Consider the following 72089-nt stretch of genomic DNA (forward strand, 5'->3'; position numbering starts at 1 on the left):
CTTTCCTGTCTGCTCATCAAGGCCTCGTTTGGTACCCGTAGTACAGAGTACTGATGAACATGGCGATCACGAACTGTGTGTAAATTGTCTGAAATAGGGTCGAGTATTCCCTGAGACCGAGTTAGTCTGGAGCCTTCTGGAATAAAAGTCGGTCTACCGACTTTTATTATTTTTCTCAAAATACTCCAAAACGACTCATCATTCCAGCAAACCGCGTCAGCCAGGTAAGTTTCTTTGTAGACTCTTTCGATATATTGCAAGCAAATATGAAATGGCGCCAGACGGGTTCTCAAGCCCTTACCAGAACTTTGTTTTCACTTTAAGAATGTGTCTGCAGGTGTGTGTGTGAGAGAGAGAATGAATGAGTATGGGAAGAAAAGTGAGACAGATGGATAGACTAACAGATAGATTGTAAGACAGACTGTCATTTATGCATTTTGATGTGTTATGTATAAAACGTTTAAATACCAGTATGAACTATATTTATGTACACACAGAATATACATACACACAACACATACACGCATATATTAACCCGTTGAGGAGGGGCTGATTTTGCTACAACACGCATTTCCCATGGACCCCTGCCCAAGTATACTCGGGACTCGTCCTCAACAGGTTAATTACAAACACACAAGCACACATGTAATACACACATCATACAGAAAAATAAATGTGAATGTTCACCTTTGCTAAATAGTTTCAGCATGATCTGCTGAACTAGCACTTTAATTTTTCATATAATACATGTAGCTGCAATAAACACACACACACACACACACACACACACACACACACACCAAACATGAAAGATATGCATAAAATGAATCATTGTTCTTTTAGCTTGGAGGATGCACAATATGGATTGTGACAATGTGTGTGACAAGTGCACCATATTTATATCACAAAATGCCTGACATGAGTTTCTTTCTCTACTTGTCTAAAAACAATATCAATATCACACACAACCACGAATCTTTCTGTCGATTTCTTTACTGCACAAATCCTGAACACAATAGATGACAAAAGTGACCATACGCTCAAAAGTGACCATACCAAAGCTGAATATGAAAACTGAAAAAAATGTGACAAACAAATCTTGATCTTATAGCCAAAGTTTAGGGTTTTGTCTAAAGAAGAAAGCATTTTACGCAAGATAAATAAGTGTGAAACAGATTCTGCAATATTTTGAGGAATTACAATTCTGTCACATTCATTAATGTAGGTCAGTCATGCATAGAATCGAGGACATAACTACACAAGTGGAAGAATTTCACTGATGTCAACGTACACATACTAACATCACAATACATATGAATGCATGTACACTTCCATGATTTATAGAATACCTTGTAACACATTTTTTGACGTATGTACATGTTTCTGTTTGAAAAAAACCTGTTTAGAGACTCGGCCTAAAGCTTTACTTGTGATAGCAGGTTTGCACTTTGCAACTGCAAATACATGTATTACTTTTTCATACCCTTAACGATAGAGGTTGCATTTCTTACATTTGTGAAATCGTCATAGTACTTGTGTAGCAATACAATACTGGGTTCTTTATATACACAGCTGCTAAAAACACATTATGGTCTTTGATCAAGATGTTAATCTTGCATTACATGCAAACACTGCACATAACGTAATTAAAAGGAAATCAATCTCAAGATTTCTAGGTTTGTGTTTGCAGGCAAAACTGTACACAATCAGCTCTCATTCTACAGAATAACTCAAGTCAATTTTATGCCATGATCAGTGCAGTACGAAATCACTAGATCCTTCCCCATCACTTTGTCTGTCTTTAAAAGAAGTCTAGACTCAAATTAAAGTCAATTTCGCCAAAGTTGACCTTGCAAAAGTCGAAATATCGGCTGAATTCTACTCTGGATAGATATCAACATGTGTACATTCTATTGTGTAAGTCAAAATTCAAAGTCAAAGGATTTACTTGTACTACAGTCCCTTTGGATTCAAATTAGGTGAGGTTGATCATACACTGTAGTTACAATAAATACACCTTTGTACAGTCCAGAATAGGCATGACCATCAAGCCTAAAATCTATAAACATGAGTGAATGAGCAGACACACAAAACCAACAAGATTCTTCATGTAAATATACAGAGGTCGACCCCAACATACAGAAAGACTTTAAGACACACTGAGGTATCTGCGTTCACGGATGGATTGATTGGACGGAATGGGCTGAGAGTGGGAGCTTCCTCAAAAACAGGACGGCATGCATTACCTCACATCATGTCTCCTCAAATGCAACTTCTGCAACGACGGGAACAAAAATTACACAAACAATATTCCAGATGGATTCTTGTAACATATAGAGATAATGCAACGCATGAAGAAATTTTGCAATTACATACAGTAGAGCAAGAAATTTTTGCCAATTGCTGCTGGCAATTCAATGCACATCGTGTAGATAAGAACTTTCAGATGTGCTTTCATTTCGTGAATCATCGGCTCTCACAAAATATGTGAAATAAAAACGCACCGGAAATTTATGGTTTGACAGTAGTCAGTTTTCTTGGCTGAATTTTTTTTCCTTTATTGTTTTTCACACCCTGCTACAATATGTACAACAAACACTGGCCATGACAAGTGATTTTACTTGTCCAAAGGAGTCTGTTATAAACACCAGTCCACTGTACTGCATCAATAATTACTATCATACATCTCCATGCTCACAAACATGAACATAAAAGACTAATATAATCATTGTGCAGAGGTTGCTACATTATTACTAGAATAAACAAAGGGCAACAGCTATACTTAGCTAACATACTAACTTAACATTTGAGTTTATCTCACTCACTTGATAGATTCAATGGTTCCACTTTCGTTGATCCTTTACTCAGCTTCATTGCTATCTACAAATCCAAAAAAAGGATAACAAGGATGTTAGTTCACAGTGGGTCATGAAGAAAAGACGAAATTCCCAGGTACTTAGTACTGATGTTATTCGTTTTCATCACATAGTACAACTTCTGAAAAGGGAGAATTGATTGAGTAATGAATCACCTCTGTCCTGAAACAAGAGCACTCTTTCAAAACTTAAAAAAAAATATTGTTTTCATATTTCAAATAAAAGTCAAAGTAAAAGTGGTCTTATTGTCAGAAACACTACAAAGAGGTGCCCTGTGTAATTTCACATGGAGGAATCAGTAAGAAAGAAGATGCTTGATTAAATACTGATCCCACAAAGTCTCAGTGTCAAAATTGAATTTCACAAAACAACAAATGATTATACCACCTCTCTATTAAGGGAAAAGATAATTACTACTTCAGATTGTAACCAAGTATTGCCCGCCAAAATGTAAGTCTCTTTCTTACTTGGTCATGATAGGACGAAAGCTTAAGATTCTTAAATCTAAAAATGTATTTAATCTAGGAGGAAGAGACAATTTTTCATAATGTTGCTGCCATGGCAACAACCTACCTCATCACCAAGGCTAGATCTCTTGGACACTTTGCTGTCCCGTTTCACCGGAGCTTTATCCACGAAGGCCCTTGTCGTTCGCAGGGCTACCGATGTCTCGGTTGTCGAGGCCAGCGTGGATCGTCGACGTCCGTGTCGACGGTACTTGGACCTGAAGGCTTTCTTCACCTTGTGAGGTGTAAGAAATTAAAGGTGTTGATATTTTCACCACTCGTTAAACACTTACAACACTGTGGGGTGGTTTGTGGTAAGATTGCTGTAGGCACATAATTTTTCAAACAGCCACGCTATATGATAGACTTACGGCAGGAATTAGTTTCAAAATTAACATTTGCCTTGGCAACAATATGAAATCTTCAGAACTTATCAACCGTCACTATGGAGGATACAATCTTCCTAGGTTATCATAATTATTTTCTTTTGAGTCTGGTCCCAAACAATCATGTGACATGGTGAATTATGTCATCATGCCCCTCTCAGCTTGTTTACATTTCTTGCACATTTTTGTTTCATCTGTTTATGTTCATGTCTACATTGTTGAGAGATAAGGATATAAGAATAAGGAAGTAAGACAGAGATACCAACCTCTTCATTCATGACACAGTGTAAGATGAAGATGAAGACACCCTGAAAAAAAAACAAAGAAGATCATGTATTGTTAAAGCCATCAAAACACAAATGTATATCCACTCCAGAGACAGAAATTCATTCCAGATACAGAAATTTATTCACCCCCCCCCCCTTGCAATAGGTAACCATAGTTTAACTGGAGGTGCTACCAGGATATTCTTTTTATCAATATGAGATGTGATATTAGCACATTACTGTAATGACCATGCCGATCAAGATTTTCTATGTATCATCAATAATTGACAGAGATTATTCGCTCAACTCCTTTTAAATCAAATGGCTTGATCAAAATTCAATCACATTCAAACCAAATGAAATGAAAGGTCATTCATTCGGCAACTCTCATCATATCTGCTTCTAAATCTCAAACTGCAAGGATACACATGATTCCCAGAGAACAGATATAAAGTATGTCAAATAATGATTCAAGTTATGGTAAACATGGCACACAAACTACAGTGTAGTATCATCTTTCCCCATCCCTATGGAAAAATTAATGTTTCCAGCACCCTTTCTAAGCACTGATTAACCATACTCTGCTGTGTCTGCTAGTCAGAGATTGTGCAATCATATTATTCCATATTGTACCACAACATCCTTCTTAGAGGACTGTCTTATACTGTTTTGTGGGAGAGGTGGGGATAGGAGGAACATCCAAATAGATGTAAAGTTGCTTGGGGAGTCATGGACAAGTTCACTAGCATATAATATCAATTCAACAAATACAGCAAATAGAGTATACACCTGAGACAAAGCTTGAAACATTGCTATGATTTGATTCATACATTCACTTTCCAATGATATAGACAGAACTTTGGTACCATTTATGATATTGATTAAAGAACATTTCGACTCCACTATTACTTGAGGACTACAGAGATAGACTGCAATCAATATAGAGTGCCCTCTGGACACACCTGGAGGGAGTTGAAGATGACGAACATGTAGGTGAAGAAGAGCGAGGTGTCGTAGGACGAGAGGAGACCAAAGATCCATGTGAATCCGAGGAGAGGCTGCAGCATGAGAATAGCACGTGCCCCAGCCCTGAAGGAAAACCAACAGAGTACATGGTGCCAATGAGAGGGTGTTTCCATGGCAACTAATTAGTCTAAGGGCAAAGGTCAAGGTCTGCATCCAAGGTCAAGTGTTGCAAAACCTTCAAAATCTGACAGAACTACATGATATTTTATACATGTAGATGATAATAAAAACAAAATTGAAATCCATGGTGCAATTGTCTGATAACACTCCCCGGATTTGATACCACATAGACATACTTGTAACAGCAGTTTTGAGAACATTGCTGTGTTCTGCATATGACATCACACCCTGTCACATATCACTGCTTGCAACACAACAGAATCCACAGCTCCCAAAAATATATATTCCTATCAACACGCTTACTTTTTTTTTCACACATTTTTGCTGGTTCTCCCTGTTTGGTGAGATTATCCCTGGCACACTGTAAACCAACTGAATCTTAGTGAAAAGATATCCTTGAATATTAAAAAAGAAGTATTGAAGAAGATTTCAAAAAGAGGAGGAGGAGGAGAAGGAAGAGGAGGGAGAGGATGAGGAGGAAGAAGAAAAGGAGGAGGTAGGGGAAAGAGGAAGAGAAAGGAGAGGAAAGGAAGGAGGGAAGAGGAGAAGGAGGAGGAGAAATAAGAGGAAGACCAAAAAAAAAAAAAAAAAAAAAGAGGGGGAGAAGAAGTGGAGATGAGGGAGAAGGAAAAGGAGAAGAGCAGCCTCTAAGCCATCTCACCTAAACCTTTCAACTTCAGTCTTGTCTGCATTGGCCTTCAGTGACATAAAGACTCTAATCACCATGATTAGTACCACTGTGTTGATCTGCGAAATAGATGTTGCAACAAATTATTATTATTCTTTTTTTTTTAAACTGTATACCAAACTCTTCTGGACATGATTTACCTAACTTTGTAATGATATGATGGTCAAATATAGTATACAGATATAGACTGCTTTTTAGGGCATTGTCAAATCTGAAGCAAAATCCTTGGGTTACAGCATGGAACTGATATCCTTTGGGGTAATAATATCAACAATGTCCTGAATAAAAGCAGTCCATATCTGTTTTATATACCAAATAAAATCAAATTATATTTTCCTTGGTTGAACGTGATCGAGCCAGCCAAGTCACTCATATGCACTGCCATCAATGTTTGCATTACATTTGCATTGAACAAGGATCATCTCATATTACGGAAGCCAAGTTTTATAAAGTACATGTACATATGAATCACCAAGATCCAAAACAGAGTGGTCTAGTACTATGAAGTGATTTAGTACGATGGGGCAATGTGGCTACTATGGGGATGAATTTATGCCATCAATTTCAACCATATCAGAATTGAGGATTCATGAATTGTGATATATGAATGTAAATATGTATATATACTGCAATTTTTAATCTATGTTTGCAATACAACTTTTGCCTTAGTTTGCTTCTGAAACATTAATTACCTTTTCAACATTTATCTTGCAACAAAATTTCTGAGTTGCTTGTATTTCACCAATCTACCAGTGGCATTTCAATGTTAGGTCACCTTATTATAGAATCCATGATGTTCTTCGAATTATCAATTGAACTCTTTGAAAACAGCAACAATGTCTCAGTTTATTGACACCAAATTGTATAGTACAAGCAAGATTTGTCATTGAATGAGGAAAAGTTTCAAGGACCAAGTAAATCCTCACCGCTATGACGATCAAAACTGGAATAGCAAATGCCCACATCAGACCATCTGTTGCAGAAAGCCAACAACTGAAGGAAAAAAGTACAAAGTTGTGAATTTAAAGATAAGCTTCTCAAATTAAATTTGCAGGACACTTCATATATGTGTGAATTCACAAAAACTCCTCCTTAAACATTCATTGGCACCTAATTTCAAAGGAGGGTGCATTTTATTTGGCAGTGGGAATGGATGCTACTGAACTACCATAAATTTTCAAGTGGCAAATGTAAGACACTGTCACAAGACTGTGATGAAAATGTAGTGTCTCTCATACAATGATATTGTCATATTCCACTATGTATGTAGGTAACGTAAGGAGCATGAAGCTTCAAAGGTTTCTGAACAGCTTTACAATAGATGACACATTTATAAGTTACTCCAGAGAGAACATTTATGACCATAAATATTAACCAACTAAAATTCCATTCTCCGTGTATGTGATGACAGGGATCTAATCAACATGCATGAAATTGTAGTGTGGGTACCGATTTTCTTACAAAATGAATTCAAACAACTTACTGATTTTCTGTGCCATATCCATTAAATCGAATACCAAATGAGATGGAGACTACGATCAGGGGAAATCCTGTCAAAGGAAAGGAACAGGAAACAAAGTTTTGTGGAAAAATCTAACAACTTCAACATTGTGTAGTGCATATGAGTAAAAGAAACAGTAACTTCTAGTTCTGTTGCTAAAGCTTTACCAACTTACTTTTATAACTGAACATATGGAAGAGATATCATCTTTTAAAAACTAGGCCAATAGAATGCTAAATCTATGAATAAGAACATTTCAGAGAAATGCCTGCCTTGGGTTATTACTTGCTTCAGTAACCCATTCCGTGCAAAGGTATTTAGTGTAAATGTGGATGTGTTGGTGCGTGTCATTTTTCATTTTTCATTCCACAGAATCAAGACATTTGATAGCAGTACATAACATTGACCTTACAAGCAAAAATATTTGCATGCTTTTAATTTTGCACTGTTTCAATGGTTTTGAGTGGTGCATTAAGATAACTGGTTAGGATAGGACTGCTATTTCAATGTACGACTTAACATTTGTCATCTTCAACAATAAATCATCCAGTCTATCCCTAAGCACATACAATGTAGGACTAATTTTCCCCTATTCACCACTGCACTTTCCAACGTACCCTACATTCCCACCACGTTCACACTGTAACACACTTAAAAAAAACCCCAAACAAACAAACTTCTAAAAACATTCTTCTCACCCCATCCTATGATGAGGTACATCCAGGTCTTGACCCCTTTCCCATACGCCGTCCTCGTCTGCATCAGAATGTAGATTCCCTCCATGAGCATCCAGGCAAACGTGGCGGTGAACAGGTAGTGAAGGAGGAATGCTATTGTCTTGCAGGCTCCCTAGAGGACAGGAACAGAACATACACGATGCAGCCTTGAACAAGACTATCAACAGGATATCACAGTGCGGTTTAACAAAAAGAGTGCTTATGCATGCTTTTGCAAAGGTTTCATGTGAGATGGGCTGTGAAAGGCAAATTAGGAATAATATATGTAAAGTAAGAATTTGCACCATTCAACTCTCTTTTTGTAATTGGCAGTAAGTTTGAAAGTGAAAAAAAAAAATGCTGGTAAAGTTGTAACAGAAAAATAATCACTCCCAAACTGTGTTTACCAACCAGTACATGGGTAAAAATGAATACTTTTTTGGCATTAATACTAAGATTGATGCAGGCCATTGATAAATAGATAAAGTCAGTCACTGAATCTCTACAAGACATTTGTCATATTCATCTCACCTGACGCCGTGTCTGCTCGATCCCGACCAGGTACAGAAACTGTGCAGTTACCATAGCGACCGCGAGATTTGCATGGATAATGTTGCGTTGTGATTTCAGCAGCCTATGGTCAGGGAAAGAGCAATATGACACACAATTTATGTATGAATCTTATTTATTTTTCCTCTATCTCTGTCCAGTATTTATTTTCTGCAGGTTTCTCTTGCAGTACCATAACTTCTGTTAAATAGAAGACGAGATAATTACCTCTGCCAAGGGAGGAGGTTATGTTTTTGTCAGCATTGGTTTGTTTGTGTGTTTGTTTGTTCATGTGCAAAATAACTCCAGAAGTTGGGAACGGATTTGAAAGAAACTTACAGGAGAGGCTGAAAAATGACACAAGGAACAGATGATTCAATTTTGGTAGTGATCCAGGAATTTTTATGGATTTTATGAAGGATTTTTTCTATTTTGGCAGGTAGGGTCAATAAACTTGGGAGTTCACGCTGCACACTTTTCTAGGTTTGCATATGCGAACTAAAGTGCGTGCTCTAGTTTCTGCTACAGAGAGGTGCGCCATGCAGCTGCAAGTTGATGAAGTAGCAAAAGGCTGATATATTGGGAAATTGGGTGATTTTCAGCATGCACACGTATGAGTGGAAATCACTGATCTCTATGGAAGAACAAAGTCATTAGTTGAAATGAGCTGCTTGGCAGAGGCCTGTGCTCTCAGAGTGCTTCTCTAGTTATCAGCTGCATCATAAAGTGAATTTCATACCTGCGAGTCAAGCAGAAGTGAAATGACACCTACTCATCATTACAAACAACAGGGATCCATTTCACAGAAAATTTCTATGATAGCAACTCCTGCTGCATTGGCAAGTTTCATGGAAATGAAAAAAGAATCCTGCTGCCTGATTGGCTGTTCCTATGCAAAGTAGCCATTGTAGCAAGAACTACTATCCTCACATCTTTTGTGAAGTCAAACCTTGCTGACCATTCTGAGCAACTAACTGAACTAGAAAAGCACTCTGAGAGCGCAGACCTCCGCCAAGCATGCAGCTCATTTCCACCACTGATCTTGTTCTTCCATAGAGATATCGGTGATTTAACACACCCATACGTACTTATAGCATTGTGTGCTGAAAGTCGCCCGATTTCCCAATATAGAAGCTTTTGTTATGTCATAAACCCTCAGCTGCATGGCGCACCTCGCCCTAGCAGAAACTAGAGCACGCACTTTAGTGCGCACATGCAAACCTCAAATACGCGCAGCCTGAACTCCCAAAAGTTAATCGTTTGTTACTTGTATCATTCTAAACCTTTCCTGCAAGTTTCATCCAAATCCGTCAACTACTTTTTGAGTTATTTTGCACACGGACAAACAAACAAACATACAAATGACCGAACGAACAAACCAACGGTAACGAAAACATAACCTCCTCCCTTGGCGGGGGTAATAATTAAATTTCATACCAACAGATTACCATTACATAAAATGATGCAGAAACAGGCATTTGAGGGATATAAGATTTGTGTGCTGGCCATACTCCTGAGAATCAGATTGTGTTGATGAACACTACTGAAGATGTTTTACTTGACAACTGAAATCTTATCATAACAAAATGAGCAGGGGCTGCAACTGAAGCTATAGAACCACAAACTTACTTGAACCATATGAAAATTGCCAGAGTGCAAACCAGCGCAGCTACAGAGAGGGCCAAACCCACGTAGGTCAGCATGTCCAGGGCTATCTCATGACCTTTGGTCAAGACCTGGGAGAACATTAATTTGCAGACAAAGAATGAATACATCTGCATAAATTTATTCTTCACAAGCTATCATGATTAGCTAAACATATCACCATAGCAGTTTCAGAGAATGATTAGACAGCCATTAAAATGTAGCTAATGTCTGGCATATTACACGCAACTGCTTCCACACTATCAACCCGTTGAGGACGAGTCCCGAGTATACCCAAGACAGGGTCTATGGGAAATTCGTGTTGTAGCAAAATCAGCCCGTCCTCAACGGGTTGAAGTTAACTTTGTCAGTACATAATTGGTACTGGTATTCAACAACAACAAAAGACAGTGACTATAGGCGCGGTAAGACTGGCAAAAGGTCGAGAAGTTAAGATCACGAAGTTTGGGCCATTGGTACGCGCGCAAGAAAGAGTGCGCCGTCCGATGGCTAGTGATTGTGACGTAACAATGCATATCTGTACGTGACAATTGCCTCGCGCTTTGGAGACACCGCCTGCAAACAGATTGAGAAGTTTCGCCGGAAGTTTCGCCGGAAGTTTGCGGTCACACTGGCAAAACTTCGAGATCTTAAAGATCACGATCTTAAACTTCTCAATCTTTTGCCAGTCTGACCGCGCCTAATGCTGACTGTCAATTTATGTCTCTAGAAATATTGGCAGCAAATAAGATTTTGTTTTTTTTAGGTACATTGTTATAATTGTTGAAATAGCTGTGTGTTGCCACAAAAAAATACATGTCTCTGAAATATGCATCAAAACTTCTGATGACAGCTAAAGACTGAGGAGTAGAAAAGTCAGATACATGGATGACAATTGAAGCAGAAATCAAGCATTCATTCACCAGCGAAATGGCAAAGGAAAGAATTCATTACTAATACAATGAAGAGACTAAAAAAATGAATGTACCATGGTCCTAAAAAAAGAGTCAGAAACATAATTACATCCAAATACTTTTTTTTTTCACTTAAAAAAAATACAAAGCATGTCTTCAGAAAGCAAAGTGAAAATGGCAGTGATTCATCTGAAGAGAAAGCATGCCACTGAGTAAAGGGAAAATAAGAGAATGTTTCCTTCTAAGTTTGAAATAGTAGCTTACAATGGGGTTGGGGTTGACACTCAGGAGCACAGCAAAGTTGGTCAGGTGGTCACACAGACATGTGACCTGCGACCCGTCACTCTCGTTCACACTGCAGCCCTCTGTAGACCACACCCCACCAGCTTCTTCACTGTGGCAGCAGACAAAACAAAAGGAACAAAATTCAGAGAAATATATTTTAAATTGGGTGGGGTATTTCATCACGTTCAGTGATAGTTTTAGTTTTTCTTTCTCACATTAAAGACATTAATTTTGTGTTAAAAAGATTTCTTCAATGTTTTTGGCCAGATATGTACAGTAGGCCCACCATGGTATTATCGTTTGTCTGATTAGTATGTTTGCAAATGTCATCATATAGTTAATTGGGTGCTTGTATGTATTCAGGGCCCCCAGGAAGAACAGTACCTGCCTACTGATGGGGCTACCCTGTTGAAATAAGACTGACTGACTGACTGACTGACTGACTGAATGAATGAATGAATGAATGAATAAATGAATAAATAGATAAATAAGAACAAGTTTGTTTCATATTGAATGAAATTTTCTCAACGATTGTTACTTCTACAAGCCCTGCATTTATTTCAGGCTCTGCAATACAATATCGATATCTGCAATATAAATGCTTGAAAGTGACAGAAAAATAAAACAAGACACACAATTATTTTCTTTATTTATTTGCCAAGTAAAATCATGAATTTGTCTCATTTTGTTGTCTATTCTTTCATATCTACATATGTATTTATGGCCAACATTGTACAAGATGAATCTTGCATAATACATTATTTGGCATGCAAACAGATCACAGAAAATCAAATCTAAATCTATGATTAATTTATTTTGTTTGAATGTACAGGATATTTAAACCTGTCCTATTTGACTCCTTCATGAATGTGATATCAGGATGACTGAATTAGCTATTCCACACTGATTCACATCAAGACTTTTCCTTATTTCTTTCCTTCTTTAGTACATACCTGGCAAGTGAAACATATACTAGTATATAACAGAAAATACAAAATGGCCAAAAAAAAAAAAAACCCTGTTCCTGAGCATTAAAGGGGCATTCCGGACGATTTTCATAATTTCACATCATGTAGTACATAAATCAACAGCTTCATGTATAGATTTGTAGAATTTATTGTGGTTCTTGAGCAGAGAAACAGTACTTTCAAAAACCTTAAACAAATTACACTGAACAAAGATGATGACATAGGAGCCTCACATATCTAAAAAATGTAGCGGTGTCATTCCATTACAATACCGCATGCTTGCAAGCTCACCTGTGTGTAATCTATGCATGCCTTCTTCTTTTGTGCTGCTTCCTTGAGCCACATCTCATGCATTCTTATGGTGAGGCTGCCATGTCATCATCCTTGTTCATTGCAATTTGTTATAAACTTCGAAAACATTCTTATTTTTCATCCCAATCATTATAAATCCTGAAACTCTGTACCCAGTATAACTAATTTATATATGTTCAAATGTAAAAATTAGAAAATCATCCGGAGGTCTCCTTTAATCTGTCACAGTGCACACATGGCTGATTAAAACACACAGAGAGATTATTTCTGCTACGTCTTTGCCACGAGGGCGTCCTTGCTAATGCCAATCAGTCCCAAGTTTGTTCTCGCAACACGAGGGACATCGCACCACTTGCCTTGACAGAAATTTCCAGTAGACACACAGTGACTCTGTATTGGTCGTATTTGCATCCTGTGAAAAAAAACAAAACATGAATGATTTAACAATTCCAGAGAAGTGAATTTTTGAAGTGAAAAATAAAAAAACTAGAAATGTCGCTATGGCGACTGGTATGCCTCCGCCATAATGCATGATTCTCCTAATAGGTCTATAGTACATGTGGACAATGTGTGATTACATTTTCACAAAACTGGCAAAACATCAAAATGACATGTTTGTCACAAAAGTGTTGAATGTTCACCTTCCTTGACATAGGTTTAATTGGACGAATAGGAGAGCACGTATATGGGGATTGATTGACTTTGACCCTCTCATAAGTTTATGCCTTGAGTAAGTTTCAAGGTATGGAGAAAAAATGCAATTTCTGTATTGAATAGTAAATTGTTACCATTTTCATCTGGCCATTGACCCTAAAACTCATAAGAGAATTACTGTCAGGCAGAACATGCATAAATATGTACTAAGTTTCATGATAACTTGAGCCACTTCCGAGATATGGAGGAAGAAGTAAGTTCAGCACTTTCATTTAATCTTTGACCTTTTGACCTTTTTGGCAAAAAACAAAAAACAAAAACAAAAACAAAACTTTCTAGAGAATCACTATCAGGTTAAAAATGCATACACCAAGTAAAAAAAAAAAAAATCCTGCTGGCATTGCACAAATATGAGGGAAATAGTAAAATTTTGAAGTGTTGCCCTTGACCTTTGACCCCTGACCTTTGACCCCATGAACCCCAAATTCCCTAGCTAATCACTGCCAGTCAGTAAATGCATATATACTATGTTCCATGAAGATACCTTGAACTATTTCCAAGATACGGAGAAAAAAGTTAAATTTCACATTTTTTACTTGACCTTTTGACCTTTGACCTTTGACCGCATGATCCCAAACTTTCACTAGAGAATCTTGATTGAGTAATACATGTATACACTAAGTTTCAAGAAAATATCTTCAGGCATGGCATAGATATGGGGGAAATAGTAAAATTTTAAGCATTGACCTTGACCTTTTGACCTTTGACCTTGAGCATGTGCACCCAAAAGTTGATAGGCACAACTTCACCCCTTAATACATATACATGCCAAGTTTCATTAGGATACCTCAAAAGGTTTTGGTAGTTATCCTGTCCACAAAATTCATTACGGACGGATGGAAGGACGGAAGGACGGACGGACGGACGGACGGACGGTCGGACAACCCCGAAAACATAATGCCTCCGGCACCACTTCGTGGCGGAGGCATAAAAATCATGAAAGTTTGATACATGCACAGAATGGACCAAATTTAATGAGCAGGTAGCTACTGTATGTGTAAATGTTAGGAGCTATTATCATTTGCTATTAAAATTTGAATATCAGAAAAATAATTGGTGGGCAAACCCTGCTCATCATTGCCCACCAATGTACACATTTACAAACATCCCATTAGTATACCAGGAACATAGACATAGCATATAAAATAATCTTAATACAAGTTTAGTGTTGTGTTAATGAGAATACAGAAGTGTAGCTGTATGAATTGGTAATACATCTTCTATTTATTGTCATCATCATTCAATGCTTAAACCCCCTAAAATATCTCAATACATTATGCATTTACACATTTCTATCATTAGCCAATCAATTTCAACCTTGCATCAAACATCTGGGATGTCTCCTAATAGAAGCTACTAACTGAAAAAAAGAAAGATAGAATAATCTAAATGCCTTTCATAAATTGATAGATGAACAAATTTGGATTTGGATTGTCTTCAATGAGATAGCAATTTTGAAGGAGGATATGAATGCATCACGAATTTTCGCAACCTTAACCCTAAAAAGACTGGGGGGGGGCCTAAAAGGCCCCCCCCTCAACATTTCGCGCAATTACTCTGCAACACGCAATGCTCTCGCCGCGATGCTCTATGACTTTTTTCTTTCGAGTTTCCCGCACATTTTGACACCAAATTTGTGACGCCCGGGGGTACGGTTCTGAAGTTACATAACTTTTTGTACATGCACGTGAGGCCGAAAATGGCTCAAAAATGTGATTTTGTGTACAAAGTCAATGCAAATTGAGTTTTTTCACATGGCTCATATAAATATGCTTATTTTTACTCTCAATGGCTAAAATTAATTTGTTTTAGGAGTATTATGCTTCAAAAAGTGTCTGCCACAAGTTTTGTTAAAAAAAAACAACAAAAACAAAAGGTCGAAAAAACAAAGAAATACATAAGAAATTCATAAAACAATAGAATAGATAAGAAATTAATTTTGATACCGAATTTTTTTTCAAGTACATTTGCTAAGAATGCCACTAAGAATAATTAGACCAAAAATGAGCACTTTTGGAGCTTTATTTACTGATTTAGATCAAAGAGTCTGATTTCTCGCATAAATTAGCATATTTAATCAAAATAAAATAAAAGAAGACTATTTTATAAAATTTGAATATACGATCTTGTAGATTACATCGCACACTACCATTATGCAAATTTTCGCGGCGATCGCGCGATCCTAAGCCGAGATCTTAAGGGGGGGCCCTTTAGGCCCCCCCCCAGTCTTTCGAGCTACCAAAATAGCCCAGTCTTTTTAGGGTTAAAGAACGGGAAAGACCAAACCTCATTACGGCTAAGCACGATCTCCACGGGGTCGCTGGGACTGAACGTGACATTTGACCCATCGAGGGCTGTGACCAGGATGGACATGACCTTTGACCCAAAGGTCGTGATGGTGTCGTTGGAGCTTCCTTCGAGGGAGGAGGGGGTGGTCGAGTGGAGGTCGTTGAACACCACGGCACTGACAGTCACTGGGGGTAATAAAGGCGGTAAAGTAAGAAACACGTTGCCAAATCGTGACAAATTAGACAAAATCACCTACTTTTCTTCCATAATTGGCTTTGAAATTCCATGAAACTGTCAGATATGGTCCATCTCAATATTTCTGATAGCCCCAAGAAATGTTTTTGATAAATTACGTAAAAGAATGGTAGATCAAAGATTCTGAACACTGATGCCCTGTGTCGTTCGTATCACCGTGCAGATTCATACACTGTGTGTATGCACAGCATTCACACCAATTCACACTCCAACTCTACACATCATTGGAGAAGATACAGTTATTACTTGTTTTCACTCCAGCTATACTGAATGTGACATACACTTGTATACGATCGTGGAAATAGCTTGTCTATATCATACAGCATGATTCTCCTGTGCCGATTTCCATTTAGGGATAACAATGATAAGGTTTTCTTTATCCAGCGTAGCCTCTTCAGTGTTGCCACTGCTCTACCAGAGGGCCCTGCCATAACTACTACTTAGCATTGCCAGGTACCCAGTTATACACCTGGGTCGAGAAGGATGTGGTGGGTAAAAATATCTTATCCAAGAATGTTAGCACTGGGTGGGAATCAAATTTGGGTCCTCCAATTAGGAGTAGGGAGTCTTATCCACTACGCCACAATGCCCCCATGACTTTGTGGTCTCGGCAAGAGAGAGAAGTATCGGACTCTAGAATCTGGGCTGAATACCATAGATGTATCCCTCAAATCAAACCCTCACAAGCAAATGCTGAGCTTGAGGTAAACATTAACCACTTATAATTGTATGCACACATGGAATCATTCAGATTTTCCCAACAATATCCAGGAAATGCTGCTCTCTCCTGGGTCTCACATCATTGCAAATTGTTTTGCTTTGTTGCAGGCAGATATAAGAATGTTCGCCACTCCTGAGACACTGCACTAACAAAGTTTCCAGGACAGGTGGGGGGGAGGGCATTAGTTTGTTTGTTTGTATGCTAATGCTCAAGAAAGAAATAATATATTGTTGTAAAGGGATCAATATCTGATCACTCTCCCTCTTAGAAACACTATCTACACTTCTCTCTCTCTCTCTAGGTGCCATATCCAGATACATGGGTGATATTGGTGTGCCACAATCTCTGTTTTTTTTTTTTGCCTTCTCAATCCACTCAGCTCCAACACTTGGGAAAAATAAAAAAAACGGTAATCCTATCTTTGGGGCAAGGTCTATCTGATCAAGCTTTATGACTATCAAACAATATTTTCTCTATGATACCAAAATGATGTTGACAATGCTGATGATGATGATGATGATGATGATGATGATGATGATGATAATGATGATAATGATGATAATGATAATGATAATGATGATGATATTAGAAGTAGTGTTCATTGTGGATGGTCCCAATGGAGATTATGTTGCCAACAATGCAAAGTACATGTCTTTCAATCTGACTAATCTTTAGAGTTTGAATTTGCCAAGCAAAAAATCATCAGAATTACACATTCCAAGAAAGAAATATGTGGTAATAGGACAGTCAGACGTAAAGTCCCAAACATGGCAAGTTCAACACGTAAATGTACATGGCTTGATTCCTCCGCTTTTTACCTTCTTTTCCCTGGAGTATGGAGGCTGGAAAGTTGAGTGTGTTGGCAGTCGAGTTGACTGTGACAGAAATATGTCGGGCTGAATCATTTGTCACTGGAGCCTTGATGGACACCAAATGGACAACTGTTAAAACAGATGATGACAAATAAAATGAACTGGAACTAGAAATTAGAACAAAAGAGATAATCACACAGAGGTAATTCTTTTTTTTTTCTCCAATGGCAAGAAGTCTTTATGTATTATAAAATGAGGCAAAAAGTAAGAGAATGAAGTTTGTACAGACATTGTATAAACGCATGAGGATAAAAAGGCTTTATGTATACATCTTGTAAACATTTACTGGTATAAAATGCAGATATTTTGTCAAGGTTTGGGCCAATGCCATTGATAATGAGATTCTAAAATAAATTTTCAATCTCTTGGTGAGCAGTGATATAAAAAAAATGTAGGATGGTTTATATTTCCACATATTGCAGTTAACTCAGCATAAGTAAAGTTCTTTGGGAATGAAAAAAAAAAAAAGCTTTGAATTACAAGAGGATGCCATAAGCAAATTTCAGCTTAATCCTTTCACGACCACTGTTATTTATCAATTCAAATAGAACCAATTTTGGTGGTACGAAAATTCTATTGGCAAAGACATTTTGTGTTGTACAACAAAAGAAAATATTTGACAGGTTTTCTTAATTGATTTATTCATTTCCTTATATATTTATTCATTCATTTATTTATTTTTAATATTTTATTCATTTATTTATTCATTTTTTTTCTTTTTTAGGGAGAGGTGCGTGATGATGGTATGGCTCATTGAATGAAGAAGTATCTGAAGCATTCCTTCTTTCTCACCTATCTTCTCATTGGCAATCACCACCTCCGTCTGTGACTCCGACAGCAAGCTCTGAGCAGCATTTGAAGCAAACGTTTCCATGAGCTCCATCACACCGCTGGCATGATTCTCACTGAGGCCGGTTGAATTCTACATAGGTTTTTTGTTTTGTTTTTTGTTTTTCAAAGAGAATGAAAGAAGTTTGGAGGTTGAGTCATCACGTAGTGACTCTCCCAATTATATTTGCCATAATGATAACAACAACAACTAAAACATCATCCTCACTGTGCATTTTATATGACTGGTTACTACTTCTACTACTATCACTATGAGATAAACATATACGTACATATATATTGGTGTTTGTTGTTGTTGTGTTTTTTTAAGACAATCAGAGATAAGACTGAGTTATTACATCTGATATTCAACAAATATTTGTCAAGTGCATTTGCAATATGTGTCTGTTTATGCTGCTGCAACTGTTATACTACTACAAAGTTTTCAATTGAAGACTGTATGCTGTTCACATCCTATGCACATGTATTACTGCAGCACTTGCCTGAAACCCTAAAAGATTAAATACAGAGCTTCTCGATAAAGGCACCAATTTACTGTGTCTGTTTGTTTATTTTTTAAAATGACTTTATAAACATGTCAACATCTCATATTAAAAAAAAAAATGACATAGATAGGTTCCAACACACGGAAAAAACAGCTTGAGACAAGCCTAATTGTACAGTACTTAACAATAGTTAACCTGGGCCCTGTTTCATAAAGCTGTTTGTAATGTTAGGCATGACTTTACGAAGGACTGGAATATGAAGTGCCAATATGTGTGCCCATTTTTTACCTTACATTTGAACAAAGTAGAATTGTATGTCAACATTTCATCTACATTGGGGCACAAATACGCTTTCAATTAAAAATGTGGTTTAAAATGTATTAACAATCATTATTATCTGTAAATTTCAACTTTCGCCATTGAAATTAACAATGATAAGGAAACCAACTTGGCTTGCCATATCTAAGTCATTCGTAAAGTCGTGCGTAACTTTACAGCCAGGGCCCATGCTCAATCTAAATCTACATTACAGAGAGATCAATGTACATCTTTCAAAGCTGTCTACTCACCCCTGAGGAGGAAGATGCCGAGTCTGATGTGTCATTGGTAATGATGATGCTGCCAACTACTGACAAGAAATCCTGCGTCATTCACAAAGGGAGGAATACAACCACATTAAAGTAACCTGGTGCTAGAAGAAACAGGAGCAAACGCACAAAACTGAATGTACAATATGCTGTAAGTTATAAGTCAGATTTGCCATTATCATTAAATACTAGCACAGAGACTCCAACCCCAAGCACCTTCTGATCTGGAGATTCTCCCTCCTGAAACCCCTAGCAAACGGGAGACTCCAACTTGATGTGCACGAAGTTCCTTGTGACAGGGGTCCAGCTCTATGGTTCTAGATGTTATCTCGTGGTATCTATGGCTTTTTTTCAACATACGATGACACTAAGTAAGAAATCATTTCAAGCAGGAGAAATTAAACATCAAGCGGGAGAACAGGAGATTTTGCAAAAATGGGTTTTCGGCGGGAGATCTCCCGTCAAAAGCAGGAGAGTTGGTGTCTCTGCTAGCATGACTGTATAATCCGAACACATAGTAAGTGTGAGATATTATACACGGATGAAACAAAGTGTTATTATCAATATATGGTGTCAACTTAACATATGGTGTAAACAATAAGTAATAGGTCAGATTTGTCATAATACCTGCCATGACTGAAAATCTAAATGCTCAGAAATGTGAGATACTAAATATATGATAAAAATTTCACTCCTGATAAGACGCCACAAAGAAAACACACACCTGGGCTGTGTCCCTACTGGATGCGGCCTGGACAGACACAATGCTGAGAGTTCCCTTGATGTCCTCGACGTCCGAAGCGCTCAGGGGACTGTCCGTTACCGCGGTGATGTTTACGACCCTTGACAGGACCGTAGACGCTGTCTGGAAGGAGACGGATCCATTCACAGCCGAGATGGCGTCCAAGACATCCTTGACCTTTGGGGAGGCAGCACATGAAGAACAGAAAGACATGGAGAGACAAAAACAATGTGATGATAATGAAAAAAAAAAGATACTGCTTTACTCTTAAAACACATAACTCCAGAGTGTTCAATCATCAACATGTAAAAAGCAATTTTCAATTCGGTTTTAATTTTTTATTTCATTTTTTTGACAAAAACATATAAACATCATTTCTTTTTTTGTAACAAAAAATAAGGTGCATTAAACTATGTCAGATGAAAAGAGTGTACAATAATTGTATACTGGAAAAGGAAAAGTAGCTCCATACACTGGATAAGTAAAAGAAGTTCAAAACTGGATAAGGAAAAGTAGCTCCAAACTTTTGACACATCACACTGAAATGCCACAAAATCACCATGTCTACATCTTGGCTGGCCAAACTCATGTTTGCTGTTAGGTTTAATAGTCAGAGTTTTGCATACATGTATATAAGGTCAAGGCTGTATATTATACAAATAATACGTATCAGTATTAAGTCTTCATGTGCCATGGTGGAAACCCCCTTTGTGCCACATTATTCTGAGACACTAACGGTTTCATGCTTTGAGAAAACATTCTGTTTTTCAAGTTTATGTAACTTCTTTAGATTTCTGTTGAGCCGGAGCAAATAGTGAGTAAAGTTGTGGAGAAAATACCAAGCTTCGCTTTGATGTATTAGTGTATGACAAATCTATGACTGTTTTTCTTTGACATGACCAGTTGCTACATTACTGCAAAGGCATGACTTTTGCACACAAAACAGTGATAGAAACTTGGAATTTACCCGCAAATCCAGTAGAAAACACCTCTTGACAGTCAATCACTACATGAAATGTAAGCTATTATGTGAGAGGAACGGAAGCGTGAGAAACGCTTTCATTGTACCGCGGCATTCGGCGATTTATCGATCGGATTTCAGGCGGATTAGTGCGTTTGAGCAGAATATGCGAAGTTGGCACGCCGTCGACTGAGTCGGACGTGCGAACGTGGCACATAAAGAGTTAAAGGGCATTAGTAAAAATTTTCCACTCAGGGTACCTTGGAACAGAACAGAATAGAACAGAGCAACACAAAAGTCTATGTGTAAGACAATGTACGACTGAATTACCATCCCTTGCCAACTATTAAAAATACCATTATTGATTGACTTGTTGAGGAGGGGCTGATTTTGCTGTAACACACAGTTCCCACAGATGCCTGCCTGAGTATACTCGGGACTGGTCTTCAACAGGTTAACAAGCTCTTGTCACTCTGTGATGACTTATACACATGTGTGGCTTTCCTGTTAATACACCACGGGTGCTCATCTTAGCTGTTGTTCTTGTTATTGTTTGTTTACTTCAATGATGTTTCCTCCCCTCCCCCTCCCCCCCCCCCCCCCCCCCCCCCCACACACACACACTACCACTCCAGAATCCATCCCAAGATGCCACTTTCTCAGCTGTGCACTCACATTCAGTGTTTGGGGCTGTGTTGGCAGTGCAGAGACCAGATCCCCTATACTGGATATCACTTTGCCACTTGCTGAGGAAAACTTCAATCGCCCTGCACTAAACCTGTTACGCTTCTAATGTATTAATAAGAAGAAATGGAAGTTGGAAGTATGAAGGAGGAGAAAAAGAAGACAGAGAAAAAGATTCATAATAACAATACTTTTTGTCCTTTTCATCATCATCATCATCATCAAGATTCATTCATTCATTCATTCATTCATTCATTCATTCATTCATTCATTCATTCATTCATTCATTCATTCATTCATTCATTCATTCATTCATTCATTCATTCATTCATTCATTCATTCATTCATTCATTCATTCATTCATTCATTCATTCATTCATTCATTCATTCATTCATTCATTCATTCATTCATTCATTCAAGCAAACGTATGGCACAGTATGTGCCTGGTTGATACCGTTTGCTGACTACTACTAGTCACCTGGGGCGAATCGAAAGGGGTCATTCATTATGCCACTTCATCTTCCACTGATTTTGTGTAAGCCTAATTCGTAGACACCCCGAATCATCTTAATCCTATCATTAAGATGATTTGGGGTGTCTATGAATTAGGCACACACAAAGTCAGTGAAAGATGAAGTGGCATAAAAGTTTCACGCACTGACCTCATTTGCACCTGAGACGTCAACTTGGTCTGGTGGAGTGGATGTCGATGGCTGTGGCGTCGTCTCTGTGTCGGAGGTTTGTTCCCATGACGATGAGCTGTACATGGTGGAAGAGCCCCCTGGGGTTGGGGTTTGGGGTGATGTTGACTCGTCCGTAGTCTGCAGGACCTGTGGAGTTGTCGCCTGCACGACAGAATTTTGTTTTTGGGGAGAAGAGTCCTCCGTGCTCTGGGAATGGGTGGAGGCCTCCGACGTCTGCTGTGTCGCCGCCACGGCGACAGGAGTGCTAGCAGCCCACGTGGGCGTTGCATCGTCAGTGGAGGTGCCGGTGTGAAAGCTGGTGCTGGTCTGAAAGCTGGTGCTGGTCTCAAAGCTGGTGCTGGCTTCCTCGGTAGAAGGCAGCTGCGTATTGCTCAGATATTCTACAGCAGAAGGAGCATACAAAAACATCCTCCTCCTTTCACAAATATCCTTCTTTAAAAGAAATCTCAATCAAGTATGAATGTCTTGCAATACAAAAATTGCAACTGAATTAAAAATTTCCTCTTGAATTTTGACAAGTGTACAGTCGGGTACATTATCTATGGTGTTTCTCTGCATACAATGTACAAAAACACAATAGTCATATAATAGTTTGATATGTTGACAATGCCCTGCATATTGAGCAGCAATACTGAAAATAACAATTACAAGTCAGTTTGACGCCATTAAATGCTTCCAAACTAAATAGGAATTAGTAAAAAAAAAAAAAAAAAAAACTTACACTGCAGCTTTGAATATTTTGAATCGACCCAATTCCAATCCGACTATGAGATTACGAAGCCTCTTTCAAACAATTCACAAAGTGCATTCAACTTTTGATTCTATCAGTGACAGATAAAAGAGACCTGCACCAATGACTGTAGCCTGTTCAAATCTACCGACCAATCTGCATGCTGTGCCGAAATCTACCATCTAGGCCAAGACCAGAAACATACCAAGCTGATATCCCGTCAATTCCACTCGCATGCACGGGTAGCTATGCCAGTCGGTCGGATAGATCCTGATGTAGCGAAACTCCATGGGGTTGACTAGCGTTTCCAGCACTGATACGTCACGTCCATATGTTCCAGCAAACATCTGAGGGTTGATCAAATGCATAGTAAGATTTCATTTTTCTTGTTTTACAAAGGTATAAGTGGTGGAGCGCCATCTCTTGGGCACTATGTGACAGTTGAGAGAGTGATTAAACTCGATGAGTTAGAAACCAAGCTAGACAGACTGAGTTTTCATTGATAAGAATGTTTTACTGATATGTTTTTGTAGCATAAGAAGACTAGAAATTCAAAACAGTACTAACAAGAGATATCAAAGTGTGCTATAAGAGAAATCCTAATTCCCTGTAAGCTTTGCTGAGATTATGCATATTAGACAAGATATCACACACTTAGCTAATACCATTGTAACAGAGTTACAAGGATCAAATATTCAAAGAATAAAGTCTAGTCCATTACTCTCATCAATATCTAAAGCAATTTGAAATCATTTCAATAGTCAAAATGCTGGGTCTACAAACACTGCATGACAACTTGTGTCACAAAAAAAAAAACAACAACAACCACCAACAGATATGTTGAAGAGGAAACATAGCTTTTCACATTTTTATCAGTGGTGTTTGAGGTTTGTGTCTGCCTAAATATTGGTGGTCTCCCATGGTAAACTCACCACAGGACTCGGGGAGTAGTCGTAGTAATCCCACGATGTCTCATCCAGGCTGACCCGGATGTAGTACTCGATGACCCATTCATCATAAACATTACTTCCTTGCATGATGACTCCAGTGAGCATACCCCTGACAGCAAGGTCAATCTGAACAGGATTGGAAGGGGGGGGGGGGGGCAAAATCAGTTATAGTATGACCTTTGCTTTATCCTGAAATTTAATTTGAAAGGTCATTCCAGACTTGAGCTTTAATTGACTCATGTCTTTGCAGATTTCATGTTTTAATGTTTTACAAGCTGGTATATTTGCCATGTCCCTCATAATTTCATTTACCTGTTGTAGCCTCTTTAGTTATAGTACTGATCTACTGGAGGGCCCTGCCATTATCATTATCCTATCGTTGCCAGGTGTCCATCTGTACACCTGGGTAGAGAGGGACATGATGGGCAAACATCTTGTCCGAGGATGTGAAGGAATGGAAAGGATTCTACCTCATGATCTTCTTGTTAAGAGTCCAATGCATTAATCACCATGTGTATACATGCAGTAATTTTGTAATTGTGGTGTGAGGATTTTCACAATAATTGTGCACAACTCAACTAGCATGCAAATTATACTATGCAGTTATCAGTTATATCCTCCCATCTGTGAAATTACACACAAGTGAATTTTACTTATGTATGCCCAGCACAAAAGTTTCCTCTTTAAAAGTATGTCATGTTGATACCATCACAAGTTTAGAGTCATCTTGTAACAATTTCCAGTAATGCATACCATACTGCCTAAACCCCTTGAGGATGGGCTGACTTTACTATAACACACATCTCACATAGACACCTGAACAAGTTTGCTTGGGACTAGTCTTCAACAGGTTAAAGCACCCATAAGGATGCCCCAAGCATCTAGATTAAAGAGAACACATGAAATCTGGAGAAAGGTCAAATTCAACACTCACTGCCAACCACCATGGGTAGTGTGAGCTATTCAGACAACAGATATCAATGTTTCCAACAAGATCTGGTTGAAAATGCAAACTGGTTTGTGAAGGACAGCCAATACAAAAGGTTTAACAAAGGTTTAATAAACAACTTTCATGCCATACCAACGGACATAAATTTCTTTACCCACCTGCATCCAAGGATCATGGTCAGAGGAAGCCGGACACCAGCCGCCGGTGTCTGCGTCCAGTCGAGCGTTGGTCACTGCATCGGAGTAGCCGTTGCTGCTTGACCACCACGAGGATGACGACAGCTGACTGTCCTCGATTTTGCCCTTCATCATTCCCAGTTTGCGCTCTGTTGAATCCATGTAGCTCTCTGCAAGGGTGTCGGCCATTGAGGCAGAAGAGTATGAGGTAGGAAAATGATTGGTGATCTACTGATAAATTTAGCCCTGATGCCAGGGTTTAAAGGGATAGTGCAGTTTTGGTTTAGATGGGGCAGCAGGTTTCCAACTCTATGTGCGTGTGTTGCTTGTGAGATAGTGAGAAATCTTGTAGGAAATATGAAAGAACATGTATTTCTTTAGAGGAATTCACGGTTTATTTGATGAAAAGTGGTTTTGAAATGGCTGACATATCCAAATCAAAACTGTACGAATAAAAGGTGGGACCCACCTTTTATTAGGATCGCTTTGTTTTGCTTTGCTCTTGGCAAATAAATTTTCTGGCAATATTGTGTTAAGAAACTTTAATGACACTTTAAAATTCATTGGTAAAATCTGTACCAAATGTACAATATAGGTCAAAGGTCAAGGTCAAAGGTCACAACTGAAATTATGTGTAAAAGTTTCAAAGCTCTCATGTAGTGCTATCATATAAAGCAAACAGAATCGAAATTGGCTCATAAATGACGGAGAAGTAGCAAATTGAAGATTTTGATCACACACGGACGCACACACGGACAGACGGACAGACACATGGACACACACACATACGGAGCCCGTTTCATAGTCCCCTGCTCGAACTCGTTCGGCGGGGACAAAAAGTTTAGTGTAAAACTAGAAGCATTAATAACATGAAACTTCCTCGAATTGGACCTGACAGCCTTTTTCACAGCAAGAAACTTTGGCGGATTACCAACTGGCAGTCGATGCACTGTGCAGACAAAAATTTTACTTCCGCGAATCTGGGCTCCTTGCAATAGTTTCATGCAGGCAAAATATTTCTTGTTTTGAAAGTATTCTCACCAGAAATGATCTGAATGTCCTCCAGTGCCACCATGGAGTGACCGTCGTCTTGTATCTGCACCTCAACCACCAGCTGACGGGGGAAGAAATTAGAGGAAGTCTGTTTGTTTGTTTGTTTGTTTTTTTCATCATCATGAAATATACTGGCATGTCCACATATTGGCACTATGTACACACATGCTAGAATTATTGCTTAAAGAGGAATGAAACCCAACTTCACATGTGGATTGAGTGAATGCAGAAATATTAAAGGAACGCATTAGTAAAAATTTGAGGAGAACTAGACAATGTGTTCAAAAGTTATGAATTTTCAGTTTTGGTGCAGCCCTTGAGGATGAGAAGACTTCTACAGTTTGAGATGTCATATACTTTTGAAGAATGATATAAAGAAAAGATAAAGAAAATTCAAGAAATGTCAATTTTCATGAAAAGTGCACATTTCTTCATGCTGTAACTAAAATATAGCGTACACTAAGGGTAATATTATTCAAATTTGTACCCCACAAGTTTGATAGAATGAAGCCATATAATATGCCATATTGTTCCTTCACCCAACAAGGGTACAATGTACGTAAGAACACCACAGCAAAAGCATTTTTTTTTCAGTAATCTTTATTTCATTTCTATAATTTTACATAACAAAACATTCATCTTGAATGTATGTGACAATATTCAATCAATAATGATTAATCAAACAAAAACAATCACACACACACACACACACAAATACTATATTCACCTAGATATGCCGGATATGATCACAATACCCCAAGGAGACAAGACAAACTTTACAGACACAAACATTCTATCATGTCACCAAATTGAAATATCACCCAAAAATGCCCCCAAAACAAAACAAAACAAAACAAAACTCTGATCAATGCTTTGCCGTACCTGGTAGATTTCTCCAAAATCCAGGGAGACGTAATCTTCTACCCAGCCCGTGGCGCTGTCGTTATCCGCTGGTCCCGCCACCTCAAACTGCAACACATCGTAGTACATGGACGTGTATCCCCCGTCAGGCTCGTCAAAGACGCGCATGTAGAAGGCAAGTCTGGAGGTGTCCCCGCCCCGCAGGTAATAGTTGAAGCGGAGGACGCCGCCTCTGATGCCCAGCAGATCCGGGACGACATACTGCGTGGTCAACAGCGAGTTCCCATCCAAGACGTTGGAGGAGGTGGACGTCGAGTTTTGGCTCGAAGTGGTCGTTTTATTAAAGGAACTGGAGCTGCCGTTGGTGCTTGAGTGTTGTTGCGAACTCGGGGAAGACGAGGACTGCTGCGACGAGAGGGCGCTGTAGGAATGGTAGTCTGATATGACGTCCGTATTGATGTACCAATATTCATCTGTGGACAGAGGAGGGTGGGAACACTGTTTTATCTGATGTGTGCAATATCACGATTCAGCATTACTATAGTGCTTTAAAAAAGAGCTTATTCCAGAGTGCACACTTGTTAAAAAGTTCTTTGGTTGTGGGTTCTTCGAGCTACAACATAATAAGATACTTGATACACAGAGTTAATGCAGTGTCAGGTTCCATACTAAAACTCCATGTTTCCAGATTAAATTTTTAGAATGATGCATATTGAAGCTTTTGGGTGTAGTCTTCATACCTAACAACACAAAATAAAGATTATCTTTACACATTTGTCATGGGATACTCCAAAATGAAGATGGTATGGATATTGCATCATAACTGTACTACACAACAAAAGAAATATAGTTTTGACAAACTTTATTCATTGTATATAATGACATTACAAAAGACAATGTATTTTATGCAGACGCAATAGTTGCCTGAGCACAGCTAACTCCGCATGAGTCAAATTATTGGTACTACAGAGTAAGTTTCGAAAATCTTCAACTCTCATGTTGTTATTTCCACTATTTTCATATCTATTTACTTCATGAGCAAAATCTGACATTTATGACTTTCACAGAGTTGACATAGTTTTCAGATTTCAGCAATCTCTCTTATATCTAAAAAGAGAGTATGCATATAGAGCTAATTGTATCATTCAAGACGTCTGTCACACAGCAAATCTGCACAGTACTTTCGCAATTTTGTCTCATTTTGTAGATATGGAGAAGGAACCTGGTAGCCAATTGGAGAAAAGAGCACTCAAGCATGCATGCTAATTAGCAAAAAAGCAAAGTAAGAGTTAACCCGTTGAGGACGGACTGATTCTGCATTAACACGCATTTCCCATAGACACCTGCCCGAGTATTCTCGGGACTCGTCCTCAACGGGTTAAAAAAGACTTGCCTGTCAGGAAGAGGGGAATAGGGAGAACATCCCCCTGTTCAGCGATCCCGAAGGGAATCCCGTCTCCTTCTAGTACGATGTCTTCCTTTACAATAGATTCTGATGAAAACAGCTCTGCAGCAGTGATGAGGCAAAAAAAAAAAATTGAACAGTGACACTGAAAAAGGTACACCCTTGTGTGCATGCAAAGTGAAAGAAAACAAAAACAAAATGACATGGATGTGCATACACACACACATAACAGATATCTTCACAGACAGAAAACAGACACACAACATAAGGTACAGAAATTCAACCTTACAAATAGAAGTACTGTAAAAGTGGATATTTTCGCGCGACTAATTTTTCGCGCTTGGCCGGGTGAGAAGAGTTTCGCGTGTTTTTAATTCCATGGAATCAAGACATCACGCACAAGAACATATGGTAAGCAAAAATATTTGCATGCTTTTATTTTCGCGCTAGTTTCTGGTTGCGCGAAATGCGCGAAAATTTCAACACTGCGAAAATTACCACTTTTACAGTACTTACGGAGATCTAATGTATGGACAATGTTATAAATAAACAAGAAAATTGAAGAGGAGTCTATTTTTTGGCCAGGGTTTAGATTTTATAATGATCCACATGGCAATATATATTTTTCCAAACAGAAGTCATAATTTTTACCTCTTACATAGTGGCAATGTTACGTCTGCCAAGAAGGTTATATTCATGTTTTGCCAGTGTTGGTTTACCTGCTTGTCTGTTTTTTGTTTGTTAGAAAAACCACTCAAAAGGTTATCAAAGGATCTGGATGAAATTTGAAGGAAAAGGTAATAATGACAAATATATGGATACATTTTGATTGTGATCTGGATTGTTGTCTTGATCCAGGATTTTTTTCTGAAATTTCTTGAAGGATTCTTTTATCATTCAATTCAATTCAATTCAATTCAATTTATTTCCACAAATCTGATAAAAGAGGCAATTACATTGTACATGACAGCATACAAAGGACATTATAAAGGCAAAATAAAAAACATACAAAACATAGGCATTATATCAATTGGGAAATAATACCACTGTCAGCATGTGTGCAAATAACTCCAAAATAAGCCAGATTACCAACACTCTTGTTTACACTAATTCATGATAACCATCATTAACCATGATCAACACTAGCCCCACAATCAGTCACATAGGAATGAATTGAATATAATCATATGTGACCCTGCATCACAAAACAAACAAAAAGTCGCCAGATATGGATTTTTAGTTGAGGGCAGATTCTTAAAGAGCAGACTCTAAGCTTTAAAATGATGTATAACTCAATTCGAATGGACTCCCGTAACCTATCTAAATACTAGAAAGAAAGCACACACTCTGGAAAAGTGTGAACAGAGAAAAGAGGCTCTGAAGTACAGGGTCTATTCAAAAGCTTAATCTTTACCAAGCCGTGCGAGCTGTGCAATGAAAGGGACAAAACACACGAAGTAAACCACCGGAGCAACAACAATGAAGGGATTACCAAATTACGCTGATATTGAGCATGTTCTATAAACACATTCTGTCCATGATTAATCCTAACTTTCAAAGCAGAAGAGTCATCCTTTCAAGAGTTATTAGACTTGAAAGTGAAGAGTGTCTAAAGGAGTTCAAGAAATGAAAAGGGGAGTCTAAGATATGCCTGATCATTCTATTCTCCCCCCAAAATGGGTTGCAGAAAAAATGCTGAAAATACACTTTCTCATTCATGTTATGATCTCAAACTTAAATATAATGTAGAAGGAAAGTTCTTTCAGAAAATATGAAAAACTCAAGATTGACTTGGTTGACCCATTCCACCCTTAAAAATCACTTAAAATCAAGGGGTGCGACTTCTTTTCGTTTTGTGATGCACGATGAGAACAGAAAGAAAACTGTTCAGAGCAAGTTTATTAGTCATCTTCAAACACTCACCAAAGTTCATGTAACCATAGAGCTCTACACGAAGACAGAAGTAGCTGTCAATGGATTCGAATCTGCTGAGTCTGAAGTACCTTGCCACGATGTTAAAGGAAAACTGTCTCACTTCCACGTCATCTGCATTCACCAAGGATGTACTCCGCACCTGATTTGGGATGAGTGTACAAATACTGTATACGCCACAGCGAGTCTAACTTTTTCGTGAATTGAGACTTCCCAACAATTTCTTGAGTGATTGGATTTGAGATAGTGGAATAAAGCGATGGATAGTAGAAATGTGCACATCCATTTACACGGTAGGCATGCCATGACATGGATCTACTAAAGCTGTATTATAACGTACTTCAAATTTATGTTGGAATCAGAGTTCATTTTTCCATGTGTTGTTCAATTCGCAAATAGCTCCTCTTGCTTAAAGCCATACTAATTAACAATCAACTGAACCTCCAGGAACTATGAATGTGACTGAAAATAGACCTTTAGATCAGTCCACAGTGTGAAATGTCTTCTTCACATTTAGATAATTTGGCCAGAATTTGGAGGTGCAGATAGTGCATTGGCAAACACAGTAATTTTGAGAGGCAAATATTGACGAGATATATGCAATATGTTTCTCTAAAGGAATGTTTGTACATACATTGTAGCTACTCTAAAAAAAGAAATGTTTGCGTGCATGAAACTTTTGCGAATTTTGCGAGGCAGGTTTTGCAAGTGTAGAAATGCACACAAATAGTCTTTGTCTTACACAATGCATCGAATGGCAAATGCCAGTTTGCAAAAGTTTCATGGCCCGAAAAAAGGCGTGGGCTCCAATGCGCAAAGTTTCATGGCAGGAATGCTTCTGGTTTTATAATACCAGTCGTGGATATTTACAAGGAATAGGATGGTGTGTGTGATGTATTAGTTTGAAAGGACCATGCTGATCTAAAGGGCAAACTTGCAAACTTGCAGTTTGTTTGAGGGCTCCAGCTATAAGCACATAATTGCTTCTTAGGAGTCCTGGGCCCCGATTCATACAAATTGTTATCAGTGACAACTGCCACATATCTATGATAAATTTGCTCTCAGCCAATCAGATGCAAGGATTTCAGTAGCTTGTCACATCTATGACAACTTGTCACTGATAACAAGTTTTATGAAACAGGGCCCTGGTGTTTAATGTTGAGAAAGTCTTGGAGTTGGACGTGAGTTGGACGTGACGCCAGTTGTGGAGGATCTATATTCTACTTTCACCAAGTTGGTAACATTTTAAACTCAATTCTTCTTATAAACATGATGTAAATAGTCAACGTCCATCTTGCCGCTATTTTGAATACCAATATTTATTGTGACTTTTAGCCTGTCTTACAACTATAAACTCTCGCTTCGGCTTTGTCTGTGAAACTGTGGGTGTCATTCAAACAGTCCCATATGCTCAGTATTGTGTTGGATGAAATGTCTGATCACGTACTTCATGAAGTCCCACACGTTCAACCTTATGTTGGTACTTCACCAGTCGTGAAGTTAACGTCGGGTTGCGAGGTTTTGTTTCCACGCCGAGGTCTTGCCCATCGATTTTCTGCTGTCATTTACAGCATGCAACCTATTAACTCTTGATTAACAATTCTCTACATCACGTTGGAAATGAACTAAATTCTCACTCCATGACTGGATAGACGTGACGACAGCATAAACTCTTGTCACAATGGCTTCTACTAGGACTGTCACGATGCTCAAGGAAATTTTAGCTAGTGCTGACTTCATTGAAGCAATAACTGAAGCTGTTGAAAAACAGCTTGGTGTCATTATCGAGAAACTGAATTTCCAAAGTCAGCGTGCAGACAAACTCGAAGCAGATCTGAAAGCTACTGATAAACAATGTGCAGATCTCCAGTCCCAGCTTGCTGATCAGAATCACCGCCTGACAACCACATGCGAACGGCTTGAATCTACTGTCCTGGAACTTGAAGTTGAGTGCAGATCTCGAGCCAAAAGAATTGAATCGCTAGAGAAACAACTTGACTCAAACAACAATACAGCTCAACGTCTCAGCAATCAAGTCAATCAGCTGGAGCAGTACTCACGACGGAATTGTGTTCGAATTTTTGGTATACCCGAAATGCCTAATGAAAACACCGATCAACTCGTTTGTGATACCGCGAAAAGAATTGGAGTTACTCTCAGCCCAAAAGACATAGATCGCAGTCATCGAGTAGGTAAGCGTTCATCTGACAAGAAAAAAAGCCGGGGAATCATTGTAAAACTCTGCTCCTATCGAACACGTCAGTTACTCATCAAAAATCGTCGACAACTGAAAGGATGCAATGTATCCATACATGAGGATTTAACTGCAGCTAACGTCAAATTACTCCAAGAAGCGAAAAGACATGTGAAAGTCACATCAGCGTGGACGTCAGATGGTCAGGTCTTTGTTCTCGTCCCATCACGTAATGGGACATCCAGCGTGAAACACCTCATCAAGTGCAATTCTGACCTGCATAATATTTAATCTTTTTATCACATGGATGTATACATAGATTTATATGTGGATCAATGTGTGCATAACAGTGAAGTAGTTCCATGCTGACATTGAGTTATAATATAGCGGCACATTCTCATTTTTCAGGTTTTTATTGTGTAAATTTTAGGTATATCCTTTGATGTTCACGTACTATACTCAGTTTTATGTCTTCCTGTTTTTTTAATTAGTATGTCAAGTAAGGTTTGTAGTTCGTGTAATAGACAAATAATATCAGGTACTCAAGGAACAACTATATTTGGTGGTAGATGGGTTCATACAAATTGTGTCAATTTTAATGGTCCTTCAGATGGAGATTTTCAAAGCAGTTCTTTACCAGAGTCAGCATATATAACAGCTAAAGATGTTAAGTTATTTAGTTATGGCAGTTCTTTATTTTCTTATATACATTTCAATGTGCGTAGTTTAAAAAAGAATTTTGAGAGTATGCAAGCATGTTTACAATTGACTGAAACTCAGTTTTCTGTTATAGGGATTACTGAATCCTGGCTGTTTGACCATGAATCACTTGCATCTATTTATAACATTAGTGGTTATACTTTTATTGGCAGAGGTAGAGACACACGTCATGGTGGAGGTGTTGGTATTTATGTAAATGAAGCCTTTAAATATAAGACTAGAAATGATTTATGTGTTTTCACTGATGCTCTTGAGTCTATTTTTATAGAATTGTACTTCAAACGTAAACATGTCATTATTGGTGTTATTTACAGACCCCCTGGTAGTCATTCTCTTTTAAATTTCACAAGTCTGTTGGAACCAGTACTTTTTAAAATTGCAAACGAGAAGAAAGAGTGTTACCTCATGGGTGATTATAATATAGATTTATTTTCTGACGATTCAAATATGGACTCCTCCAGTGTACTTCAACTCTTTAATGCATACAGTTATACTCCTCTCATTTCAAAAGCAACCCGTGTAACTAGTCAGTCATCAACCTTAATAGATAATATATTTGTCAATGATATTGATGTTATACATGCCTCTGGGGTAATCACCCATGATGTAAGCGACCATATGCCTATATTTGGATTGACTTCTTTGATAATGCCGGAAAGAATGCATGTTAATAAAAATATACGGATAATTAATGATGAAAATATTTATTCTTTTTGTATGGAATTACAACAGGTAGATTGGAGTGATATTTTGAACTCTGATTCCTGTGATGCAAATGGTTTATATGATACATTTTTTGAAAAATTTGTAAAAATATACAATTTTCATTTTCCTTGTAAAAATATCAAATTTGTAAAGAAAAGGAATGATCGAACATGGTTTAATAATGATTTGAAAAGATTATGTGCAAAAAAGAATTGTCTCTTTAGAAAATTTGTCAAAAACCCTACCCCATATCGTGAAAAAGTATATAAGGAATGTCGTAATAATGTTAATAATGTATTACGGAAGGCAAAAAGAAGTTATTACGAAACCAAGTTTTCTTCTGTGAAAGAAAATTTGAAGGGTACCTGGAAAGTGATTAATGATATATTGAAGAGGAATATTAAAGATGATAGAATAAGTTCATTTGAAGTAAATGGAAATATAATTGATGATTCTTGTCAAATAGCTGAAAATTTTAATGAATACTTTGTTTCAATTGGACAAAATTTAGCAAACAATGTGCCTCAAGTTAATCATAATCCAAGTGAATTTTTACACGGAGACTTTGTAAGTTCCATGTTTTTTAGTGCTGTAACACCTGCCAAAATTATCACTATTACTTTAAATTTAAAAGATGGTAAAAGTCCTGGATTTGATGAAGTCGATGCTAAAGTTTTGAAACATTGTATTCATTATATTGCACCCCCCTTGTGTCACATTTTTAATATTTCACTTCAGTATGGTGTTTTTCCTGAAAAATTAAAAATCGCTAAAGTACTCCCTATATATAAGAATGGAGATAAGTCTCAATGTTCAAATTATAGGCCAATATCAGTTCTTCCTGCATTTTCAAAGATATTTGAGAGATTGGTATATGATAGAATGATGTCTTTTATTGAAAGAAATGATATTCTTTATAATAAACAATTTGGTTTTCGTTCTGGACATTCAACTTATATGGCTATATTTGAGTTTATAAATAAAATTAGCAATACTTTTGAAAATGGTGATATTGCACTTGGCATTTTTTTAGATTTATCAAAAGCTTTCGATAGCTTAGATCATACTATTCTCCTTCAAAAACTTCACTTTTATGGATTCAGAGGTTCTGTTTTGAGATGGTTTCATAGTTATTTAAGGAATAGGAAACAATTTGTTTATATCAATAACTCATATTCTTCAATGCTTGATATTTTTATTGGTGTTCCCCAAGGCTCTATCTTGGGACCCCTTTTATTTTTGTTATACATTAATGATGTGCAATATGCTAGTCAACATATATGTCCTATAGTATTTGCTGATGACACAAATCTGTTTTTGTCGGGAAAAAATATGAATGATATATCACATATATTGACTTCTGAACTTCCTAAGGTTAGTTTGTGGTTTACTACCAATAGATTATTGATTAATATCAAGAAAACAAATTATATTATTTTCACAAAACAAAAAAGAAGAATTGATCCTAATGTGCTTAGAATATATATAAATGATATGCAAATACATCAGGTGCAACAGACAAAGTTTTTAGGAGTGGTCATTGATAACACTTTGTCTTGGTCTGCTCATGTAAATTACATTGTTTGTCGAGTTTCTCAAGTTATAGGTGTTCTTAGTAAACTGAGACATTTTGTTTCTTTAAGAATTCTGACAAATCTTTATAATACTATGATATTACCATATTTTACATACTGTAACTTGATATGGGGCACCTGTGCCAAAATTTTTTCAGATAAGTTAGTGGTTTTACAGAAAAGAGTCATTCGCATCATTACTCACTCCCATCCAAGAACTCCAAGTGCACCTTTATTTCAAAAGCTTAATATACTCACGCTTGAACAACTTTATAAATTGCAAACTGGATCTTTTATGTATATGTTCTATCATGATCTTTTACCACCTGTATTTAATCAAATCTTTTTGTATAATGCATCATTTCATAATTATGATACTAGATTCTCTCAAAATATTCATTTACCGTTATTGAAATGTGCTGTCTCTCGTAAAACTATAAAATATACCGGACCCAAATTGTGGAATGAAATGCCTTTAGAAATACGACAATCACCTACCCTAAAGTCTTTCAAACGTAGATATAGGGATTATTTATTAAAAGCCTGATAAATGTATAGAAAGAATAATTCAAGTGGTAGGTTTGGCAGTGTGTGTGGGATGCTCGTTCTTTGATGATGATGTTTTATGCAATGTATATATATATATATATGTAGTTTTATTTTTATATTATTGGAAATAAATGTTTCAATCTCATTCTGATGAGCTCCCCATCACTGCTAGCCATCCACTTGAAATTACTACACTCTACATTGTCTTTTTGAATTTTGTACTTGTTTATTGTTATTTGTATATTGTGATAACTGATAACTTTGTTTGATTGGGAGAGCTACCTCGAAAGGCCAATGGCCTATGTAGCCTCCTCCACACTCATTACTTTGTTATTTTTATGTCTTTTATGTAATAATGTGCACTTTTTTGTATATTTTATATTTCCTATGTGTCTCATGTTTGTCATTTGTCAACATGTGATTCTTTTATTGAGATGTGGAAATAAAATGAACTAAAAAATAATGTTACATTTGTTTCTTTGTTATGACTTGTTCATTGTTTTATATTTTGCCAAACAAGTGAAATGAGATAAGAAGAACTCTTTTACTTCAGATCACAGACTTACATATATTGCCTTCAACAATCTTAAATGATTTTTTCAAAGTTCTTTTAGACAGACGGGATACTTTTGCCACGCATTTTTTGCAAGAACCCATTGCAAAAATTCTGCGGCGCTTGTCTTACCGTGGCTGCATAATACTTCTGTCTGTCCACGCTGTAGGATAACTTGTACTTGGTGAGGTATGAGCCGGCCGGTGGCGCCTGCCAATTGCTGTCAGAGCGTCCCTGGACAGCGATGTGGTCGAGGAATGCCTTGGACAGGAGATCCATCTCCAGCCAGGGGTTTGCGTCGTCGGGAGCTGCGCACCAGGCGCTGCTGCCATAGAGACGGGCATGATGAGGCTGGTGATTCGCGTCGAAGCTGGAGCTGGCAGAAATCTGTACATCGCGGATGTCTTCGCTCTCCATGCCCAAGGCAATTAAACCTCCTGTGTAAAAGATTCGATGAGAGAAGTCTATCTCCAACCCTGGCTGTAATTTGGTGCATACATGCGAGCATTGATAAAACCAATGTTGTCTTCCATACCCAGAGTTCTGTATCTGCTGCATAAATATTTTACACATACACTATTTCATTTATTTGGAACCTAACTCACAACTGGTTGAATTCGCAATCAAGGAGCACATCGAGAGGGTAAGAAAGAAGTATTACTGCTTTTCAAGAAGAAAGTTGGTCATTTCTCACCATGGAGACGTAATCTATCTTTCTTTGTTATGAGAGGCAATGTTTTAGCAAGTCGTTAATTTTGCAGATATTGGTTGACTCTTGAAAACCATGAAAATAAACACCCAGCATAATATGTTGCATAAACAGTAGCCTCTTCAGTGTAGGCAATACTCTTCCACCAGTCTCCACTTTCATATGTGGGTGAAGAGTTACATCTTGGGGGAAAAAAATCTTGTTTCAGGGTGTACTACTGTAAAAGTGGTTTCTTTCGCGGTGGTTTTATTTTCGCGCTTTGAGGTTGAATCGCGAATTCAACATCACGCGAAAATGTTTTGAACTCGTCGCTTGCACAACGCTATCATTACCGACCGCGAATTTAAACACACGTGAAAAAGTCGGCACTGATGGAGACCGCGAAAGTTTCTGTACGCGAAAGAAACCAGTACAGTATGCCACACACAGGAATTGAATCCGTGTTTTCTCGATCAGAGAGTCTAGATTTCTATCTCCTGCAGAGAAGATATTTTGATTTACTCTCATTTCTTGCTCACTTCCTATCAAAATGTACCACTGGATGATATTCAGAGCAAGGAGGCCTAAGGTTTACAACTTCATCATGTTCTGTAGAAATATACCAATCATACTCTGAATGGAACGCCGATAGTAAGCATCTTCACATTGCGAGTGTGGTTATCGGAGCGTAATGATAGAAGACGAGAACAATATTTCCCTACAGTGAAAGTGAGCATGGCAGAAGCACAACAGTATCTATAATTTCAGAGAGACTGCCCAAAAAAATTACATTGTCTCTGGGGTATCAGTAGAAAGACCTTGCATATTAAAAATCACAAATTTTCAGGGGGCAGAAAAACTTAAACAAAAAAGAATTGAAAATTATATCAATGTTAATGTCAAATAAGGTATAAATATTTTTTTTGGATCACACAAAGAATTATAATGTATTACCACTCAAAATCAATACTTTTGAAAATTGATATAGAAGGACTATCAATTTATGCAAATTTAAACATGAGGTCTTGTCACTCTATATGGCATTGTATGGCATTAGTCTTCTTCTAGTCATTTCTAGGATGACACAATGACAAACTTCATATCATCAGATAAACATCTTTTTTTTTTTTCCCCCAATGCCTGTACTTCTTGAAGTCTATCATAAGTACAAATTTCAGGGAAGATCCTCCCTCCCCTCCCCCCCCCCCATGAACAGTACCTTCATATGTCGAGCCGAAGAGAAAGATCCGCATGCAGACGCTCTTATGCCACACCGTTGGCAGGAAGGAGAACCACTCCGCCTCTATGGAAGGATTTAGGTCCACTTGCAGGTAATCTGCCGCATTGTCGTCAAATGAGAACTCCTTCAATTAAGAATCAATCGGTAGGGAGAGCTGATCACTTGAGTATTCCAATCAATCACACATAACTCCAACCTTAGGAGAACGCACAGTACATTCTTCATTACTGGTAAACTCTAAAACTTATACTACTTGTAAGTTGCTTGTTGACAGCCACAAATTATAACAACAGGTTGATTAAAATAGAAAAAAACAAACTGAACAATAGACAAACGTAATATATATCTTACATCATTCTGTAATTCATGTATATTCTGGAAGGAAAAGGAACATTACAGCAACTACATGTGAACTTGTTAAATATGAGATATATTGACACCTCAAAGAAAGCTTTGCAATACATACAGTCTAAAGTTTGGATTCTTTAAAACCAGAAATTTTTGTGCGCATGAAACTCGTGAATTTTGTGAAGAGTGAGAATTTGGAAAAATAAATGCCCTCAAAAGTTCTTGTCTATATTTTGCACTGAACGCCAGTAGCAATTCATGTTTTGTGATGCCAAAAAAAGCTGTTTCCTCCAATTCCCAAATGTTGCATTTCTTCATTTTCATTAGATTCAAGTAGATGTCACAACTGCAAACCACTGGGGGAACTCACCAATGGGAAGTCGGAGTGGTACTGACGGTAATAGCGCCACCTGTTGGTCTGCTTCGGGTCAGTGTAGGCCACGTGAAAGGACGTCACTTTACCCCGGCTGCCTTGGGCACCGAGTACCACGAATCTGTGGAGCGTCACCAAGGACTGGAACTGGACTTGGATGAATGGTTGGAAGTCATCGTCCCACTCTGCACACCAACCAGAGAAGCCGGGGGCGCTCTTCCCAAAGTCCATGGAAAGGAGCGTTTCGTAGTCGTAGGATGCAGAGTCAATGTTTGACAGGAAAGCATTGTCTAAAGGATACGTTACGTTCTCGCTTGATCCGATGACAGTAGCCAATGAGACGTTGAGAACATCACCTGATTGTCCCAAGGAGAAGAATGTATTAGTCTTCCATGAATATATTCACCTTTAATTCTTTCCTTCCCTTCTAGATGAAAGTGTAAGCAGACATTGCACCTGAAAAATACTCCTACTGATAAGTCTCTGACTCAATTTAATGTATGAATATATATCGTCGGGTGAGAATGATAAGGGCATTAAGTTGCCACTAAAGCCTTAGTGTTCGAGGCATCATAACGCCCTTTTCATTCTCACCCAACAATATTTCCTTATTGTAGGTTCTCTTGACTCCAACAGCATGTAGAAAAGTAGAGAATCATTGAAGTATTTACATAATTTTTAAACAACTTCCTTTTTCCTCATAACTTTTTGTTGGGGTCAAGACAATGACAGAGAAATAAAAGAGCACTGAAAATATCAATGTTACATTTGTTTCTGAAATATTACTGGAACTTACAACCAATCTTTCCTTCTAAATTGTGCTAAATCGGTATCAACAAGAACAGAGAATCAACATCTAGATTTAATGTTACCAAACTCACCCACATAGAGCGATGCATTTCCACATCCGAGTTGCGCGCAGTGGCGTGTCTCTGCCCACTCCAAATCAGTCACCATTTCCCCTGTGTGCCATTCATTCTGGGAAGTTTGCATTGTTTGTTCCATTTCCACGGTGACTATCTCTGTGACGGTCACCCACTCAACAGAAGCTGTCTCTCCTGTGTGACCATCTGGCACTGTACTAGTGGAAAAGTCTGTCGAAAAGGGACTATTTGGGGAAGTTGCCTCTCCTGTGTGACCATCTTGCACTGCATTAGTGGAAAAGTCTGTCGTAAAGGGACTATTTGGGGAAGTTGTCTGTCCTGTGGGACCGTCGCGTACTGCACGAGTGGAAAAGTCTGTCGAAAAGGAAGTGGTGGGTGAAGAAATATTGGTCACCTTTCCCGTTGTTGATGCAGTAGTTGCTTCTTCGGATGTGAATGTAAACCTCTGACTGTCAGCTGTTGTGGATGTTGCCAGTGTTGCACCTTCTCCAGAAGTAAATCCTACCGTTGTACCTTGTCCAGAAGTAAATCCTGCCGTTGTACCTTCTCCGGAAGTAAATCCTGCTGTTGTACCTTCTCCAGAAGTAAACTCAACAGTTGTGTTGCTCATGGTCGTAAATTCAGTGGTAGTACCTTCCGTCATCTCTGTGGAATTGGTTACATCACTGTACGGCATAAATGGGAAAGAGTTCGACAAGAGATCCCAGAAAAACGATGAGTCAAGTGAGCTGATCTCGTCGGGGTTGGGAACATCCCCGGACACGCTAATGATCTCCGGAGAACAGATCGACCCCGGTCCCAAATAGGCAGCATCGCAGGTGGTGTAATTGACTACCTTGTGGCACGAACAGATGTCTTCCGAATCTTGGACAGCAATGGCAGTGCATGTGGGCAGAGTACCTGTGGAAGAACAAAGGGATTCAGAGGTCTGTTTATTGCATCTTTTATATCAAGGGAATGTCTGGAAGGTCACATCTATAGAAACGAGTTGAGGGCAACTGTCACTTGTTCACACATACCAATCATGCATGTAGTCAGGAATCCTTGTAGAAAGTAGGTAAACAAACAAATGAACATCATAGATGGCTAATTTTTATTATTTTTAATATTTATAATACTGAGGGTATTTTTTTTTTGCACATTTTGGAGCAGCTACATTTAGTTCTCCTTTGACATCCAAGAAATCTTTGCAAATTTTCGTCACATTTCACTCACAATTCAACTCCATGTACAGAATGAACCAAGATTTTAACAATTCTTATCTTTGGAGCAGATTGTCTGATTTTCTTTACTCTTTCAAGTGTCTCACTAATCTCTGTGCTTTTAAATAATAGATTTTAAAACACACGCATTTAGGAGAACTTTCTCTTTACAGCATAGCCCAACCAGATGCTGTTAGTAGGCTGTGCGAGTTATAGCGACTGGGCTGTGTATAGTTATTTACAGCATAGAGTAGGCTATGAATGAAAGTAGCAGGATTCATTTTTATTTGTCTTTTCTATTTCATTTTTATTCTTCTTTTCATTTGCTGGAGTGTAATGACATGTTACTCTCCTAAATCCAGAATATAGTTAAAGTAAGATGCAATGTTAACACTTGTTCCATCATTTATGTCATCATTGTAACTCGAATGTAAAAGACATCTCACTTGTAGACGACACTATGCCAACGTCAATTGACATATCACATGTCCTTGAGTGGTCTTGGTAACAGTCTTGAAGCTGAATCTCGTCCCCAAGGCACTCTGGGTTCTCCAACACCACTGGTCCATCGCTCGTGGGGAATTCTGTGGCCAGTGCGAAACGTTCAAAGCCAGCCTGACCGAGCTGCGTATTGATGACTTCTCCCGTCTCGTTACTCAACTCCTGGAGCGATACTGGGCAGATGGTGCCCCACTCATTCTCAAAGACTTCAACTCTTCCTGCTGTGAGGGAGTCGCCATTAACCAGGCGCATTGTAGATGGAAAATCTGCTCATGCACAAAGTCAAAGACACGAAAGAAGCAAAAGAATTCTGTGTTTACATACAAGGCCTGTCGGACTGTCCATGTCAATGTGCACTGCGAGTAAATTTACCATCCAAAATATTAGTTTATCATTTAATGGCTATCCTTTAATTGTTTACACCCATATCCTCATCTTCCTAATAACATTGTCTTCCTGAATAGTAATTACATGTATGTTCCAAATCTATGGCAGAACTTACAGTCTGGAAGAGGGATGCAGCGCTGTCATCAATTCAAGTCAGCAATGAACACGTGATGAACATTGGGACATGAACAACTTACACGTGGGACTGGGCATCAGGCATCAGTAGAATTACAACAAACCTGTTGTCCTGCACTTCACGGCGGTAACCAGTGATACAAAAATCCCTGTTTATTAGAATCAGATGACCTGCTGCCTGTCATTTTTGTGTCGGGTGCAACGTCTTTCTTTCGCTTCTATCTTGATCTAACAGTCAGATCGCTTGCAGTCGATCGGATCCACGGATCCCAATCAATGTTTACATTCGCGCGGATTGGTCTTTTGGCACCACCATTGACTAAGGCATTGTATTGTGCTAATCTACTTCTACGGGGATTCCCCTCGGAGTCCCTCGTGTGCATCATAGTTGATGGATCGATCAACGATAGCAATTGATAATTATTTATGTATATTTGTAAATATGTTCTATATCGTTATAATATTATATTATGTTTACGTTATGTGCGTTTAAGCCTTTATATGCCCCCACGGGGCCAAAAGGTGTTATCAAAGTTCAAAGTATTGATATCAATAATCATGCTCACGTTTTTCACTCTATTCTTTTTTATCATTCAATTAATCTTCATGCCTCAGGGGCGGATCCAGGAATTCCGTTCAAAAAAAAAATAATTAAAGGGGGGGGGGGGGGGTTAAACAATATTTCTGGTGCTACTTCCGGGTGTCATCTCAATCTTTTTTTTTTTTCCTTTTTATTTCTTTTAAAGAGGGAACGCGTGCCCGGTGCGCCCCCTCTGGATCCACCACTGCCCGAATTTTCTCAATACACGTATAAGTAGGCCTGCAGTTCCCAGGGGCAGCGGAACGTTTTGGTTTGTATTGTAGTGTTTTGTCATATTTGTTTTTAGTTAAAGGGGGAGCGGAGGGGACTGGTCAAGTGTGGTGGTCGTGGTTGGGCCAGGAGTCAATGGTCTTCGATCCGTTTTCATATTGTTGATAAACATTTTTTCTTTTTCTTTTTTTGCGGGACCAGCAGCTCGTAAAAAAAAAAAAAGATTGATATAACGCGTAACCATAAATTGCTCTTAACTTCAATTTAATTTCCGTTAAACCTTGCTTTCTGCGGAATGAAACTGTGATATGTTGTTTTACATCGATGTAGATTTTGATTCATCCAGATAGTATGCTAAAAGTGTGTAAATTAAATCTGTTCGACTGGATTTACTTGTGAAATTCATAATTTTCACAAGTATGTTATTTTACATTCATGTATCCCTGTAACCCATCAATACCATCATTTTAGGAACGAAAAGAAGAAGAAGAAAAAAAAAAACCCCACAGAATTTGTACAGTGTATAAATAACTGTTCAGATTGCACGGTCGACTTCGGCAAGACAAGCTAGATGAAGTCAAGTTACTCTGTATCTTGTCATAAAAGTGACATGAACATGTCATCAAAATGCTCATACGAGTTGTGAAGTAAAGGAAATGTTGATGTATGCTTACATTTGGTTCCATACACTTGAATAGCATCCACTTCCAGCCCAGTTTTTACCCATTCTTTCTTGAATGTGATGCCTATTGTGTCGGTGGCAAAGTCGACGATCTGTTGTCAGATTTTAACATCAACGACAGAGAAATTATTATAATCAGATGCAAAGATAACAAACCTCCATTTAACGTTCTCCGATCAAGTTTTCACATTAAAAATACGGTGACACGATACCAAACAATGATAACTTACATTGAGAAAGGTGGCAGAGTTATCAAATATTTAAGTGTAACAAAAAAAAAAAAATCAAAGCCGGAGGTAACTGGCTTCAATTCAATTCCATTAAGATTATTTCATTTCCATGTAATGTAATACAAGACAATATAGATAACGCTTGCATGAATTTCAGTAATACAAAATCAATCATATAGTAATTTGCATTCATGTAATATAATCCAAGACAATATAGATAAAGCTTGCATGAATTTCAGTAATACAAAATCAATCATATAGTAATTTGCATTCATATTTCGATGAATTATTGAATTAGTGATTAAAATCATATTGTCTAAATAAAACGTATCTAATCTAAAAGAGACACGCTATTATACCGACTTTTATGAGCTAACTCACGGGGGGGGGGGGGGGAGAGAAAGGGACCCTTCCCTTATTCCACTCTACATTGTAACTTGATAGTACACTACTTGTCAACAGAACGGAGCACTCACATCTAATTCTGCCGAAAAGATGCCAGCATCGCAGTTGCCCACGGAAGGCGGAGGACCGTCGAGATTGATCCAGAGGAGAGCGTAGTCGTCGTTCTCCGAGTCGTAGCCAACGATGTAGAAGACGCTGCCGAAACCGAAAGGCATGTAGATCACCACCCGACGTAGGTATAACTCTTCCGGGATCTCGAACTGTATTGTGGAATTAATATTTTGATAACAAACAGAAAATACAGAAGGGAGTGTCAGGGGCGCCACGAAGGATGCCAAACACACGACTCCAGCTATATAACGAAGTCCTCGGGACCGGCAATTTTCTTTCCTATATCGAAATTATATCATAGCAGAACAAGTATATCAGAATGTTAATTTGGGGACCTGTTGTCATTTTGTTGTAACCAGAATTTCGTTATTACCGTGTTCGTTATAACGTTATTGCACTGTATCTCGAATGTCAATGTATAATTATTACAGATTTGAGAAAAGTTAATGGTATAAAACACTTTGAAGTCAAGGTACTTAGCAGGACCTATGTATCTTTTTAATAAACTAATTTTGTTTCAATAGCAAACTTGTGTGCTGCGTAATACAACAGCAAAGTTACAATGATAAGCACAGAGAATAAAAGATGTTTATTTGTTTGTTTGTTTGTTTGATTTTTTTTTTTTTGGGGGGGGGGGCATATTGTACAATTCTCCACTTTATAACGGTACTTAGTTCAATGGGATGGCGGTCGCTATTACCTGCTCTTGTTTCTGAGAGGATCTACATTACAGAAAAACAAAACGAAACACAACAGAGCAGTCCTTTCTTTTTCCCGTAACTGCCAAATATGATGACGACAATTTTTTTTTTATCATAGTTTTCAGTTTGAAATGTTGATCATTGCATCACTGTCAAAATATTCGTAGACGGAATTCTGGTATGGAAAAAAAGTCAAGAAACATTCGTTTTAGTTGCTCTTTTAATCTTTTAAATACACTTTAATCTTTTAACTGAACGCTCGATACGGTGTATCATCCGACACTACATAGCTCTCGGTAAAAATTCTTCATCTCATTCCTTCCCCTCATCACACATAAGCATTACGCACATGTCCATCATAATCATCATCATAGCCAATATCTATATCATCTTAAAAACGATAGAACAATATGAACAATTAACATTGTAATCTATCTACAAGAAATGATTTAAGTAATATAGTCTAATTGAGAAGAATCAATTAATATGGTTCTTGTACATGAAGGATCTTGACCACTATTTAACTCCGTCAGACATCTGCATCAGCCTTCTTAAAGCACTGTAAAGTATACGTGTTTCAAATTGTTGAAGAGTAATTCGTTCCAGGTTAGCATTTTCCTTCTTACTGTATCCTAGGAGAGCAAATAATGAAAACACACCAGTAAAAGCATCTAAACTTACTAATATCATTCCGACATCGGATAATTTTTGAGGGGCTGCTGTGTAGCAGGGGTACGTGGCAGGCGGCCCAACCAGTCCAGCGCTTCCTTCTGCACCTCCTCTGAATTAACGGAAAAATAATACAAGGAATATAACAATCATATATATTTCAACTCTTTCAATCATTATACAAATATATATAATTACATATATATATATATATATATATATATATATATATATATATACATATATATATATATATATATATACACACATATATTACGATAATTATGCTGACACAGGTGATGATGGTTATTATAATGATAACTGTTAATCCCGTATAATCAATGTAAATGAACATGTCAACGCAATCTGCTGCCTGTCTCTTAATATATGCATCCATATTTTCATGCATCTACTCGTATCAATTATGAATGTATAGCTCTTATTTTCCACTCTTACTCTTTATATAGTCCTATCATACAAGATGTATATGCTATATAATAAAAGTTGATATTTTAGGGCGCCTTTTGTATTACATAATATTGTATTGTGATGGTATGCTATGTATAGCAGTACAGTTCATCAAAAATCGAATTTCTTGAATTTCTTATCTATATTCAATGTATACATAAAATTATAACTCTGGTTTTAGTTTTTATAAAAAAAAGACTAGGAATTCGAATCCCAAATAAAAGTGAAAACTGATGCAAAAAGTTGAATATGGTAGTGGGCAAAAATCGTACAGAGCATGATATTCACAATTTGTCAGCTGAGGGCATCAATAATGGTAATTGAGATATCCGTATATTGGTATACGTTTATATTATCCCTGTATAACATGCTATTTGAGTTATATGGGGGATCTAGAGGAGATATTAAAAAAACAATGTGTTTTATACTTGTGGTGCATCATGTGAAGGTAAAAGCATAATAATTAACATTTTTATTACGACAAAATTATATACTTACATTGATTCTGGTTGTACTTGCAGTATAGCAGATGCCCATGAACACGCGTCTGGTATATCAACCATAAAATTGTGAAATTGGTCATAATGGATAGATATGTAAAAAAGAACCAAGAGAAACAGACATGCGCATACACTCACACACACACACACACACACACACACACATATATATATATATATATATATATATATATATATATATATATATATATATATATTATCATTATCATCATGATCATTTTTTTTAACGCATACATTTTCAGAAATAATAAAGTGAGTGGTGTCCACCATACACAATCATGCTATTATCAACCCAGTCGCTGTCTTCGAATACAAACAGATATCAAGTAGGACTATACTACTCAAAATAAGCAATAAATGCAGGCAACGATCCTCACATATTATTTTGTGATTGGTGGCAAAATTGTCTATGGGCGTTACGGGTGCTGTTCGTTGTTCCGAAGGTTCGCTATTCCGAAGGTTCGTTATTCCGAAGGGTCGTTAATCCGAGACACACAAATTCCCTATACCTAGAGGTTCGTTAATCCAAAAATGAAAAAAGGGTTTGTTAATCCGAACATTTGTGGCGTTATTCCGAAGGCTCGTTTATCCGAAAATGAAATAGGGTTCGTTATTCCGAAGGTTCGTTAATCCGAAAATGAAATAGGGTTCGTTATTCCAAAGGTTCGTTGATCCGAAGTGATGTAGGGTCCGTAACGAACCTTCGGAATAACGAGCTTTGTTTCATTTTTCGGATTAACGAACCTTCGCAATAACGAACCTTTTTTTTTTTTTTTTCATTCTCGGATTAATGAACCTTCGGAATAACAAACCTTATCACATTTTCGGATTACCGAACCTTCGGAATAACGAATCTTCGGAATAACGAACCTTCGGAATAACGAACCTTCGGACTAAAAAAACCCTTCGGAATAACGAACCTTCGGAATAACGAGCTGTAACCGGCATTACTGTTATATGCTGCCATAGAGATTTTGAGAATACAAATTGAATAGTGATAGGAAAGGTTTTCGGATCCTGTGTAATTGTTCTCGATGGCACAATGCATTGTACAATGTTCTTTTCATGTTCAATAAAGAAGATTGTACATTCTGATTTTATTTGAGATATTTCTAAAACTCCCACAAGGGAACCGTATATTTGATTGTAATAATTTTGTTCATTCAATGCAAAATGAAAATCATGATAATTATCATGCAACTTTGAAACTTGAAAGTAATTTAATAAGTACATACAGCGCAATAAACCATATTCTGCGAGTGCAGATCGTGTGTTTCCTAACATAATCATTCTGAAAGACGACCTGTGACCGAATATTCCACAGATATATAATACTATACTCTATTTTCTCTATACAGTCAAACCTGTCTATAGCGGCCATCCAATTGGGAGACGAAAAAAAAAAGATGACCGTTATAGACAGATGTCCGCTATAGAAAGGTTGTTTAACATGCTCGGAGGTAATTGTTTTTAGTGGTCGTATACGGCAGGTGGCCGATATAGACAAGTGGTCGCTAAGGCAGGTTTTACTGTTTGTAATCTTTTTGAACTGTTCTTACATGAAGCAGGTGAATCAACGGTTGACTCGTCTCCATGTGAATGACTTTCGCTCTCATAGTCTGAGGTATAATACCAGCTCCAAGAATAAGAATACGAACTGCTACCAAGGGTACTGTGATATCCGGCGGCTAACTGCACATCGTTGATCTAAAAAGACACAAGAAATAAAACAGATTACATTTAAATAATTCATAATATTATAGACAATCTTGATCGTGACATCAAAGTTTTGGTATCCCTGACTCCAATTAAAATAGTGGGAAAACTTATATTTATTATATACCCTCCTGTAGGTGGAACATGAGCTATTGACACCGCACATAATGAATGATGAACAGATGAATATGATAATGTCATCAAATACACTAAAACATCAGTCATATATGGTATAGAAATACGTTTCTGAAATTGATTATTCAGGCAGCAGATTATGTTCAAAACGGGTTCAGCTTCATAAACAGTTTACAACAAAATTGCTTTTGACAAACAACTATTCCTGTTTCCATGGTAAAGCAACCGTGCAGGCAACTTTTGTAGAATGTTTGCTGCTTCCCAATTTAACTTTTTGTCAAAGTACCTGACACCTATATATTCATGCCTGTAAGATCCATTACATCTATGGAAAGAGATATTATAACAGTGAAAAGCACAAGGCGATTGAAATGGGGGGGGGGTGGTGAGGGGAGAAAGACAGCAGAGACTAATCAAATTTCAATTAGATCAACTCCACCCCGTTGTTTTATGAAATAGACTTCCAGAGGCATTGTCATCGAAAGCCATTCATTATGTACGAAGACAGACAACCATCCCTGTGGAGAGGTGAATCAGCGAACAAACGGTTAGCATTGTGTCTATCTCTCCATTCCAAGACCTGCATTTCGTGCGCTGTGTGGTGGGGGTGAAAGCCGAGCTCTGTCCTCCCTTTCTCCACCCTCCTCTCTCTCTTTGTTATTAATTGCTCTAATTACCCCCCTGTACGTCGATAATATTTGCACTATAACGGTTCATGGTATTTAGTTATCCGGCCGCTATAGGTACGTCCGAAATTAGCACTGTTGTGTGCTGTGCAATTTGACCTCCTTAGTAATGAAGGTGATGAAATCTCTCCATTGTGAAACATCAACATTAAAAAACAACATCAACAACAAACATTATAACATACCCACATTCGAACGTTTGAAACCACCCCGCACAATGTGATTGAATCTACAATCTACTAATACATAATTATGAAAACACATTTGACTACATACACTATATTGTTTGCATATATATTTTCTTAAATTCACATCACCTTCAAGGGCGGATACTTATTTTAGTCTCTCTCTCTCTCTCTCTCTCTCTCTCTTTTTTTTTTTTTTTTTTTTTGGGGGGGGGGGGTTTATAAGTTTACACTAAAATAGATCATTCAGCTAAACAGTACACCATCCGGCCTATCAGGAAAGTTCCGAAATATTGATATACTTTGTACTAGTCTTCAATGCGAAGGGCTTTTTGGGAGGTTGGAGTATTCAAAAAAAAAACGATGAAACACACCCAGTTGGACTCTTTTCGGCAAAAATTACGAGAATAGTATAAAATCAATATGTGCCTGTAATCTCTTAAAGGGGAAATCCAGTCCAAATATAAGTTAGTTTGATAGGTAAGAGTAAAATATTACGAGTTCAACAATTTAAATATGATCGAAATCGGGTGAAAAATAAGAAATTTATAACATTTCGAAGTTTTGCTATTTTTGGAGAAAGCAGTTCTTGAACAGGCAATATGAATATGCAAATGGCAAAGTGAGCATGTCATTCCCTATAATTTACCATATAGTTTGAATACATAAAATTTTGAAATTTCCAGTTTTTCATTCAAACGTAATTATGCCCGAGGCTCAAATCCTCATATATCTTACTGATCATCACTATTCTGAAGTAATTCAACCATGCAGGAATAATGTCATGTTTCAGACTTCAATTTTTTGTACACGATCAATGGAAAATTGTGTGGGTATATGACATGGTTACATATAACTCACTCATTTGCATATTCATACCATAAGAGATGGCAGTACTGAAATCTAAAAAATTGCTAACTTTCGTCCGATTTTCTTCAAAATCACTGTTATGTTCTACTTTTTACACTAACTCAATCTAAATTATTAGGGTTAGAGATTTCATTAATCCCTTGTAATGCATAGACATGATAGAGTTAAGTTAGAAGAATATAATGAGAGATATCTCATCAAAATCGGACTTATTATAACAAAAAAAAAGTTAGGGATTTTTTTTTCTCCAAATTTCACAAATCAATGACATTTGTGGCAACCATGTGCTCATATTTGAAGCGGGATGACGTCATGCATGAAGTCATTCATCGATCTGTACACAAATCTCCACAATAAAGATTTCTTCTTGACCTGAAATGAAAACTAAATAAGATGTATCCATCACATCAAAGAATCCATAGTTTTGGAAAAAAAGACCCAACATAACTATAGCGACGGTTACTCATAGGGAGAAGAGGATGCAGTTGCTAACTAAATGACTTCATAAAAACATGTTTTTACAATAGTTTTGCTTTCAGAAACCAGTAGGAGAGTCACGAGAGTTGTAAGGTGATTCTAACGTACTATATTTGATGGAAAATTTTAAAGCTCCAAGATTTCACAACTTTCTTATTCTACGATGTCCAACTTCGATGGAACTGATATTGGTACTTATTTTGTTTGTCTGCATGATATTACTCGTATTTATTAAAGTCATCTTTCACAGGGTGTGCAGCCGGCTTCATTAGAAATGAATGGAAATTTAAGATTTCTTTGTTTTTCAAATAAATATAGTGATATTGATCACAATTACGCTTGAAGATTGGATGAGAAGGCGATATCACTATCTCACAAATTCCCAAATACCTTGCGAACATGACTTACAATGATTATTCATAAAAGCAGAAATTGCTATGCATTGTTGAGACTTAAAACTGACGAAAGTTAACAAAAAAGTAATGAATAAAGGTAGCATTGGAACGGATATCACACACTATAAACAGTCATACGTAACATGTTTAATGTGTATTAAAAAAGAATGGAAAGATGAGTTGATTGAATTGTGAAGTTGTCGAGTAATAAGTTGGACACTGGAAAAACAACAACCAACAAGCAAGTCATTTTCTATTATACGTGTAGAATCATAGAAGAGATTATCCCCCGATATTTGTGGCCACTGCACACTATTACCCGTACCGAGTAGACAGCTTATCATTATTCTGCATGCCCGAGCCGGGACTCCCTGCCGGAACTTCTCCACCGATGGCGGACAACCATTCCCTCCATCACGCTCCATGATCAGAGCTTATACGAACATAATCATCAGCATAGGGTCGTAAACTCCAGAAATTAAAGGAAAGCATGTACTATTTGAGCGGAGGCAGGTACAGTTTGAAAGAATAAATAACAAATACTTACAAGAACTCTGCTGAAAAAGATCCACCAGATGACTATATTCCGCGATCCCATTTTGGAATTATTTTTTCTTGTCCCTGCATTGAAAACTCATTTCTATCGCTTCGTTAATAATCGTCGTATAACATGTATAAAGTGCATCTAAAAGAAAATGCAGACACCTCCTTCTTGCAAAGAGATATAGAAAAGGTGGTATATCAGCGTCGTCAGTATGCAAATGTGTGACATGTATCACAAAGAAAAACGCACAAAAGCGTTGGCGTTCCTTTCAAATCCTCTCACTTATCAGACGTTTTGAGCCTACATTCTCGCGGGAAGATGACGTGATTAGGCCAGACCATTTTTGCTGAATTAGAGTGATGATATAAGTGACGATCACCCATATCCTTCGAGTTCGACGCTTCAAAATATTGTTGAATTTATCACTTGCTTCGATTAACTTTTGAAAGTTATACTCAACATGCTGAAGGACATAAACAGCACCATCAGGTCAACTGTGGCCAATCACGTATCTCTGCAGTCATCAAGACAAACTCTAATGCAGCTCAACTAGACGGATTGCTTGTGTCCGTGACGGTGTCGCCGGCCGGCGAACCATGGACGACATAATTATTCTCGCCCGATCGATTACTGATCGCAGTGATCGTTCGTCTGCAGTAGATGAGAACTTGGTGCCTTACGTCACATCACGGGGTACGTTCAGATACAGTACACAGCATACAGCTCTATATCTATGACGGACAAAAAAGTTTGCATACTTTATGCACTTTGCATTTTGCATTTTGTCGCATGTTCATGCAGAGCTTGTATCATGATTATACCATGATTAGTATATTATCGATTTTATATCTATCTATCTATCTATCTCTTTATCTATCTCTATCTCTCTCTCTCTCTCTCTCTCTATCTCTCTATCTATCTACCTATCTATCTATCTATCTATCTATCTATCTATCTATCTATCTATCTATCTATCTCTATCTCTCTCTCTCTCTCTCTCTCTCTCTCTCTATCTGTCTATCTATCTATCTACTGTATATCTATCTGTATCTATCCTTATTATATCTGTCTGTCTATTCTTCATTTTATCTACCAGTATCCTACCTTTAGTTTTGGATATCTCAGTCATTTCAAAACCGAATTTCATGAGGTAAACTTTGAATTACTCTATTGACTTTATCACCCTATTCATCTATAAAACATCTACAGAATACTTTCAATCTAAATGTTTAGATTCTTTACATGACTATGCGTATGAGGAAAAGTGAAACCCAAGAGATGTTGCCATGTGATTGCGAAAACAGCAGCTGATTGGAGCAAAACAAGTTACGTCATTTCAGTCTCAGCTGCAAACACGATTCATTGACACATTTTATGGTCTGCTGCAGACAGGGACATGTTTAAAATCAAACATGAAATGAAGCATGGGTCCTTACTGCTGGATACTAATTTGCCGAAATCAAAGTCCTCTCCTGTTTGATTGTGAATATAAAAAATCGTCACACGGTTTTATGGGCCCTGAAGGGATTGCCCATGCGAGACTCTTAATATAAAAGTTCAAGATAGTATCTATATAAAAATGAGACTGCCAGGTAGATAACGGTACGCGAAATGATTCGTGCAAACAATGACTCTTCTGATTTCACCCGGTGTTAATTTGGTGACATCTCACAGCGTCTTACGAGCACCCTAGCAACGCCAACAAGCACCTAATGGTGTGTACACACTCAATAAGAGAGCTCATTAAGGTCTTATTAGAACCTCCGGGGTGTATAAATAGAGTGAAGAGGTTGCCATTCAACCGGATCCAGGGTGTGATGGGTATCGATTTATCGGAATTCGATTTCGTTTAACCTTTAACGAATGATAATAAAAATGAAGCAAATCAGTCAGACTGGAAAGTATAATAAACGACAATACTGTAAAACATTTCGAGTATGTCGAAGAAAGTGTAGTATGTTTACGGGGCTTGAGGACGGTATACATGTATGTAGTGACCGAAAATATATTTTGGCATCCAAGTAGATACATAGTCTGTTTGTATGTACATGTGTATGGATTAACGGATGCAGATGCGTGGTTTGGAATGGATGATACAAGTAAACACACAAAACAGCCGACGACGTGATTTTTTTTTTTCACTTTCCTTGTCGGCATGGCCGGTCATAGACATCGCTGACACCTCACGTCCTCGACTTTTGTTTGTGTGCTTGCTTTTTAAACTATGAAAAGTTGTTGAGCTGTGTAGCTTACAAAAAATCAAGACAGAATCGTGTGGCATGCAGTTACTGGTATACCATTAGGTTGCCTGTGTCCAGTGGGGCTCAGTGGCATGAATATCAACTGATTAAAGTATCAAGAGATGTCTTACAGATTCAAAATTTAGGCACACTGTAGCTGAAGTCTTATAAAGATAATGAAAATTTTTGTGTAAGTAATGAAAAAATGGACATCTCTCTTAGTGACATGCCAATATGAGTGATGTTAGTTATTTCGAAGGTTTAGGAAAAAAAATGAAAAAAGGTTGGTAGTATTCCCAAGATTTTGCTATTCTGAGACACACAAATTCCTGAACACTATGTGTTCGTTAATCCGAAAATGAAATAGGGTTCGTAATTCCGAAGGTACGTTAACCCCCAAATAAAAAAAAAATAAAATAAAACAAAAATGTTGGTTATTCGGAAGGTTCGCGGATCGTAAATCCAAAAATGAAAGAATAAGTTCGTTAATCCAAAAACGACGTAGTAGTATAAGGTTCGCAATTCCCAAGGTTCAGTAATCCGAAAATGAAAAGAAGCTGCATGTTAACGAACTTTCGTAATCCCGAATGTTATTTAGTTTCGAAGTTACGAACCTTCGGGACAATGAACTTTTTTATTTTCTGATTAACGAGCCTTCGGATCAACAAAACTTCTGAAAAACGAATCTTAGCCGCTAATATATACATTTCATAGCATCTGCTATCGTAGAGCAAAGGTCATTCGTGTACACTAATCTATTATGATATATACTTGAACTGAGACAAAAAGAACCTTCGTTTCCTTTCTTTTTTCGCAAACTGGTCGACAAAATAAAGACTTTCAAACTTTGTGAAAAGATATTTTAATATTCGATTGCAGAATTACAATTTTCATTAACATTTTTCCTTTCATTTACAGGAGATTGTCGAATATTTTATATTTGGTAATTCCTGTAACCTCCGAGTCAATGCTTGAGGTTTATTGACCATTCGGAACCGGAAATATGCAGGGAAGTGATAATATCATAATTATTTTATCACCTGATGCAACACAACATATCACAAACCATTGGCCGTGAAGGAAAAATTTCTCGCGAGAGAAAGAAAAGATGACATGCACTGATATAAACTTGAACCCAAGATGGCGCTATTCTGTTTTCCGTCCAGAGCCCTTTTTCTGTCCAGTGATTGTTTCTGCAGATGCATCACTGTTCAGAATGGACAATGGAAAGTGATTGGTGATCGAGAGATGTGTAATTGAAGTCCTCCGCTGCACGCGCACGCACACACACCAGCGTACACACACCAGTGTACACACGCTACAAGACAAAGCTAGTACGCTCAAAGATGCTACACTTGTCTCTTGATACTGCTGTGCTGTGGAAGAGATTACTATCTTTCGTGCTATCTGATTATCAACTTTATTCCAGCCAGCGAGGAACGTGTTCAGGCATTTCGAGGACTAAACTCTACGCGGCAGTTCTCTAACCCAAAATAGATCACACACGATACACACAAGACAAAAGAAAAAAAGTAAAGAAACAAAGAAGCAACAACGACAAAAAACAAACAAATAAACAAACAAACAAACAAGATATGGTCTTGATCAAGCAAAATATAAAAGCACCAAAATCAACAACAAAACAAACTCAAGTGCAAAAACAGAAAAAAAAAGATCACAAAAGTGATAACATCTATCACGTTAACGATGAAATATAAAAAAGTAACGGTAGACAAAAAAAAAAAAAAAAAAAAAACGGAGTTGAGAAAGAAACAAGGAAAAAAGGAAAGGAATTGAAAGTCAAAAGGGAACAAAGGGTAAGAAGGAGGAAGAAAAGAAGAAAACTGAAACAACGCTACTCACGTCTTTTTTTCTTTTTTTTTTACATTATTGAAAAGTGAACACTGTATATGGAAATTCCTTCTTAGGTCAAACGAAACAATAATTGCTGTGTAGTATGCCTTACGTCATAATATCGCACAAAATATATCATATCGAGGTTAGTATTCAATAAGAACTGCAAACGCTGCTACATCACAACGAATGCTTATTCATTAATTTGAATTAGTGTTTAATAAAATGAAATGATAAATTTATAATGTACATTTATTTCCAAATTATGAATGTTCTGTACTTTAGAAAGCATATATTGTTTCTTACGCTGAATGAAAGGCGGTGAAAAGTAAGAGAGGGTTGAACAATAATTTTAAGGGAATAAGTGTGTTTAAAGAATAATAGAAAGTTAGTCATATTTTCCCCAGTTTTGCATAAATGTTCATGATTCTATGACTTTTTATTTTACTACATGCTTTCACCATATTCACGAATTTCAATCAAAACAAAATATTCTCATTTTGTCTTTTGTTTCAGTGTTCAGAGTTACGTCATGGCATGACACGGTATCTACATAGGGTTGACTTTGTAAGCAGTCACTGAACTATACCAGTGAAATACAGTAGTTCAATAATAATAAAGCAACAATAACATGTGGCATCGGTATCGATATCGCCTCTCTATATGCCTCTCCAGGAATCGATAACCACAACAAACTACTGAGTATTAGATATCTTAAAGGGAATTCTCAGAGTCATTCTTCGGAGAGAGTGTATAGTTACAGAGTTGTGTTTGAGTGTGTGTGTGTGTGTGTGTGTGTGTATGTGTGTGTGCGCGCGCGCGCGCGCGCGCGTGTGTGTGTGTGTGTGTATGTGTTTGTTATACACTCCTCGTGAATAAGATAGTTATGATAATATGTTCGATCTGTATACTAGGAACATCGGGTGGAAATATACATTTTTTGTTTGTTTGTTTATGTTGGTGTCTGCTAAGAAATCTCCTTTCTTAAATTAAATTATGATTTGATTTAAATCTATTTTCTTTCAATTTGTCTCTTCACATGCAAGGTCTTCTTAGTAATCCACCCTTGTTGATATTATATTTCTTTGTAAATAAGGCAAAATCAATATTAGATGAATATCATTCTTTAGATTTTGTGGCCATTGTTGAGATGAAATGGCCTTTGTTGAGAAGATAAATGAATTGAATTGAATTGAATTGAATTGAATTGAATTGAATTGAATTGAATTGAATTGAATTGAATTGAATTGAATTGAATTGAATTGAATTGAATTCAGTTGAACTGAATTGAGATCATTCCTGCAGGATAAAGATGTTGAGGTGCATGGTCTGCGCTGCTGTGCGTATCGGAGGTGGGGGGGGGGGGGCTGCATAGGAGAATTGATAGCTAAAAATGTGTAGTATTTTGTTCTTTTACTGTTCAAAGGTTCCCATTTTTCATCCTCTCCTTATTAACCCCTCTCTATCTCTCTTATCAATATTGTCGTACTTTGAGTTGGGGCTTGTAACTTCGTTTCATTTCATTTGCTTCTCCACCGGAAAATCTTAAAAAGCTGCCTTATTTGCACAATTTCAAGAAAAAAAACTTCGATATGTTCTTGCCTTCTTCTCATTTTAGTCAAAATATGAAAATGAATTACATTTTTTTACTATGTATTTTACATGTGCTGCAATCGTTAATGCTTTCTCGTACTATTAACATGTATATTTGTAGTCTCGTTTTATACCTCATTTTGTTTTGTTTGGTCTTTGCTTCATGTGTTTGTTATTTGTTTTGTCCTCTGTCTTAGTATGTTTTATTCTCTCGATGTTCCCTTGATGTTTTCGGTAACTTTTGTCAATTTTAATTTTGTGCTTGTTTTAATATGTTTTATTCTCTCTGTGCTCCTATTGTTGGTAACCTTTATCATTTGGTATTTCAATGTTTAAATTGCAATATGTGTATTTGTTTCAAGGGTACATTCTTTGTTAACAAGCCTCTGGCTTTCTCAGAAGTGTACCTGCTACATTTTGTAAACATTTTATATCCAAACGATTTTTATTACTGAATAAAATTAATGTATGAATTAAATTGAATTGAACTGAATTGAATTGAATTGAATTGAATTGAATACAGTTTAATTAACGAATCACTGTCGAAAACATACACATTGATTGGTCATTAATCATGGCTGACTTTTCTCATGAGAGACGAGGGAATCATTGTGAGAAAAAAGATATATAATAAAAGAAACAAAATTAAGTATAATACAGGAGGATCACCACTAAGCTGACCTTTGGGGCCTCATTAAATACAAGAATAAATATATAAATAGTTTTAACAAACTATCAACTTCTACCGCAAACAACAAACTATTTCACACAACAAAACACTTATGGTCATGTATACACAGGTGATGCTAAGAAAAAGAAGAAAGGGGTAGGGATAATGGAAGATACTAGAAAGAACAGGAGAGAAAGAAATAGACTGATACTCTAAGACTTTAACTTTTTATTTTAGACTTTAACTTAAATTGTTTGTTCGTTGCACTATTGAAGAATCAAAACAACAATATACCATGCAGCAGCATCCGTGTAATGTACACAAAAGGAAACCTCAACTCACTTTAATTGAGAAGACCATCACTTTTATATTCTTTGTTTTTCACGGAAAAGGCTCAGATGGACTGAAAATTATTCGGATTTCCCCCTCCACTTTCGCTCTCTTTTCGTTGAAACAGTTCACGGCGAAAGTGAAATGAAAAGCTGCCCTCGATCGAACGAATCTTAGGGAATTCCCCTATCTTTGCATTGCAACGAATGCAGCAATGATAATTACTACCCGGAGGGCAGCTGTACTCGGTGGCATTATTGTTTTCATTCATTCATTCATTCATTCATTCATTCATTCATTCATTCATTCATCCATCCATCCATTCATTCATTCATTCATTCATTCATTCATTCATTCATTCATTCATTCATTCATTCATTCATTCATTCATTCATTCTTTCATTCTTTCATTCATCCATTCATTCCCTTGTTCCATTTTCAACAGAAACATATAAATATCATTTACATATAAAAATCATGGATATTAGTCACAGTGTCATATACACTTAAATTGACACGTCAGATATAATGTCATTCACCGGTCATGGACACAGATCTTCACTAAATTCCTTTGCTTTACATTATTTTTCTGCGTTAATTGTTAGTGTTTTATAGTGACCTGACAACGCACACTTTTAGGCAAAAAGAGGTCGACAATAATCCAATAATCAATTTGTGCATGTACGAACCAATTGAAGAGTTCCTATCTGTAATCTGTGTGTGATTGGCGAAAACAATAAACATGATAACTTTTTTAAGATTTCGTACTTCTCTTTGTTTCGTATTCGATTTTCATGAAACTTGCATCACACTGTCAATCTTTTGATTATTGTCGGGATAGCTCGATCAGTATGCTGATTTCCATGAAGGTCCTAATAAACGTCAACTGAAACATCCATGGTGCAATGTGGACCTGCACTTGCATTATAACACATCAAGAATTGAAATGCCCATTGCACCAAGCAAGCGTTCTGGCCGCCCAACGCTTTATAGTTTCGATTATAAGTTTAAAGGTTTGTATGCGTTCATGGCTCTTTAGTTAGGAATATAAAACGGGATTTTAAAATTTTTGTCCCGTAATTTGACACCATTCTGACAGAGCAGTTCTCTAGTAGGGCTTATACTTTTTTTCACAAATTTGATAGCGCAAATTCCATGATAATCTACCCTTCATTCTGGATACCAGCTCTGCATACATCATTTTTCTCACTCTCTCGAGGGACCTATATACAAATTTAATTAGCTTTTCAGTACGTTCCTCGCACAAAATAATTAATAGCTAATTGCATTGACTTTTTTTTATCTCCCGTATTATCATGCCATATAAAACGTTACGTATCAGATTGTATTCACTATATATACTTTGAAGCTGGTAATCTTTAATGGTCTTGCTTACAACTGTAACATTGTATGCTATTCATCACCGGTTATGTTTCAAAATACATGTATGATGTGTTTATATTTGTTTATACGCGAAAGTGGAAATAAATGTGAACTGAACTGAATTGAATTGAGTTGAATTGAATTGAATTGAATTGAATTGAATTGAATTGAATTGAATTGAATTGAATTGAATTGAATTGAATTGAATTGAATTGAATTGAATTGACTTGAATTGAATTGAATGTGAATAAAAATGCACGTGCACATGTCGTGTCGATAAACAATTATTTGAATTGAATTAATTTTTCATATTTCATGACAACAACTAAACACAAAGCAGTCATATTTATGACTGGACAAAAAAAACAACAACAATGCAAATTCGAAACATGGAAACTACGTAGCTATAATTAAAAGTAAATGCAGAGAGCTCATGAGCAAATAGATTACACACGGCTATTTTCAAATAAAAGAATAATGGAACCAAAGTTTAGGTCTAAAACGAATCTATTTAGTCTATCTATCTCTGTTATCTGTCTTATCTATCTATCTATCTATTTATCTATCTATCTCTGTTATCTCTGTTATCTATCTATTTATCTAGATATCCATCTACCTTTCTATCCATTATGTATATTTAGGTATCCATCCATCTATCTATCTATCTATATATATATCTATCTACATCTACCATCCTCTGTAGTATAATATAGGTCTAAGCTTGTAATGTATAAAAGTGATGTGTATTTGTTATCTACTATATTAAATCTGTCAAACGTCTATCGGCCAGTCAATCGATCCCCTCATTATAGCTATTTATCTATCTTTCTGCCTGTCCGTCTATCTGTTTATCTATTTATGCGTCTACTGCTATGGTCCATTTGTTTTGTTTTGTTTGTTTGTTTTTTTTTTTTTAGGTTAAATACCTATGTACATACAAGGAAAATTTAGTCTAAGAATCCCTTAGGGAGATATTCGCTTAGCACACCACAGAAGAGCTAACCATTCCTTCCAATTTCTTTCTGTAAAGGCAGACACCTCAGTACAACGTATATAAACAAAGCGCAAGTGTATATAGGCTTATCGTTCTATTGCCTATGGCGCAAATTAATTACATAACAGCGCACAGTTACACCAAGTTCATCTAATTTTCGCTGAAGTTGACCCAGAGATACCGGGAAATTTCCTTTGAATGTTGTGCCCGTACATAACTTGTTATTGTCAACAGAGCCAAAGTATGTTCTTTCTCGTTAAGGTTTTGATTTAATATCATTAGTAAACGAGATATGAAACTCGTCACACTGAAGACGAGTTAGGTGATACGCTGGGGGTCATCAGATGTCGGTCATCCGTGATCGACAAAGAAAAGAATGTAATATAGCACCTTGAAGTTATAATGAGATACTTAGTTGAACTTTTTTAGGCCTACATTATTCAGATCACATTTGCCGCGGCCGCGGCCAACCTCAATTGCGAGGCCGAACCCCGCAAGTTAGTCCGTTTACACTGCCGGGCTCGGCCGCGCTTTTGATTCAAACCTTTCAATATTTTGTCGTAGTGGCGCTCTACTTGTAAACAAACGCAATTTGGTATTGTCTGGTTTTCAGATCCTTTGCCAACTGAATTCCGTGGCGACAAAGTCGCCGTTCGGGCAAAGGCCTTTGCCGAAGGAGAAAATCCTTTGCAGGACAAAACTACCTTAAACTATACTAGTTTTCGACGTTGAAGTGGTTAATATCCTGAATAGCGAAATAGTACAGGCTAGGGTTTGGAAACCAGACTAAAATTGGCCGCGCATTTAGCCCAGTTTGCGTTTAATACACTGAGAAAAAGGCCGGGCGCGACCGCGGCTCGGCCGCGGCCGAGACCACCTCCAGAGCGTGGCCTAATGCGAGGCCAATTTTGGCCCCGCATTGGGCCTTTTGCGCATTTACACCGAAATGAAGGTGGGCTCGGCGCGGCCGAGCCGCGGACGAGCCTCGCACTGTAAACGGGGTCCAAGTGATCCTCGACACGTACAACTAAAACATGACAATTAAGTGTTTATAACCATCTTGGCTTTAACAGTGGCCTTTTAAAACATGACCTTTGACCATTATGACTCCCTCTAATCTTGCTATCATAATGATTCTTTCAGAGAGCTCTTACAGCTATATACAAGCCTGTGAGATTTACCAGCAGTAAAACCAATGAAGCCTCCGATACAAAACAAGGGATATTGAGCAAGTGAGTCTGTTTACATGAGAATGTGATTTATCCTGGACGAAAGTGATGCCTCAATTAAAGAGAAAAGGGCAAAAGAAAAACGGGCCAAACGTACGGCTCCAGCGAAAGAGACATCGCCTTTAACCATGTAACTATAGGTCTCCTCCAACTAAGAGTACACTTTGAACGTAAGCTTATTACGTGAATGATAATTTATGACGATCTCACGTGATCGACACACATTCAAAGGGGACAGTTAGAAGTGGAAGGAGTGCTTAATCGTGTCATTAATTCCTAATCAATGACACCACTACTATAGGCATATCATAATTTCTCATCTAAAATCAATGGCCTATAGGACTCATGCACCATTACTTGTATCGTGCATAAACTTTGTTTTTTAAGCTTTGAGTGAAACGTGTCATAACATAATTCTGTAATTCCATCAGCAGTGATTGACATAATAAAGAAGAGAGATATATCACCGTATTGAACGCTTAGAACCTAACGGGGGGGGGGGGGGGTATTATAGCATGATACTCGGTTCTTTTCTGCCCAGATGCCAACAACACCCATCACCCACGGCCACGCATAGAGAAACAGCCATGGCGAAAATAAAACTTTGCTTTCTCATAGGCAGAATGACACAGAACCCCGTCAAACACACTTCACTTTTATTGGCAGGGATGGACATGAAAAAATTCATTACTAATACTAAACAGCGTATGCATTCCATTCATGTGGCGCGAGATACCTCTATAGCAACATAAAGCCTGTCTTCAACTCCGTTGTTCGAACAATGACAACCTGAAATTTCAAAGAGATGAGCGAGACGCTATATACACCTGGCCTAGAGTTAATCTATATTCAGTTCTCATTCCTACTTCAAGTTGGGTTATGTTATTGTAATCATTCCCATCTGCAGTATAATAAAACCAAAGTGAGGGAAAAGGGGAGAGAAAAACGAAAGGTGGCGGAAGTAAAACTGCATGCACAACTGCAATCCATATCATTGCGTGTGACATGTGAAGCAAATGTATTAGTTGTTATAGCAGTGTTTTATGAGCATAAACAGGCAAATAGACAGACAATGTCAAATATAAAAACCATCAATTTAATGTCAGAGAAGATGGTAAACAAGATGCATTGAAACTGTAACTAAATCGCTGCTCGGTCACGGAACGTCCAACTTTATATTCAACCAAAAAACATGTTAGGGGAAAGAAACAAATTTAGATATAACATTCTTAAATTAAAAACAAGAAAAAGAAAATGTCCACGTCAGGATTAAAAAAAAAAAAAAACGCCGCACGAACATGCATTATATTCTAGATGGGAATACGGTCTTGATGCAAAGGTCCAATGATTGTCTCATTACTTTAAAAGCAATCTATGGTTCCCTTACCATCACCAGTACCACACCACAATGACGTCTCTAAAATCAATGGTAGCACATTTATCATTGCATCGTGCATTAACTCCCTTTTCCTTAACTACCAATGGAACGTGTCATATTATATTGTGTATTTCGATCAGTAGTGATTGACTTTAAAGAAGAAAGATAATGCAAAAAATTGAACGCTTACCACATTGCTTATAGGGCTATTCCAGTTTGGTACTCATCTGTTCTATTCTCCCAGATGCCAACAACATAATATCACCTATGGCTAAACTAGTGAAACAGCCATGACGAAAATAAACGACAGAGAACCCCGTCATAATCACTACACTTGGAAAGGTGTTGCCCGAAATTCCTCATTATGAAGCAATATCAAGTCACTTCCTTCCCTGCCTGTCTTTAACTCCGTTATTTGGTCAAACAATAACCGACAACCTGGAATTCCAAAGAGATACAAAGCGAGACGCCATGCACCTGTCCTGGACTAGAGTTAATTAATTCAGTTCCCATTCCTGTTAGTTATGTAAACGTACACATTCCTAAATATCCTACTACAGTATAACAAGAACAAATGAAGAGAAAAGGAAAGAGAAAACGAATGGTGGCAAGCGGGGTACTGTTTCAAGGGGCAATTTACAACATAACGTGTGACAAAATTAAAGAAGCAAACCCAACCTCCAAACTCCAATACAAAACAAGGGAAATAGAGTAGCTGTGTTCATGACATCAGAGTGAAGCTGAACTGCAGAAAAAAAAAGAAAAAAGAAATAAAAGGAAAAAGTCCTGCGGGACTCGGATTAACTTCTCTCCTTCCGGTCGGGCATTATAAACACGCAGCGTGCTAAGCGATTCTGCCTCACGGAAGATCCGAAGATCTTCTGCGAAACTTAAATCTATCTATGGATGCTATACACAACACAAATTTACATTGATATTCAGTTTTTTGGCGATATACGTCAAGTGACTGATAGCGCTATTCAACTTCCCACGAGTGGCCGCGTAGATTCGATCATAATACAGTTGCAAAGATAAATCGGGAATCGTTTCGACCAGATTCCATTCTCATTTTCAGTGATCGACAACGAAAATAATGTTATGTAGCGACTTGAAGTAATATTGAGAAATATTCGTGAAGTCCAATTCTTTATACAGTCCTACATAATTCAGATGGAATTGTTTCTGTCATGCAACCAATTGAAAATTTCGTGTGGTGTCGGCGTGTCCAAGTAAGTTGATTGGAAAGGATATGTGAATGAGTATTTACCAATAGGTCTTTATATTGTAAAAGAAAATCAAACATGGCCATGCGGTCTTTTAAGAGCCATCTTCACTTTAACATTTGTAATTTCAAGTCCAAGTTGACAGTCAAAGCAATGTGGTCTCCAGCACAAAACAAAGGGATATTGTATGTGTGTGTGTGTGTGTGTGTGTACCTGTGTGTGTGTGTACGTTTACATGAAAACGTGATTTCTACATGGACGAAGGTGAATACTCCATAAAAGAAAAAAAGCAAAAGATGTAAGCATTTTAATTGTTTCGTGCTCTTATGGGGTTCGAACCCGTACGTATGCAACCTCACGTCTCTTGTGACGTCGCCTTTATCCTCTCGGCCATGTACGTCTTGACGAGAAAATGTGAGGAACGTAAGCTTACTATGTGAAAGATAATTCAGGAATCGTTTGGTCCACATTCCATTCTCATTTTCAGTTTTTAGCTGCAAAATTATCAACCTGATGAGGAGATTTGAAAAAAATAAAATGCATGATTACTGCAGCTTATTGTCTGAGCTACCACATACTTAAGTTTCAGAGGAAATGGAGCAAAATCAGCTGAAATAAAGGTGCTTAAACGTTGTCAAGTCAATGCATGGTTTTAAAAAAAATCACCTCCCATAGACATAACACGTCAACTTGTCTGATTTTGAGTCTTTACCTTTAATCATAATTTGAAGTATGATGGTAAGTCTTCTCGAACTAAGAGTGTGGAACGGAAGCTTCTACGTGAAAGATGAATCACGATGATCACCCGTGACCGACACATCTTCAAAGGGATCAGTTATCAGAAGTGGAAGCCCTCGTGCCAAGATAATTATTGTCTCAGCAATTCCAAGGCAATGATACCCTTATATTTAGGTATACCATAATTTCCCTCTGAAATCATTGGTATTATTCATGTACAATTGCTTGCCTTGTCCATAAACTTTGCTTTACAAACTTTCAGTGAAAGGTGTCATAACATAATTCTGTAACTCCATTAGCAGGGATTGACTACATAAATAAAGATATATCAAATTGAACGCTTAGCGCGTATAACTAGGGGGGATTTTAGCCTGATGCTGTGTTATTCACTGCTCAGATACCAACAACACTCATCACCTACGGTTACGTATAGAGAAATAGCAATGACGAAAATAAGGTTTTCCTTTTGTTCGGCAGATAGACACTTAACCCCTTTGAACACACTATAATTGACATGGAGGGACATGAAAAAGTTCATTACTACTACTAAACAGTGATGCCTTCTACTCATGTGGCACAAAATACCTCTATAGCAACATAAAACCTGTCTACAATTCCGTTATTGGGTCAAACAATAACAACCTGGAATTTCAAAGAGACGAGCGAGACGCCATACACCTGGCCTAGAGTTGATTTATTCAGTTGCCATTCCTGCTCCAGTTGAGTTATGTAAATTATTTTCCGACCTGTCTTGTGCAGTGTATAACAGGAACAAACGTAGAGAAAAGGAAAGAGAAAACGAAAGGTGGCAAGCGGGGCACTGTATACCAAGGGCAATTTACAACATTACGTATGATAAATGAAGCAAATCCAACCTCCAGCCTCCGACAAAAAAAAAGGAACTTGAGTGACTGTGTGTCGTGGGGTAATGACATCGGAATGAAGCTGAACTGCCAAAAGAAAAACAAAGAAAGAGAGAGAAAAAAAAAATAATAGCGTCCTGCTGGTCCCGAACATCTCGTCCTAAGGTAGTGCATAATGACCATGCAGCGCGCTAAGCGACTATAAGGCCACACGGCTGTCCCGAAGATTGGATGTGAAATTCATATCTTTATATCATTTACAACATGAAAAAGTTCATTACTACTACTAAACAGTGATGCCTTCCATTCATGTGGCACAAGATACCTCTATAGCAACATAATACCTGTATACAACTCCGATATTGGGTCAAACAATAACAACCTGGAATTTCAAAGAGATGAGCGAGACGTCATACACCTGGACTAGAGTTAATCATATCAGCTCCCATTCCTGCCAGTTATCTAAACGTACATGTTCCTACCTATCCTGTTACAATATAACAAGAACCAATGAAGAGAAAAGGAACGAGCAAACGAAAGGTGGCAAGCGGGACACTGTAACAAGGGGCAATTTACAACATTAAGTGTGACAAAATTAATGAAGCAAACCCAATCTCCAAATCTCCAATACAAAACAAGGGAAATAGAGCAGCCGTGCTCACGGGTTACGTATACTTGATAAAATAATACGATAAATGACATCGGAGTAAAGCTGAACTGCCGAAAAAAAAAAAGAAAGAAAGAGAAAACTCCTGCGGGAGTCGAACTTCTCGCCGTCCGGGTATGGAGTTATTAACACCCAGCGCGCTAAGCGATTACGCCACACGGCTATCCTGAAGATCCCATGAGAAACTTAAATATATGATAATACTATCGTGACACTGCTGATTGAGATGGCGCTATTCAACTTCCCACAAGTGGCCGCGTGGATTCGACCAATATACAGTTGCAAAGAACAATCGGGAATCGTTCCGTACAGATTCCGTTCTCATTTTCAGTCTTTAACTACAAAATTGTCGACCTGATGAGGAGATTTGAAAATATAAAATGCATGATGACTGCAGCTTATTGTCTGAGCTACAACATACTTAAGTTTCAGAGGAAATGAAGCAAAATCAGCTGAGGTAAAGGTGCTTAAACGTTGTCAAGTGAATGCATGGTTCTAAAAAAAATCACCTCCCATAGACATAACACGTAAACCTGTCCAATTTTGAGTCTTTACCTTTAATCACAATTACTAGTATGATGACGTCATCATATTTCAAAACCATCACGTGGACTTGAGAGGCAAATGTTCAAAGTACAACATATCTGAATTTGGGATAATATTGAGCTTAAACAACAGAGATACGAGCAAATGAATGTCAGAAACAGTACCTCAAAAAAATCAATTCCACTTTTTTTATTTAAAATGACGATATGATGACGTCATCGCGTTTTCCTGGCAATATTGATACTTGGAATGTTATTTACAATTCATATACTTTTGTAATATGCAATAGAAATATAGGGTCGACGGACGATTTAAAGAGCTATGGCGAAATAAACAAAGACATATTTTTTCACTATATTTGCAGAAAGACGCGCACGCGGAAATTCAACTTTGACGCCAGTGCATTCCTTTGTTATAGGTCGAAATCGATCGGAAATCAATGGATATTGTTACTCAAAGTATCAGGAATCCAAATCAGTCAAAAAAAATGCATTTTCATGTTGCTTACCGGCTCTGCGCGCGAAATTGCGCGGACGGACGCGCACGCGAGAAAATGTTTGAAACGCTTAAAATTGTCTGAAACTTCGAGATTTCCCATTGGGAAGTCGTTTTGAGCCTTTTAAAATTTTGACGCGCGCTTACGCGCGCGTAATGATGACCTGTGTAACTAGCGTTAAAAAGTAAGATAGAGCGTGACCTGAACTTCATGTCCACCGAAAATGATACAGAAATGACATCTAGTTATGAAGTTATGATCGATCCTGTGACAAGGTCCGAAAATCACAAAATGGCGCCTAGATGACGTCATAGATATGTTACTGTAATGAAAACCTTATTGTGGCTAGATTTTGTCATGAGACATGTTGACTGAAAATGTCATGTTATTTCGTAATGTCATTCTTGAGATATTGACGACACAAAATTGTCCAGAAAGAAAGAAGAATAAAAAAAAATAAAGAGAGATTTTGACAATCACAATAGGTGATACGCTGATAGCGTATCACCTAAATATGATTTTATGCTTTCATGGAAATCTTGAAGAACAAAAGAAAATGGAAACCCTCGTTTGAGGGTGACTTTTTCAACAAACCGCACGAGAAATCAACAAAATCCCCGAGATGAAGTAGGTCATGTGACTGAGCGCTGGCCAATACACACACGCGTTAGAAAAGCGCTCGAGCTACGTTCAGAGGTTCTAGGTACACTATACACATCTCTAGCGTGGACGCACGTAGCGTTATGGGGAGTTGAGGAGTTCGCTCGGAGCATCCCGTACGCAACTTTGCAACTTCGTCCCGTTTTGACCTACTCTTGAAAACAAGCCGCTGTGAAATTCACCATGTTCCAGCTTTCCAGAAGGCCATGAAGATGTAGACTGTCGATATTTTGCGGTAGAATGTTGGAAAATGACGTCCGAACAAGTGGGAGAAGTCATGACTTCGAACGCTCCTATTCCCGCTGAAGTAGACTTGTCGACTGCCTACGATAGGTGAGCAAAACCGACCGCACATTTTCATTTTTCAGCTTGAAATAAACTGGGAATTCAACCAGTGTTACAAAATTCTCGTTCATAATTTATTTTTCATTGTATTTCAGCCGACTTTTCGGATTCATGACGACGGAAGGAGAAGACGGGGCCCAAAAGAAGGCCATGCTGAACAAGGTACGTTGTTATGAATGGGATTAGAAACAGCGCGCACCAACATGTATGGGATTCGAGTATTGTATGTACGGCGAGGCTCAACGCCCTAACTGTGCAAACCATACGATCCCTGGTACATGGGTGAAGTTGCTTAGTCCTGCACAGTGCAAATGGATGCGTTGTTTTCCGTTGGGGCACTTTTGCCGACAGATTTGTATTCCGCAAGGCCGTGACTGAAGAATCTGGCAAATGTTACCAGAGTTGCTATGGAACTTTGAAGTAATCATTTATTGTCAAAATAAAACGTAATCTAATTTATATTAATTCAGCCAAATATTAATGTTCAATATGGCTAACGTAGACCTATGCTGATTGAATCAAGGCAATTGATAAGTGGCTTCTCCAAAATGGCTGCCGGACAGTAATCATGTAGCATTTAGTAAAATAAGTCACACTGTTAGTTTAATTCGTCATTGCTAGAATTTTAACATTTAATTGATTAGAAATCAGATTGTTAACCAACACATGTACATTTCAAGTAGATCTATTTCTTTTTTTCAGTGTATTTCATAATATAGTGTGGCATTACTTTGATTAGTCGCGTGTTCACTGTTGTGCTGAATGAACAATGCACTTACTGCAAGCTGCCCATGATTCAACCACAACGCTGTCCAAAATTTGACCACCTGCTTCATGTAGAAACCTATGTGTTTTGCACATCGAACAGTTGAACCTTGGCACATGAGGTCAAACCTTTGTGCGGGTGCTGATACTTATGTAGATCCTATAAAGTTAGATTTATGCTGTTAAACACAACATAATTTTTCATCTAATCCCGAGAAGATGCTGATATCAGTATGTAGCACACGAAAACTGCAAGGCCAGCTTGCGCCAGGTAGATCTGAGACATGCAAATGGTCAGGCTCTATCTTGGATTGTTACCTCTTCATTTTGCAAGGATAGTGGAATTAAATCTTTGTTGCAGCATTTGAATACATGTATGGTTTTGATACAGCAATGCTACTTTGGTTATTCAGACAAAGGCACTCATGGTACAGTGAAAAAATCACATTATCACATCAAATGCAGATGCATGCTTTCTTCTGTGAATCCTCGGGGTGGGCAATATACAGCTTAGGCAAATACAGTCATGGTCTCCTTTTGTGCTGTCATGTGACTGGTATACAGGCAGTATTTATTTCATCTTTCATTTTTTTTTTGTTTTGTTGCGCAGAAACTGCAAACATACTTAGCACCAGTGTGCAAGTCATTACCATACCTAGTGCAAGAACTTCACCTTTACCTTTACCAGTGGCAAATCCAAAGGGGGGCGCAACCGGCGCACGCCCCCCTTTATTTTTTGTTAAAAATAAAAGAAATAAAAAGAAAAAAAATGAAATGAAACCCGGAAGTGGCACCAGAAAAATTTGTTGCCCCCCCTCTTTACAGAATTCCTGAATCCACCCCTGTTTACCCCGAGATTCTAGAAGAATGCTGTAGTGTTGTCACAGCAATCAGGTTTCCACTCCAGTTCTTGCCCTTGTAGTCAAGTTTCAGCCTTTCTCTTCCTTTCCTTTCTTTCTGTGTTATTTTCTGTCTGTTTGTCAGGCTCTCTTTTGTGCTCTCAGCATTTTTTGTCTACATGCATGTGGAGCTAAAACGTTGTTTTCCCCGTGCTCGGTCCAGGCTGGTCTTGAAAGTGATCACTGAAGGGGGCATTGACCGCATTCTCCAGCAGAAAATTCCATTCATTTCTTATTCGTTGCCGGAAAGTATTACTTCTCGGATGAACTCTTGTAGAATATCATGGAATGTAAATAAATGTTGCAAGTGAATGGTGTAATAAAATAGAATTACAATTCTTTACTCTTCTATTAAAGCTAGATAGTTGATAGAAGATGGATATTGTGTTTCTAAAAAACAGTACCCAGAATACTCAAAGGCAGTCATGTAATTGACCTGTAATTGTGGGTGTCCCTACAATGTTTTTTTTTTTATTTCTTCAGTAGTCTTAATACATCTAGGTGAACATTTAGGATTGAGATCATTTTGTTTTGCACATTGCTGGTTTTGATTCTCATTTGCATCATGGTTTAAAGAAACTGCCTAGTTTATGATTCAAGTCAAGACACATCATGAACACAAAGAGTCTTGAGGTATCACATCAGTACTTGGTAGGGTATGCCTACAGTATGAATTTACTCATTAGTCGGCTTTTTCAAATATGGAACCGTGGTATGTTGGTTTTGAATGTGGAAAGCACCGCTGGTGGAAAGTCAAGGTTACAGTCAAGGTCACAGGTCACAGTTCTTTATTCAAACAGCAAGGATGCACACTGTGAAATATGATGAAGTAGAATTTTATCTGTCACCTATGAACAAATCACCTATTTTGAACTGTAAT

At 37.6% G+C, this 72089-nt stretch overlaps 2 protein-coding genes across 2 annotated transcripts in view; one reads left to right on the forward strand and one right to left on the reverse strand.

Annotated features, from left to right (window-relative positions):
* Positions 1-823: 823 nt before the first annotated feature.
* On the reverse strand, positions 824-23029 carry LOC140244441 (uncharacterized). Its single transcript, XM_072324080.1, has 19 exons — positions 22580-23029; positions 20254-20448; positions 19512-19583; positions 18401-18530; positions 17555-17677; positions 15758-15945; positions 13114-13169; positions 11457-11586; positions 10264-10370; positions 8617-8719; positions 8068-8218; positions 7352-7418; positions 6795-6861; positions 5842-5927; positions 4997-5123; positions 4035-4076; positions 3450-3617; positions 2826-2880; positions 824-2275 (listed from the first exon to the last, which is right to left on the reverse strand). Exons 1-19 carry the CDS (start codon positions 23027-23029, stop codon positions 2253-2255), a joined length of 2340 nt encoding a protein of 779 aa, XP_072180181.1. The 3' UTR covers positions 824-2252.
* A 46267-nt stretch (positions 23030-69296) lies between these two features.
* The window catches only part of LOC140244309 (histone demethylase UTY-like), a 25160-nt gene continuing 22367 nt past the window's right edge, over positions 69297-72089 (forward strand). The window contains exons 1-2 of the mRNA XM_072323951.1: positions 69297-69533; positions 69641-69707. Of these exons, the coding sequence (XP_072180052.1) occupies positions 69451-69533; positions 69641-69707 (150 nt within the window). The 5' untranslated portion in view covers positions 69297-69450. The remainder of the gene's footprint in view (positions 69534-69640; positions 69708-72089) is intronic.

This window comes from Diadema setosum, chromosome 21 (genome assembly GCF_964275005.1).
Source record: "Diadema setosum chromosome 21, eeDiaSeto1, whole genome shotgun sequence".
Taxonomy (NCBI): Eukaryota; Metazoa; Echinodermata; class Echinoidea; order Diadematoida; family Diadematidae; genus Diadema; species Diadema setosum.

Coding starts and splice junctions, on each gene's coding strand:
- LOC140244441 (XM_072324080.1), bottom strand. CDS start 23,029: ATGTTTTTGTATGCTCCTTCTGCTGTAGAATATCTGAGCAATACGCAG. Junction 15,946..17,554: donor CATACTCCAGGGAAAAGAAG/GTAAAAAGCGGA, acceptor TATTACCCCCAG/TGACTGTCAGTGCCGTGGTG. Junction 8,219..8,616: donor TCGAGCAGACACGGCGTCAG/GTGAGATGAATA, acceptor CCTGTCCTCTAG/GGAGCCTGCAAGACAATAGC.